The 60,948-nt window shown below is 41.6% G+C and overlaps 1 protein-coding gene and 1 pseudogene across 1 annotated transcript; both read right to left on the reverse strand.

Moving 5' to 3' along the window:
- LOC132402995 (extracellular calcium-sensing receptor-like) overlaps window positions 1-1,866 on the reverse strand; it is a 26,098-nt pseudogene extending 24,232 nt beyond the window's left edge.
- Window positions 1,867-29,178: 27,312 nt separating this feature from the next.
- LOC132403000 (extracellular calcium-sensing receptor-like) lies at window positions 29,179-59,319 on the reverse strand. The gene is made up of 6 exons (XM_059986203.1): window positions 59,153-59,319; window positions 47,851-48,142; window positions 45,740-46,573; window positions 40,693-40,920; window positions 30,170-30,293; window positions 29,179-30,086 (listed from the first exon to the last, which is right to left on the reverse strand). Exons 1-6 carry the CDS (start codon window positions 59,317-59,319, stop codon window positions 29,179-29,181), a joined length of 2,553 nt encoding a protein of 850 aa, XP_059842186.1.
- Window positions 59,320-60,948: the final 1,629 nt, after the last annotated feature.

Below are 60,948 nucleotides of genomic sequence, written 5' to 3' on the forward strand. Positions count from 1 at the left end.
TTCTCAATTTTTTGCCAGCGCTATTTTTTGATGGACGTTGGCGAGCTCTGACTTAATATCATGTAGCTGCTGTTTTATATCTTTCTGAAACTCCCTTATCTCTTTCAAAATTTCGATCATATTTGCCGCTTCGCCTGAACGAGGCCCAGCGTCAGCCTCACTAGCACGCAGTCGGGTAGGAGAGCCGCTCGCTGCACTCCTCTCGGCCTCAGTCTCCACAGTGTCGCTTTTTTATTTTCATTCTTTTTCCCTATTATTGCCCCTTTTATCAGTTCAAATACTTTCGAAAAATACTATATTTGATGGGTTAACGGGGCTTAATACGCATTTTTCCGGTGGAGCTACTCACTTAAGCTGCCATTCTCGACGATGACGTCACCGGAATCCCCACCTCAGACCTTTCCTGAGACTCAACACAAGTTTTAGTACCCTGTGAATCCACAGGTACTTCAACAAACTGAGCACAGGCAATCGGGACATCTGCCTCTTCTAGGCTTTGAATACCAGTCCCAGTTTCAAATTTAAAGTTCCCCTGATCCTAACAGCTGCTCCCATCCGGAGTAATCACAACCTTGTCGGTTAAAACAACCTCGGCTGCTAACCCAGCAGACTCCCTCAAGGTACCGGCATCGTTTTCATCTCGGAATGCCCTTCCATTACGCACTTAAATTCCACATTTGCAAACAGCTCTTTCAAGCTATATAAAACATTAGTGTCAACACTGGACCTTCCAGCTGCCACATCTGTTTCTCATCTTTGCTCTGTTCCTAGACAAATTCTTTCCTTGACAAAGATAAATCTACCTCGTCAACCTCGGTCTTTCTATCGCTTAAATCCTGTTGGTACAGGGATGGTAATAAAGGGCTCGGATATATCACCGTTTGTCTCGGCAGCCTTTTTCGCCATGATTCTGCTTACTGCGCAGGCGGGGTTAACTTCAGAATCTATGAGCGGGTCCTCAGCCCTTACAGGTTACTCGTGAGCTGAACCCACATTCTCCCATTCCCCCCCAGCCAGGACATTCCCGAGAAAGACATCTACATCGGGTATTGGGAGTGCAGACCACACCCCTATCATGACTTCTCCGGATAATAAGTCAAATATCAAAAATATTTCATGCAACGATACGGCCTCGGTCCCTTTTCCAATCCCTTCTATCACATTCACGTTACCGTTCTCTGTCTCAACACTAAATTCCAACACCTTGCTTAGGATTAAGGACTGAAAAGCCCCAGTGTCTCTCCAGATTCTCATTAGAACTGGGGTTGACCCCTCTTTCACTGATACCAACCCTGGCGAAATAAACCTCTCGAGTCCTTCCTGAACTCGGCTTGACACCTCCTCCCTTAGAGGCATTTCAGCCGGCTTAATACAGGCAGTCGGGGCTGGCGCCTTTCCCTTTCCATCATTTCTTTTAGGAGCAAAAGACTTAGATGACTTGTGACCAGCTTTCCTACAATTATAATACGTAAAACTGGGGAACGTCCCTCCAGACTGCTTCTCATCCTCCTTCCACTTTCCGCTAGTCCCCGGCTTACTCTCTGACTTAGCCTGTGGGATCACTCTAACATCCCTACTAACCTTCTGGTGGCTCTTAATTGGAGAAAACTTTACCTTGTGGGTTAAGGCATACTCGTCTACTAACTTGGCAGTCACGGATAGAGTTTCTACCACTTTCTCGTCCAGGTATGTCCTTATACCCTCAGGGACGTCAGTTTTTAATTGCTCAATCAGCATCAACTGTTTTAGTTTGTCAAGATTCTCACTGGACCCTTTCGAGGCGCACCAACGTTCACAGTGCATTTGCATGTCACTGGTAAACTCCAAAAACGTGCGTTCCCACGGCTTCCTGAAATGCTGGAACATTGGCCGTTATGTCTCCGGAACCAACTCGCAAATCCTCAGTATAGCCCCTTTTACTTCATCATAATTCTTTGCCTCATCCGAAGACAACGCCGAATAGGCTTGTTGGGCCTTCTCCTTAAGAGCTCTCTGGAACAAAACAGCCCACTTCTCCTTCGGCCAGTTCTGATTCACAGCGCCTTTCTCAAAATGCAGAAAATACCTATCGACATCCATTTCCTCAAATGGGGGTACCAACTTATTCTCCTGACTCAACCTGAACCTACTGACGGTGTCTATCATGTGCCTCGCTGCCTGCAATGCTGTTATCCTATCCAGCTCAAGCTGCCACTCGTTTTCCCTTTCTTACCGCTATCTTTCCTTTTCCTCTTTCTCTCTCTGCCTCTGCCTTTCAGCCTCTTCTCTTTGATTCTCTGCCTCCAGCTTGCTCATTAGGAACTCATCGTCCCTTCTCTTTTCCTCTGCCTCTATTCTTAATTACCCCATCCGAAACTGGGCCTCAAACTAGCTAGGTTTACTTTCAGGAAACATCTCCAACTCCTCTACCTGAAACAACTCCTTGGATACATATTACTCAGCTATGGCTCTCTGCATTTCCGACCTCCTCGTTGTCTGCTTCACCTTCGAGAATTTCAACCTTTTCGCAATGCTCAGCAGCTACAACTTCCAGGCATCCTCTAATGCCTCCGAAATTGGCTCCGCCAAAAATGTATCAATGTCCATTTCTGCTTTTTTTCCACACAACCAAATCAATTAAGGGAATTCACCTCAATCAATTCAACAGCACCCCAATTTGCCGTTCAAAATTCCGGACAAAGCCCGCAATTATCACGTACCCCATGAACGGGTTACCAAACCAGCAAAAATGGAATACACGTTGGAGTCTGGTATTACTGTAACTAATAGTGTTTGTTAGTAAACTAAGTAATGCAATACTATAAAATGCAAATATATGAAACAGGTTAACCATATAACCATATAAAAATTACAGCACAGAAACAGGCCATCTCGGCCCTTATAGTCCGTGCAGAACGCTTACTCACATAGCCCCACTGACCCGCACTCAGCTCATAACCCTCCATTCCTTTCGTGTCCATATACCAATCCAATTTTAGTTTAAATGACAATACCGAGCCTGCCTCTACTGGAAGCTCGTTCCACATAGCTACCACTCTCTGAGTAAAGAAATTCCCCCTCGTGTTACTGTTAAATTTTTGCCCCCTAACTCTCAACTCCTGTCCTCTTGCTTTAATCTCCCCTACTCTCAATGGAAACAGCCTATCCACGTCATCTCTATCTATCCCACTCATGATTTTAAATACCTCTATCAAGACCCCTCTCAACCCAGTACACTCCAAAGAATAAAGACCTTACGTGTTCAAACTTACCCTGTAACTGAGGTGCTGAAACCCAGGTAACATTCTAGTAAATCTTTTCTGTACTCTCTCTATTTTGTTGACATCTTTCCTATAATTCGGTGACCAGAACTGTATTTAATACTCCGAATTCGGCCTTAACAATGCCTTGTACAATTTGAATATTACATCCCAACTCCTACACACAATGCTCTGATATATAAAGGCCAACACACCAAAAGCTTTCTTCAACACCCTATACACATGAGATTCCATCTTCAGGGAACTATGCACCATTATCTCTACATCACTCTGTTCTATTGCATTCTTTAATGCCCAACCATTTACCATGTATGTCCTATTTGGAATATTCTTCCCAAAATGTAGCACCTCAGACCTCAGCATTAAACTCCATCTGCCATCATTCAACCCACTCTTCTAACTGGCCTAAATCTCACTGCAAGCTTGGAAAACGTACTTCATTATCCACAACGCCACCTATCTTAGTATCATCTGCATAGTTACTAATCCAATTTACCACCCCATCATCCAAATCAGTAAAGTATAAGACAAACAACAGTGGATCCAGTACAAATCCCCGAGGCACACCACTAGTTATTGGCCTCTAGCCTGAAAAACATTTATCCAGCACTACTCTCTGTCATCTCCCATCCAGCCATGTTAAATCCATTTACCTACCTCAATATTAATTACCGAACGATTGATCATTCCTAACTAACCTTCCGTGCAGAACCTTGTCACTTACTGGAGTCCATTTGGACAACATCCACAGCTTTACCCTTGCCAACTTTCCACGTAACCTCTTAAAAAATATCAATAAGATTTGTCAAACGCACAGATACATTTTGACTGTTCCTAATCAGTCCCAGTCTATCTAGTTAATTAAGTATACCATCTCTAAGAATACTTTCCATTAATTTACCCACCACTGACGTCAAACTGTCAAGCCTATAACTGTTAGGTTTACTCTTAGAACCGTGTTTCAACAATGGAACCACATGTGCAATACGCCAATCCTCCGGCACCATCTCGATTTCTAATTACATTTGAAATATTTCTGTCAGAGCCGCTGCTGTTTCTACACTAACCTGCCTCAAAGTCCTAGAGAATATCCAGTCAGGACATGGAGATTTGTACACTTTTATATTCCTTAAAAGCTCCAGAACTTCCTCTTCTTTAATCACCATATTTTCTATAACTTCCCTATTTGTTTTCCTTATCTTACACAATTCAATATCCCTCTCCTTAGTAAATACCGAAGAAAAGAAATTGTTCAAAATCTCCCCCATCTCTTTCCAGTCCACACATAGCTGTCCACTCTGATTCTCTAAGGGACGAATTTTATCCCTCACTATCTTTTTGCTAATAATATAACTGGAGAACCCCTTCGGATTTATTTTCTTGCCAAAGCAACACTTCTTTTAGCTTATCTAATTTATTTCTTAAGATTCTTCTTACATTCTTAGCAATGGTTATCAATGATATATATAGAAGTGTGGAAATAGAAATCAACACCAAGCTCTTTCAAAGTCTAAGGGTAAATGAATAGTCTTACGATGGTGCAGAGTTCAGTTAAGTTTAGTTCAGATCGAGGTGGTTGCTATTGTACCATTGGAGAGAGAGAGAAAGAGTTGCCGTCGAACCTTCGGTTATCTTCCTGTCCTGTTATGGTCACCGACTGTGACGCAGTACGACCCTTCTTCAGTGGTAGGTTTGTCACCTAGGCAAGGGTGCACACAGAAACAAGACCCCAGCGGTCGCACCTTCACACACTGTGAGCCTCTGATCGATTCCCCCCGAATCGATCTTCCAGACCACCACATTCACGTGGGTGAACAACTCTCTTTCCGTGTCCCGTGGTATGTCTTCGCAGACCTACTTTTTATCATTACCTGCTGGACACCGGCCATCCATCAGGCCGTCCTTCAAGTCGGCCCCGCTTCGCTGTCTCTGCAAGAATTTACACAAGCAGTCAAAGAAAGTGTCCTTGAAGCAAAGGTGAACAATCAGCTAAAGCCATAATATTAAATCATGTCTCTCTCTCTCTCTCTCTCTCTCTCTCTCTCTCTCTCTCTCTCTCTCTCTCTCTCTCTCTCTCTCTCTCTCTCTCTCTCTCTCTCTCTCTCTCTCTCTCTCTCATCTGCAGCAGGATGCCCCCCTTCTTCTCTCCCCCTCCCATGATCAGCATAGTTCACAGGGGGGTCAACTCTGGACCCCATCCGGGACTGGTTTACTCACCAGAGGAGGGTCATGAACACCTGATGTATGGTCCGAGAACTTTCTCAGGATTGGACATAAAAGGCACAATATTTTATCTGGTTACAAAGTCGTAGGGCAGCAGCATTTCGAGATCTAATGGTCCTTCTCGACCCGAATTACTCACTGTTTATTCTCCTCCGTAGATGATATGTCTGTTGTTGAGTTCCTCCAGTATTTCGTGTGTATTGTTCAATATTTTTAGCATCCACAGATTCTCTTGTGTTTTTGTGACGAGGGCAGAATGTACTCAGGTGTTATGATGTTCTGTGGTCGCCCTGTAGTTGTCCGTTTATGGACAAATAAGGACTGGAAACTTCCAGAGAGATATTATATTCCGGTAACGCTGAATACAAATCTTACGAACACAAATTATAGCACTTTACACTATTGGTGCGTAAACACACAATGCATCTTAACAGAAATGCAATAAATTCAACAGATGCTGCCAATCCAGAGAAATATGCACAGAATTCTGGATGAATTTCCTAGGCCATCCAGTAATTTTAAAAAAATCCGACTTTTCGGCCAAATAAATTTCATCAACACTCGTCATAACATAAGTGTACTTGGAATCTATCAGTAAAATTCGTGCGTATTTCCGAACGGTGATTGAATACTTAGGTAAACTAACCTCTTCGGCCTAGGCGATGTCTTTATCCCTATATTCTCAGGACAGCCATGTGCAAATCGAAGCTTCTAAATGTTGTATGCCCCACTCCAACCCCAAACAGCGCATTCCAGTCATAAACCATTCTCTCAATAAATAATTTATCCGCACATCTAATTTGAACCTACTCCCCTCACGTACCTTAAATGTTGCTTTGTACTAAGCATTTAATAATTATTTGATTAGGTGCCCCATACAAGGATTACTGAGAAAGTAAGGAGGGATGGGATCCAAGGGGACATTGCTTTGTAGATCTAGAACAGGCAGCCACAGAAGGCAAAGCTTTGTTGTAGATGGGTCATATGCTGCACGGTGGTCGGTGACCAGTGGTGTGCCTGAGGGATCTGTTCTAGTATACTTAATCTCTGTGATTTTTATGAATAACCAGCATGAGACGTGCAGGGATGGGTTAGTAAATTTGCAGATGACACAAAGATTGGCGTTGTCGTAGATAGTGTGGAGGGCTGTCAGAGATTACAAAGGAACATTGATAGGATGCAAAATTGGTCTGAGAGTGGCAGATGGAGTTCAACCCGCATAACGGTGAGCTGGTTCATGTCGGTAGGACAAATATGATGGCAGAACATAATATTAATGTTAAGACTCTTGGCAGTGTGGAGGATCAGAAGGATCTTTGGGTTCGAGGACGCCCAAAGCAGCTGCGCAGGATGACTGTGGTTAAGAAGGCATACTTTACTTTGTACTTCATCTATAGTGAAATCCAGAGCCGAGTGGTAATTTTGCAGGTATATAGAACAATATTCACACCCCACTTGAGTACAGTGCTCAGTTCTAGTCGCCTCACTACAGGAAGGATGTGGAAATGATAGAAAGGGTCCAGAAGAGATTTACGAGGATGTTGTCTGGATTGCGGAGCACTACTTATAAAACAGGTTGAGTGAACTCGGCCTTTTCTCTTTCGAGCGACGGAAGATGAGAGAAGACCTGATAAAGATGTATAAAGTGATGAGAAGCATTGATCGTGTGGATTGTCAGAGGCTTTTTTCCCAGGGCTGAAATGGTTTTCACAAGAAGACACAGGTTTAAGGAGCTGGGAGGCAGATATATATATATATATATGAATATATATACACATAACGGATAGTTTGGTAAGTGCGTGGAATGGGCTGCCAGCAACGGTGCTGGTGTTCGATACGATAGGATATTTTTAGCGATTTTTGGATGTGGTACATGGAGCTCAGAAAAATAGAGGACCATGGGTAAGTCTAGCAATTTCTAAGGTAGGAACATGCTTGGCGCAGCTTTGTGGGTCGAAGGATCTGCATCGTGCTGTAGATTTTCTATGTCTGTATGTTTCAATTTCTATCCTTGAAACATAATATGCTCTGTCAGGTAGTCAATTCAACAGGGAGTTGAAACATCAATGCTAACTCAATTGAGATTCTGTCACAGTCTAACAATTCCGCTTTTACACTCAACTCATAAAATTATCTTCTCTGATAGACTCATGGTTGGGTACAGCAACTGCTCTAACTTGTTAGGTATAGCAACTGACTGCAAAAAAAAAACAAAAACAAAAAAAAAAACAGCCTGTTCATCCCATCACAACACCACTCAACCTGTTTTATAAGTAGTGCTCCGCAATCCAGACAACATCCTCGTAAATCTCTTCTGGACCCTTTCTATCATTTCCACATCCTTCCTGTAGTGAGGCGACTAGAACTGAGCACTGTACTCAAGTGGGGTGTGAATAGTGTTCTATATACCTGCAAAATTACCACTCGGCTCTGAATTTCACTATTGATGAAGTACAAAGTAAAGTATGCCTTCTTAACCACAGTCATCCTGCGCAGCTGCTTTGGGCGTCCTCGAACCCAAAGATCCTTCTGATCCTCCACACTGCCAAGAGTCTTAACATTAATATTATGTTCTGCCATCATATTTGTCCTACCGACATGAACCAGCTCACCCTTATGCGGGTTGAACTTTCATTCTAAATCCAACATTGTTTCTGTTAGGTTACCAAATTCAACCATTCTGGAAAATATTGATGAAAAATTAGCACATTTACAGTTAGAGCAGAGACAACAGATGAAGGAGTTGATTTTTAAATATAGGGAGTTGTTTCCAGATGTTCCGAGAAGGACTTCTATAGCTTCACATGATGTAGATGTTGGGGATGCCAAACCTATTAAACAACATCCATATAGGATGAACATGGAAAAATGTGAACTTGCTGAGAAAGAAATTGAATATATGTTAGAGAATAATAGCATTAGACATTCTAACTCGAATTGGAGTTCGCCATGTGTTATGGTGCCAAAGCCAGATGGTAGTATTAGGTTTTGTACGGATTATAGGAAGGTGAATGCTGTAACGAAAACAGATGCATATCCAATTCCTAGAGTAGATGATTGTGTAGATAAAGTTGGAAAGGCAAAGTTCCTTACAAAGATTGATTTATTGAAAGGGTATTGGTGTGTTCCATTAACGGACAGAGGAAGAGAGATTTCTGCATTTGTAACTCCATCTGGGTTATATGAGTATAATGTTCTTCCATTTGGGATGAAGAATGCCCCAGGTACTTTCCAGAGGATGATTAACTTTGTGATTCAGGGATTGAAAGATACTGATGCTTATATTGATGATTTAGTGACAGGAAATGATACTTGGGAAGCACACATTATTGCGATGGAGAAATTGTTTGAAAGGCTTTCAAAAGCTAACTTAACTATTAATTTAGCTAAGAGTGAATCTGAACATGCCACTGTGACTTACCTTGGTTATGTTGTGGGTCAAGGTAAGGTAGCTCCTGTTCAGGCAAAAGTTCAGGCAATTTTAGAGATTCCCACTCCAACGGGGAAACACAACAGAAGGTTGATGAACGTATAGAACCTACTACTCCCGTCATTGGTACAGTTCCCGCTCTTCCGTAAAGGAGAAACCAGAAGGAAGGAGCAAGCCCACTTTTGTTTTTTGTAGCTACCTACTTGCTCCCCGTTCCCCAATCACCCAGAATCCTTTTCACTTGCTTTCACTTATCACCTGTCAGCTTGTGCTCCTTCCCATCCCCCAAATTCCTATTCTTCTTTCTTTTACCTTCGCTACGAGATATTGGAGGGACTTAATGGGTCGGGTTGGATGTGGATTCATTAAAATGTTTCGAATAAAAACGTTGACTCTTTATTCTCTTCCACATATCCTGAATCACCCGCCAGATTCTTCTGGCGGTTTGTATATTTTTTAGTTTAAAAAAAAAAACGTCCATATTCTATCGTCTGCTGTCATTTACTTTCCCAATGATTATATATCTTTAAGAATATTCAAGATTTTTAATGAAATATCCAGGAGTACAATGTTTTGCATTTCAGTGCAAAAAAAAAAAAAAAAACTGGTTCTGAAACGACATCGTAAACTCCATGCATAACGCACGGCACTGAACTCGGCTTTTGACTACTTGCAGATTTCCGAATCCGGCGCAGCGTACCTAGATTGCCACGATGCCCAGCGAAGGTGGAACGCAAACTAAAAATATACATACTTTTCCAGGATCATTGAGAAGGTGAAATGTAACAGGATTGCTATTACACTAACACCAGATTTTTAGCGATTTTTTTCCTTTTGTTAATGGCAGAGAGGAAACCAAAGTGATGAATAACAAACAGCTATGTTTTTGAAGCCGCATGAGACATATTGCGAACGTTAATTCAACAACTTCAACTGCATACTCTGTTAAAATTGCTACCACAACATACTAAAACAGCAGCACTAAACTATGATAAAAATAAGCAAAATTCCACATGACTATTAGCTCTCCAATAAGAACAATGTCTATGGGTCAAAAGGTTTAAGGATTGCAACTTTAGAAGCGGTAAACCCACGTTTTACACACAGCAGTTTTCGGGGAAGTGTTAAATGAATGGATGTCATGAATTAGATCCAAATGCAAGGTGAATATTCCGCCGAGGATGATATCGCCATCCTTGGACAAATCGGCATATTAAGTTCTGTTTGAAGTTTACAGAGGATTCCATGTATTTCTGGTGTTGCGGCGAACAACAACAAGGACACAAAAGGATACATTGATCCGATGCAGGGACCTGTTATGAAAAAGTGAAAGAAGGTGTATTTATATTGTCCGATTGAGGATCCGAAGATGTCCCAAAGGAGACTACAGTTACTACAAATTTGGCAATGTATGAACTCTCCGATGATGACACGCTACACGAGGGGCTCATATACTAATATTGGTACATCTGTGTATCAGCTGGGGAATTTCACTGAGAATGAGTTTTAAATCTAATAATAGTAAGAATATTTTTTCTCCCATCAGGGATCAAAGACTTCCTAGTACTATAAGGGTTTCGACATTTTGTGTTTTATACTGCTAATAATTGACACCTGATATGTAATTCCGCCGCTAATCACCTGGTCCCATCAGAGGTAACTAAAATATTTTCTAAATTAAATACTAACGTTAGAGAGCATTTATACTTACTTATTACATCATCGGAGAGACTGACGTTCAACTTAAAATTTGTCTCTGCTTTTCAACGGAAACAGAATCTCTGCAGCAACTAATCCAGATAACAGCATCCACAAACTCTTACATTACCAACGGAATCCAGGTAACAGGAAGACATGAAAACGCAACATGACCAGTCGTTTTGCGGAACTAGAGCGTGAATTTGATACGGAACACGACTATTGCTCTGGAGGTAGAAAAATCTCGTCCAGTACCACCCTCAACAGAGGTGCTTCGGAGGGTTCTTCGGCCAGTACTCTATTTGTAGAGACGTGGAACACTACAGAGCGTAAACATACATTTCGTCCCATCCAGTCCAGGCAATCTATTAATCTGCCTAATCCCAACTACCTGCATTTAGACTAGAGTCATCCAGACACGTCCCAAATGTGCACCTAGAGCTATGGAGTCTTAGAGCAACATAGCACAGAAATAAGTCCCTCAACCATCAGTACCACCGCTAAAAATATATTCTGCCTACTGCTATCGTTCTTATTCAATTTCAGCATAATTTCACATCTCCTGCACTTAATACATTGATTTATGAATATCAACATGCAAGAAACGTTTTTTCTTAAGAGTCTGTCAACTTTTTACGCCACTTTCAATGGATCACGGATATGATTCCTAAGATCCCTCTGTTCTACCGCACTTCTCATTGCTCAATCACTGATCTTGTAAGTACTACCATGATTAGACCTCCCAAAGTGCAGCACCTCAGACTTCACGACTTTAACTGGCATCCGCTATTTTCGGTCTAACTTAAAGCTGCTACAGGACCTCTGCAAGCTTTGTTAGTGTTCATCGCTGTTCAGTACACCCACAAGCCGTGTCATCCGCCGAACTGCTAATCCAGTTTACTACACTGTCATCCAAATCGATGATATAGATGACACATAAAAATAAATCCAACACCAGTCCCTGCGGCACAGAACTAGTCAGAATTCACCAGTCATCGAGACAATGATCTACTACAGCACTTCGTCTTCTCCCACGAAGTCAATGACTAATCGAATTTGCTAACTCATCTTGAAATCCACAGAACTAATCCTTCTTCAACAAACTTCCGTGCGGTACCTTATCAACGGCTTACTGTACATCATCCACTGTCCTACCCTGAAAACATTTCCTGGTAAAGTCCACCAAAATCTCTGTACGTTGGGTTAACCACCACTTACCACGCATAGACCCAAATTGAATATCCGTAATCAGTCCATGTCCATCTAAATAGTTATGTATCCGGTCCCAATAATGCATTAGAATAACTTCCTTGCAGCTGATTTCAGGCTCACTAGACTATATTTTTCTGCCCTATTTGTAGAACTTTTCTTCATAAACGAAGCAGTATTATTTATCTTCTGATGTTCTCGTATCTCATAGACATCTAATGATGTTTTATGTGTTTCTGCGGGGGCCCCTGCAATTTATCTATTAGCCTCCCATGGAGTCCAGTGTGACACAGTGCCACCCACTGGGGATTATTCAGCCCCAGTTTTCCTAAAGACAGGCAAGACCTCTTCTCCTGTAATCTCAGTATGATCAATGTACTGGCAGCTGTTCTGCCTAACTTCTATGACTCTGTGTCCGCCTGCAAGAATTCCATTACAGACACGTCCCAACTACATCAGGTTCACACACATATACCCATTCTCATCTTCCAGAAGATAATTTGTCAACCCTATTCTATCTTTTCTTTTCGAAATGCGTAAGAGGCGTTAAGAGTCTTCACTTGACGGCTTGATTAAAACCTTGCTTCATTTTGACTATGCTCTTACATTCCTTAACTGCTATATTTCACGTCTGATAATACTCCTCAAGTGTATTATTTGTTCCCATGTGCTTATATCTACTATGCACTTCCATTTGTTTCTTAACCAGGGTCACAAAATGTCTCGCATACAAAGTATACATAAACTTGATTAAGAGCACGTAACTGTACACATTTGACAAGTTATATTCCACCCATCCATTTTACAGTTTGGGAGTCCCAACAAATATGTTAAAAGTTAGAATCAACTAATATCTTAAAATTTCTTATCACAATCTCTGAATATATATCTCCAACAGATTTCAGAATAGTATATAATGTAATCCGATTAATTTCTTCATCAATTTCTTATTCTTTAATTGCAAAAAAATAGCCTGTATATGAGCATTCTACGTAATCCGGTCTGAGCACATCTGTGTCATTTTCCAGGAATGGTAATTTCAACCCTTGACTTTTCATCGGTCCAGCTCTATACTCCCAAAAAACAAAAAAACAACGGAATCATAGAATATTAATCTGCTAGACCTGTTCCTCCTGTCAACATTCTCACTAATAGCTATATTGACACAATTCACCTTGATAATGCGTACTCTCATCGAATTTGCAATACCTGCAGTACACATGCATTGAAATGCACACAAATCAGAACAGTAGTTCCACTATGTTCACCTACTTGGTTCATGACTTTGCCTGTTGGCTTAAAAAAATCTCTCCCCATAACTATATCTGATCTAGCGCTCTGGCTCCTTTCTCCCTGTAACCCGTCTGCATGCAAAAACAAAAACAAAAATCCTCAAGGATATTACTCCGCCTCCAGTTGAAATAAACACCGTCCTCTCTCTACAGCTTCCACATTCTCTAGAAGAAAGCCCAAAAATCAAAAAGTTTGAAGCTCTCCATCCTACACCAGCTCCTAAGCCACGCGTTAACCACTGTGATAGCCCTACTTCCGGCCTCATTGAAACAGGTCACGGGAAGCATTCATGTCAGCAGAAGCCCGAATGTCCCGTCCTTAAATTTAGCATCTAGTTACCTGAATTCAGTTTGCACGATTTCATCACCTGTTCTACCCACATCTTCCATACCGACGTGGAACCCACCCTCTGGCTGTTCACCCTCTCATGTAAAAAGTGAATACCCATGGGCATAGCAAATGGAAAGAAACATGCCATCTCATTCTCTTCCGCAGAATCTCGGTGCCAGAGAACTGACTGCTAAGGCGTTCCTCTGCAAAATCATCCCACCTCCCTTACTTTCCAAAGCTCTGTCCCGTTGATAATGGGAACGACTTCACTCTACTGGCGGCCCTCCCCTCTCTCCCTTCCTAATGATCATGTAGTTAACTGTTTCCTGCACAATGGATATAGCCACCTCCCTCCCTGTACTGTCGATGCACCAGTCAACCTCACGAATAATCCGGAGTTTATCCATTTCCAGCTGCAAGTCCTTGACACGTTCATGAAAGAGCTGATAACTTACAGCTGCAATAGTTAGGGACACTGGAAATCTTCCTGACTACGTCAGGGCCAGAGAGGAGAGTTCCACTATTCTGTCCGACTTAGCACTGTTCGAAACGGTGAAGAATTAAGAAGGAAAAGTAAAGTGAAAATTATCTACCCACTCCCTCCGCCTTTCCTCGAGAGAGCCTCTGAGCTAAACCCTGAAATCCCTGCCTCATTCACGCAATGTCCGCTGTAATAATGGTCACTCTGCTTAAACGATTTACTTTTATACAATATTGACTATTTTATAAAAATTTTGTAATTTCGCACAGTGCATAGTTTCCTTGGGTGATTAGATGAGTGGAGAGGCTCCAATGCCCCGCTTAATACTTTTGAACTCCCTCCTGGTTAGCAAACCATCATCTGCTAGGGAACTGTGGCACACAGAATGTCTGCTCTCCTCTCGGCATTCGCACGAGTCTGACGGATTTCTCTGCTTTAACAACAGTTGCAAGTTTCAGATGGCACATTCTTACTGGGCTCTGTCACAAATAAGGAAGAGTCGTTGGACAGAACAGGGGAACACCAGCGAAGGAACAGCCAAATTGTGCGGGTTTCTGAAACACACAGTCTGGTGTTTATGTTCAGAAAAACAGTGTTGACTGTCAAAACTGTTTTGCTAGCACATCCCAAAGACAGGGGAACAGACACGAGATTTTCTGGGCACGAGAGAGACACCAAAGTGGAAAGTTAAGTTCCTTGTGCCAGGTCCCGGGATGTCGCGGATCGTGTCCTTATCATTCTTTAGGGCAAATGTTAGCAGACAGATGTTTTGATACATATTTGCATCAATGACATAGGTAGACAATGTGATGAGATTCTGAAGAGATATTTTAGGAAGCTTGGATTATAGCAAAGAAACAGGAGCTCAAAGGACTTGTTCTCCTGACCCGCTGTGTCAGCTGTCAGTAAGGGTAAGAAAAAGGATGCATTGGTAGGTGAATGTGTGGCCACGAAATTGGTGCAGCATAAAGCTGTTTAGGTTCATGGATTTTTGGAACCTCGTCTGGGGAATGTATGATCTGCACCATGAGAATGTGTTATACCTGAAACTGAGGAAGTAAAATATCCTTGCAGCCTGGCGAGAGTTCTTCGGAATATTTTGATGAAATCGGCAGGGTGGTGAGAACCAATGTGATAGTGCTGAAGATAAGATGTTTGGATGACTGATGGCAAAGTGTAGTGAGTGGCCGACGTCAGGACAAAATTTCAGTCAACACAATGAGCTGCAATAAGAAAAAAAGGTCAAATTTGAAGAGTTATTTATCAACGCACGCAGTATAAGGACGGGGGTCGATGAACTTGTAGCACAGTAAGATATTGGCTTGCATCATTGAATCGGCGCTGAACGGAGATATTTCCTGGGATGCTTCTTCCAAACACACACATTGTATCAAACGGGCAGGCAGGGAGGAAGAAAGCGTAGCGTTGTACTTTCGTTAAAAAAAACTGAAACCAAAATAAATAGAAGTATCCTACATAGGGGTAGAAGGTGATGATTTGTTATAGATGAAGTTAAGGGTAAATATACACAAATGGGAGTTTTATGCAGATATCCGGACAGTAGTATGGAAGTGGTCAAAAGGTTAAAACGGGAGATAGCTAATCCATACATAAAAGGCAACCTTCGCAATAGTCATGGGGATTTCCGGTAAGAAGGGAAATGAGCTTGGTGATCGATTCAAAGGAGCGTGGTGTGGGGTGGTTTCTGGAAGGTCTACACGGTAGGTTTTAAGAGCAGCTCCTGGTTGCGCCCATTGCGGATAAGCCATTCTGCAGTGGATGTTATTCAACGAAACGGAATTGATTGGAGTGCTTGGGCGCAAGTGATTATAATAACCATATAAACATATAACAATCACAGCACAGAAACAGGCCATCTCGACCCTCCTAGTCCGTGCCGAACTCTTAATCTCACCTAGTCCCACCAACCCGCACTCAGCCCCTAACCCTCCACTCCTTTCGTGTCCATATACCTATCCAATTTTACTATTTTACTCTAGTACTTCTACAGGAAGCTCATTCCACACAGTTATCACTCTCTGAGTAAAGAAATACCAGCTCGTGTTTCCCTTAAACTTCTGCCCCCAACTCTCAAATCATGACCTCTCGTTTGAATCTCCCCTACTCTCAATGGAAACAGCCTATTCACGTCAACTCTATCTATCCCTCTAAAAATTTTAAATACCTCAATCAAATCCCCCCTCAACCTTCTATGCTCCAATGAATAGAGACCTAACTTGTTCAACCTTTCTCTGTAACTTAAGTGCTGAAACCCAGGTAACATACTAGTAAATCGTCTCAGCACTCTCTCTAATTTATTGAAATCTTTCCTATAATTCGGTGACCAGAACTGTACACAATATTCCAAATTTGGCCTTACCAATTTTCACATTACATCCCAACTTCTGTACTCAATGCTCTGATTTATAAAGGCCAACGTTCCAAAAGCCTTCTTCACCACCCTATCTACATGAGACTCCACCTTCAGGGAACTATGCACTGTTATCCTAGATCTCTCTGTTCCACTGCATTCCTCAATGCCCTACCATTCACTCTGTATGTTCTATTTGGATTATTCCTGCCAAAATGTAGAACCTCACACTTCTCAGCATTAAACTCCATCTGCCAACGTTCAGCCCCTTCTTCTAACCGGCATAAATCTCCCTGCAAGCTTTGAAAACCCACCTCATTATCCACAACACCTCCTACCTTAGTATCATCGGCATACCTACTAATCCAATTTAATATGTGGGAACGCACCCTGAAATTTCAAAAGAAGGAGCTAAAGTAAGAGCTATCTGTATTACCGAAGAGTTAAGGAAGTTAAAGTGGACATGACAGAGCAGTTGGCCCCAATTGTCTTTAAAAGTACAAAATGGTTGAAATTTCGGAAGCAATTCGGAAGGGAGAGGCCGTTTACATCCCAGAGAGGAAAAATTATTCTGAAGACAAGATGACCCAGCGATGGTTAAAAAACAAGTCAAAGCCAAGATCAATGCTAAAGATTAGGCATATAATAGAGAAAATATGGTGGGAACTTGGGGGTATAGAAAATTGTTAAATACATAGATATAGCAACTAAAAAGCTATGCCGAAAATAGATATATAATTCGAAAATAAGATTACTTATAATATTCAAGTGGATACCGACATTTTCGTCAAATATATGAAGTAAAAAAGAATGGCGAGTATGGATATTGGACACTTAGCACATTATGCTAGTCAGGTAGTAAAGGGGAGGGGCCGAGGACACATTAAATTAATAAGTACTTTGCGTCAGATTTCTCTGTGGGAGACAGAAGCATTATAATGGAATTTTCAGGTCTCTGTGGCACTGAAGTGTGTGAAATTTGTGGTGCTAGATAGAACGCTCTGAAGAAATTGAAATGCATGAAGGAAATTAAGTTACTTGGACTAAATTGTGGATACGGCAAGATTCTGAAAGAGATGTATGTGTAGATTGTGATGATTATGAATATTGTATCGATTATGTAAGATTTAGTAAATTCTCGAATGGTTCTGGAAGTCTGCAAAGTCGTAAATGGCAGTCCATTCATCCAAACAGATGACGAAGAAAAGAAATGAAACATTACGCAAGATTATCTGACCTCAATGGTTGAGAAGTTTATGAATCGACTGATAAGTATGTGTTTCCGGTGCGTAGATGCAGATGGCGAAGTAGGCCACAGTCTGCAAGATTTCCTCAACTGAAATTATTGACTAACAGATTTAGTAGAATATGCAAAAATCTGGGTAGACATCGAGAATCAGTTGATTTTAGATTTAGGAAGGAAGTTGATAAGCAATACCTTAAAGTTAGTAATGTCGGCATTACTGCCATTGCCACGCAACAATGAGTGTAAGAATAACTTGTCAGTTAAATGTGTAGCTGAGTAATTTCTGTATAATTAGTATCTCCTCTGGGGCATGTGTGACCTATACACAAGTGACGGGCTGCACTTTAATCCGAGAGGGACCTATCTTGTTAAGGGTAAGTGCACTAGGGCTGTTGTGAGTGGTTAACGTACTGCGGCAGTAGGACGGGAAGCTGTATAATAGAGCTAAAGTTGGATCTGGATCTGGATTACAAATAGATGGTGTGTGTAATATGGATGCAATGAAGGAGAAGCCAATGATCGTCTACAAAAGCAGAGGAGCAAACTGTTAAATTGTACACAAACAAAGCAAGCAAAAGAGAGATTAATGCAACTGATAGGGCCGTATTTAGATGCTCTCAACATATGTAACAAGGTCGACGAAAGCGTGGCGCAAAGGCATTGGTTGATATGATGGCTTAGGCATCACGGAATCGTGCCTCGAAGAAGGTTATATCTGGGAGTTTCACATCAAAGCAAATACATTCAGTGTATCTAAAGGGATGGCAGGAAGGTATGAACGGTTGTGCCGCTTTGTTGGTAAGAGATAGAATTACATATTTAGAAAGAGGTGAAATCAGGACAGAAAAAGTTGAATTTTTGTGGATAGGTAAAGAGCATGCAAGGACAAAAAAAAAACACTATTGGTATCATATGTAGGCTTCAAATAGTAGTTAAGTGTCGAAACTTACAAAAATATGTGTGTGTGTGTGTGTGTGTGTGTGTGTGTGTGTGTGTGTGTGTGTGTGTGTGTGTGTGTGTGTGTGTGTGTGTGTCTGTGTGTGTCTATGTGTGCGTGAGCGTGTGTGAACACAAGAATTGCTCCATACGATTTTAGCTTCGAGTGCAAAATCCTTAAATCCCCCATTTCTCTCACCCTCGGAGGGCTTTCTGCTCCTTTTTCCAACATAAGATATAGGATTTTTTAGTATCAACAAGGGTAACTTAGACGAGCATAGAATACAATGTTATGTATCCGGTGATGTTTTTGCAAACGCTTTACAAAATAAGCAGAAATATATACATTAAATGCAGACACAAACAATATCTACACATTACTGTATCCCAAGTTAGACAGAAGGTTCCCGTGTACGGCGAAAAAAATACACGATAAAACCAATAAAAACGCAACAGCTCAGTTTAGGACCAATCATGAAAATTGGGGATGACGTTGAAGTGTGTAAACTCCGGGCAACGGACGTAGAATGATATGGCAACGTTTGTGTTTGTGTGACTCTGCGTTGTAATGAGTGCGTTTGCTGAATGTTCTCCGTCTTCCCTTTCAACATTGAATAGGATTGAATGAAACCTGCAAAACCCGTCCTTACACTATACCCACTCTTTACACATTCTTCTGATTTCCACTGAATGCAGACCCACAGCTATCAAACGTACTTCTTATGATAAGCTCTTCAATCCGAGACGCATTTGCGTGAAGCATCGTTTAACCCTCTCCAAAGACTGGATATCCTTTCTTAGATAATGAGCAGAGGCTGGTCGCAATACTCCAAGTGAAGCATATTACTGCCTTACAAAGCCGGAACATTGCATTCTTGCTTTTAATTTCTAGTCACGTCGAAATGTATTCTAATATTGCACTTGACTTCTTCACCATCGAATTAATCATAGGGAATCGTACACAAGTACCCATTTGCACCTTAGACTTTTGAAAATTCTGTCCAATTACAAATACACTCCGTTTTCATTTATTCCAGCAAAGTGCATGGCCATACATTTGCTCACACTGTATTCCATCTGCCACTTCTTTCCCCGTTTTTCCAAACTATCTAAGTACTCTCTGTACTTCCTCAAAACTTTCTGTATTTCCCCCGTCTTCGTACCGGCCACAAGTACGGCCACGAAGCTATCGGTTCTATCAGCCGTTAGAACATGAAACGGAAACGTAGCCGTCCCAGCAGGTAACCAAATAACCTCAGGCAGGGACACAGTAAATGCTGACTTATTTCTCATTCCTTGCTGCCTACCAAACAGTTACTGCTTTATAAAAACTAGCTTGATTGTCTGTTTGTTGTTTTTTTTTATCCAGTATCATCATGAGAACATGGGCAATTAACTTCTCAAACAAGCTGCATATGCAGCAAGTTTTTTTTAAAAAAATCTAATTATACGACATTATTCGATTTAACTTTTTCTATAATGCCTCTTGATTCTTTAACAAATTTCCATAGATCTGTAGGCAAATATATTCAACTAAGAAAACCTTTCCGGCTAGACCCTGTGTATGTATGTGCATTCAGGTGACCTGAAACAGCATCCCTAACAATCCACTCCAACATGTTCACAACCACCAAGTTAAGACTATCTGGCCTATAATTTATTGTTTCCTGCCTCTCTCACTTCTTGAGACGATAAGTAAGCTTAGCAATATTCAGTCCTGAGTAACCATGCGAGAATATGTTCCGTCCTGAACAATCATTACGAGAGCCTCAACAATTTCTTCAGCCACCTTTGTCAGAAGCACTGAATTGTAGATCATCTGGTCCGGACGACTTCATACCTTAGATTATCCCAAGAAACTTCTCCTTCGTAAAGACAACTTCATTCACTTCTGCCGGGCACATTTGCATGCTGCTAGTGTCAATACAGTCAAGACTGATTCAAAATAACATTCGGTTGTCTCGCTGCTTATTTCCCCCGATTGCTATGTAAGAAAAAAAACTTGGACAGGTGTATGGATGAGAGGGGTTTGGAGGGATTATGGCCCAGGGGCAGATTAGTGGGACTAGGCAGAAAATGGTTCGGCTCAGCCGGAAAAGTGCCAAATGGCCTGTTTCTGTGCTATAATGTTCTATGTTTCTATCATCATTCCAGTGGTGCGATAACTACGCCTAATATGCTTTATATGTGAAGAAACTGGTGGTCTTTAATATTATTTTCTAACTTAACTTCATATTCTAGAGTTATCTTCTTGATGACTGTTCAGTTGTATTCCGTTTTTTATGCTTAAAACATCTCCAGTTTCACGCTAAGTTTTGCACGATTATATCTCTTCCCTTTGGATTTCATTTTGGCATTGACTTCTTTTGTCAGCCACGTTGGTTGCATCATCCTGCTATTACCATATTTCTACTTTGTGATGTATCTTCCATATGTCTTCCGAGTTGCTCTGCCGTTATCGCTGCAAGTGGCAATTCCAACCTATTTTGACTAGCTGGACTCTCATGCATCTGTAATTCCATTTTCTCCAGGGTAATACCAACTGATGCAATTACACTTCTATGTGCATGTACTAAAAAAACTTTGACGATATAATTTTTGAATATATTAGAGTGCCTGACTGTTCCACTGTTTGCGATCGATCTGTCACTATTTCAAGTATAAATGTTCTCTCTAATCACATTGAGGTTTGTGTCTAATTTAAAAGTGACCAAGTTTAATTAAATTCCCATGGCATAGTTGTTTTTTCTTCAAAAACACTGATTTACCTGAAGTGTCATTTATTAAAAAAAACTGAAAAAACTTTAAAGAAAAGAGGAGTAAAAATCTTTACGTTACGTCTCCAAATAAGCGTGCGATGAGCATCATAGTAATTTATAATAACGTACATATAATAGAACAGTCAGGGTAACAGATAGATACACTCAACTCACCATTAATTAATCAGTCTGATAGCCTTGTGTAAGAACCCGTCCCGGAGCCAATTGGTCCTGGCTTTTATGTTACGGTACCGTTTCCCGGATAGTAGCAGCTGTAATAGATTGTAGGTTGGGACACTCGGGTCACGAGTGATCTTTCGGATACTCACACCTGTCTTTACAGATGCCCTGAGACTTAGGAAGTTCCGAGCTACAGATGGGCTGGACTGTCCAAACCACTTTCCGCAGAATCCTGCGATAAAGGGAGGTACAGTTTCCAAACCATTATCTAATACAGCCAACACACACAAAATGTTGTTGGAACGCAGCAGAGCAGGCAACCTCTATAGGAAGAAGCACTGTCGACGTTTCGGGCCGAGACCCTTCGTCCGGACTAACTGAAAGAAAAGACAGTAAGGGATTTGAAACGAATGGGGGAGGGGTAAGTCCCAAATGATAGGAGAAGTCAAGAGGGGGTTGGGTGAAGCTAAGAGCTGGAGAGCTGATATGCAAAAGGGATACAAAGCTGGAAAAGGGGAAAGGTCATAGGATGCCTAGGGAGAAAGGGAAAGGGGAACACCAGAGGGGGATGGAGAACACGCAAAGAGTGATGGGCAGAGAGAGAAAATAAAGGAGGGGGGAATAAAAATATCAGGGATGGGGTACGAAAGGGAAGAAGGGCATTAACGAAATGTATAAAAATCAATGTTCATGCAATAAGGTTAGAGGCTACCGAATATACGGTGTTGTACCTCCAGCCTGAGCGTGGCTTCATCTTGGCAGTAGAGGAGGCAATGAATAGATATATCAGAATGGGAAAGTGACTTGGATTTAAAACGTGTGGTCACTGGGAGAACATGCGTTCTCTGGCTGACAATGCGCTGCTGTTCAGCGAAACTGTCTCCCAGTCTGCTTCGGATCTCAGCAGTATAGAAAAGGCCGCATCGGGAGCACCGGGAGGAGTATAGCAAACCAGCCGACTCACAGGTGAAGTGTCGCCTCACCTGGAAGTACTGTCTGGGGACCTGAATGGTGGTGAGGGAGGAATTGTAAGGGCAGGTGTAGCACTTATTCCGCTTAGAAGGAAAAGTGCCACGAGGGAGATCGTTAGGAAGGAATGGGGGGCAGAGTGACGAATTGACAAGGGAGTCTAGTAGGGAGTGATCCCGACGGAAAACAGAAAGAGGGGAAAGAGGGGAAGATGTGCTTGGTAGTGGATCCCTTTGGATGTAGCTGAATTTACGAAGAATTATACGTTGGACCCGGAGGCTGGTGGGGTGGTAGGTGAGGACAATGGGAAAACTATCCCGAGTAGGGTCGTGAGCGGATGGGGTAAAAGCAGATGTGCGTGAAATGGGAGAGATGCGTTTGAGAGCGGTGTTGATAGTGGAGGAACGGAAGCCCCTTTGTTTAAAAAAGGAAAATATCTCCTTTGTCCTGGAATGAAAAGCCTCATCGTGAGAGGAGATGTGGCAGAAACGGAGGAATTACCAGAAGGAGATGGCACACTTGACTGGTTTCGTTCTCCCATGTCTCATCATCTTGCTGGTCACGTATCTGTGGAATGAATTGGGGCTTTACTTAGCCCTAACCACCACGGCCTTCTCATGGTTCTTTCTGGCTCTCCTAATTTCATTCTTCAGCTCCTTCCGACTAGCATTATAATGATTGTTATCCAGTTTCCTTATTTTTCCTTATATTTTTATTTTCCTTATTTTTATACTTTCCTTATTTTTACTTTTCTTCTTAACTAGATTTACAACACCCTTTGTACACCAAGGGTCCTGTACCCTATAATAATTTCCCTGTCTCATTCGAGTGTACCAATGCCAAACCCCACGCAAATATTACCTGAGCATTTGCCAGACTTCTTTCATACGTAACATGAAAACATCTGTTTCCAATTTCCAAGTTCCTGTCTGGTAGCCTCATATTTAAAATTACTCCAATTCAACATTTCCCGAATTTTTCTGTTCCTATCCCTCTTCAAAGCTATGCTAAAGCAGATAAAGTTCTGATAAATATCTCCAAAATGCTCACTCACTGAGAGACCAGAAACCTGACCAGGATCATTTCCTAATGCCAGCTCAAGGACAACTTTCCTCTTGTAGGTTTATCTACATATTGTGACAAGTAACCTTCCTGAACACACCTAAAAAACTCCACTCCATCCAAACCCCTCACTCCAGGGAGATGCCAAAAGAAACATATTGGGGAAATTTAAATCTCCCTCCAATAACAATGCTGTTTTTATTATAACTCTACAGAATCTGTCTCTATAACTGCTGCTCGATATCCCTGTTAAACAATACCCCGTGGAGTTATTGACCCCTTCCTTCCTGACTTCTACCCACAGAGACACGGCAGACAAACTTTCCGTAAGCTCCTCCTTTTCTGCAGCCGTGACTCTATCCCTGATCAACAGTCTTACACCCCCTCCTCGTTTGCCTCCCTCTCTGTCCTTTCTGAAGCACCTAAAGCCTGGCGTTTGAAGTAGTCATTTCTGCCGCAACTCATAGCTCCAAGTGCTGATCCTCCCTCTAACCGTATCCGCTTTGTTCATAATACTCCTTGAATTAAAATAGACATATATTAAACCATTGGTCTGAAAACGCACCTTCTCTATCACCCGCCTGTCCTCCCTTTCGCATTGTCTCCAAACTTACTCTATTTTTGCCAAACTCCCTTTCTTCGATCACATCAGTTCCCAGCCCCCAATAATTCTTGTTTAAACTCTCCCCAATGGCCTTAGCAAATCTCCCTGCCAGGATATCGGTACTCCTGGGATTCAAATCCAGCCCATGCTCTATAATTCGCATCTGCCCTAAAAGAGGTCCCAATGATTACAGAAATCTGAATCCATACCCTCTGCTCCACTCCCTCAGCCAGGCATTTATTCTCCACCGCACGTCTGATCCTATATCTCATGGTTTTATGTTCTCATGGAAATTAAAGCCTGTCCTCTCAGCTCCAGATCGATTGTTGTCGATAGTTATCCTCAAATTTCTGATATCTCTACTGTTGTTCAGTATGAATTAAAATATCAGTGCTAGGATGTGGAAATCATATTTGTAAATATTTAGTATATAATTGATGTTGGGAATGGAACGGCTGGTGAACCACGACAGATGTGTGCGACTGGAGGCAAAGATGGATCAACCCAAGCGAAAGCTAGAGCGGGTACAGACACACCAAAAGCGAGACAGCCGGCAAGGTCATACAATCGAATAATGCATATCAGCCACCTTATAAATCCATATTGTTTATAGTTATATTTGTGTCCTTTATCTTGTATTCGTGAGCTCCACTTTAGCCAGACTAACGATTATTTCTTTCTGTAGTGCACTTGTTTATTGCAAATGACATTAATGACATTAGTGGTGCTGTGAGGATTACATTCCTGGACTTCTCTAGTGCTTTTAACACCATCCAGCCCAGGATCTTAAGGCACAAACTAACGGAGATGGGAGTAGACACTTGGATAACTTGGTGGCTTGGATAACGGACTACTTGACAGACAGACCTCAGTATGTGCGGTTGGGAGACTGTAGGTCTGACACGGTGGTCAGCAGCACAGGAGCGCCGCAGTGGACCGTGCTCTCTCCGGTCCTGTTCACCCTGCACACATCAAACTTCCAATATAACTCGGACTCCTGCCATGTGCAGAAGTTCGCTGATGACACGGCCATAGTGGGGTATGTCAGGAATTGTTAGGAGGAAGAGTATAGGAAACTGATACAGGACTTTGTGATATGGTGCAACTCAAACTACATGCGTCTCAATATCACCAAGACCAAGGAGATGGTGGTGGACTTTAGGAGACCTAGGCCTCATATGGAGCCAGTGATCATTAATGGAGAATGTGTGGAGCAGGTTAAGATCTACAAGTATCTGGGAGTGCAGTTAGACGAGAAGCTAGACTGGACTGCCAAGACAGATGCCCTGTGCAGGAAAGCACAGAGTCGACTGTACTTCCTCAGAAGGCTGGCGTCATTCAATGTTTGTAGTGAGATGCTGAAGATGTTCTATCGGTCAGTTGTGGAGAGTGCCCTCTTCTTTGTGGTGGCGTGCTGGGGAGGCAGCATTAAGAAGAGGGACGCCTCACGTCTTAATAAGCTGGTAAGGAAGGCGGGCTCTGTCGTGGGCACAGAACTGAAGAGTATGACATCGGTGGCAGAGCGGAGGGCGCTGAGTAGGCTACGGTCAATCATGGAAAACCCTGAACATCCTCTGCACAGCACCATCCAGAGACGGAGAAGCAGCTTCAGGGGCAGGTTGCTGTCAATGCAATGCTCCTCAGACAGGATGAAGAAATCATTACTCCCCAACGCCATTCGGCTCTACAATTCAACCACCAGGGGCAAGACATATTAAAGTGCCGGAGTTAGGACTGAGCTTAAGTTACCACTCAATGCACTTTAGTAAATTATTTAAGAACTTTTAAAAAGCTATTTATTAATGCTTTTTTGGAGGGTGATTTTAGATGCATATCATATTTATACTGAGTTAAATACTGTATGTAATTAGTTTTGCTACAATGTGTATGGGGCACTGGAAAAAATGTTGCATTTCCCCTTGGGGATGAATAAAGTATCTATCTATCTATCTATCTATCTATCTATCTATCTATCTATCTATCTATCTATCTATCTTTCTATCTATCTATCTATCTATCTATCTATCTATCTATCTATCTATCTATCTATCTATCTATCTATCTATCTATCTATCTATCTATCTTTCTATCTATCTATCTATCTATCTATCTATCTATCTATCTATCTATCTATCTATCTATCTATCTATCTATCTATCTATCTATCTATCTATCTATCTATCTATCTAAATAATCTTGAATCTCTGGTATGCTGACTCTCATTAAATTCCATGCCGTATGATTTGTTTCGACTTTACACTTTCCATCTTACCGTTCCATCTCAATACAAATGATTCATATTTGCTTTTGTTCTTCTTCTCATTTACATGCTGATAGAAGATGTTTCTGTATGTTTTGATTATTAGTTTGCACACCAGTATTTTGTAGCAGTACTTCCTTGCATCATTCTTCATTCCTTCCGTCTGGTTATAACAATAATCTTATTGAAAGTCATTGAATATTTCAGGACGCGTTATTAAAAAACAATTTATTTATTTACTGATTTATTTAGCGATGCAGTTTTGGGCTTGTATTCACTGAACTTTACACGGCAACACGAGTATCTCATTTAACCATACCGAATGTTGTAAGGACATGGTAAGATCATCGTGCGAAGGAAGTTTCCAAAGATTCGGGTATCAAAAACTAGAGGGCACAGCTTCGGGACTGTGGGAGATCCTTTTGAAGATAGAAAAGGAGGATTTTTTTTCTGACAGACTGCAGAAGAGGCCAAATCCGTGGGTATAATTAAGGCGAGAGTGGACCCCTTCCTTTCCGAAATTTCCGTGCGTGAACCTCCTCTGGTTTCTCTCTAACACCAGCATATCCTTTTGGAGATATAGGGCCCAGTGCTGTAGACTACACTCCAGGCGGGGCATGACTAGGGTCTGATGAAACCTCAACGAAATGCTTTTAATTTTATATTCCATCCCCTTTGAAATAACTGCTAACATTACATTTGCCTTCCTCAGCACAGATTCAAGTTGTAAATTAACCTTCTGGGAGCCTTGCAGGAGTACTTCCAAGTCTCTCAGCTCCTCTGATACTTGACCCTTCCCCCACTTAGATAATAGTCAGCACTATTGCTCCTTGACCAAAATGTATGATCATATTTTTTTGCTAACGCTGTACTCCATCTGCCAATTTTTGCCTATTCTTCAAATTTTCTAAGTCCTGGTGCAATCGTATTGCTTCCAGAACATGGCCCACCCCTTCGTCTATCTTATTATCATTATATACAAGGTAAAATTAGTACTTATATCCTTGTATATCAGGCGCCCATCAATAATAGAAACTATTTTAAATCCATCATTTTGGATAATAACATCCAATATATAATGACTGCTATGGGATCGGACCATGAGTTTGTGGGGCTATCAGTTTTGAAAAATCGTTTCTTCCTAAATTCAGCTGGGTTCTGATTTACTAGAATATCTGGCATTATCACAGAATACATTCTAACAATCAGAAAATGTCAACAACGCATTTATTTTCTGATGTCGCTCATGAGAGCTATCCTATCATCAAAACTCACATTATTCTACAAAGGAGAAGTAGAGAGCACCCTAACAAGCTTAGTCACTGCATAATATTGACCCTGTCCAGGTACATTGATAACACAAAAGTGAAAACTGTGATTAATACGCATTAAAGACATCTGTCGAAAGGAAGAAATTGTTTTTGAAGTCCATTCGTTGCATCATGACTGGTCAAATCTACGAGAGACAAGCATGTAAAGAGTTCCTTTTTTTCTCTCTCCATCCATTGAAAGGAAAGATTTCGTAGCATATGGACAAAACACCGGTAAATTCGATTAGTTTAGATACGAATCTCAGCTGGCTCAGTGAAGTTAAGCCAGATTGCCCATTTCAATGCTGGATGACCCCAACATAATTTGGAAGTGTTACAGTTCCTTAACTAAATCTTTGATACAGATTCATCCTGAAATATTTGTAATCACTGATTCCTGTGTTTCTCATTAGGCACAGGATAAAAACATACGTAGAACCGAATAAATGCAAATATTAATCCAAGCTTATTACATGAAAAATCACTGTCGTTAACAGTTTTAAACGTGATGCTTAATACAGTAAATATTACCACACCCGTTAATATCAACAATATTATTGAGTCATTACACACTGGATCGATTAATAAGTACAGTATATAATTTCACTATTCCAAAACACATGTAATCTTTTCGCCATTTTATTCGCCAGACAAAAAGCATATACGTATAGCAAAACATTTTCACTTTTCATAAACCCATATAGACTACTCTCAGCCATATTAATATTTATTCATATTTCGAAATGACAGACTGTAGGATACATACCAGTATTTTGCAACCTCTTCGCATCAAACCTGTACACTGGCAGTTCCCTGCCTTTCCTTTACCTGGAAATATTTGCGTTACATTTACGATCTGCAGAAGTCTTTATGAATCTACAACATTTTGGAAAATGTTAACTGATGTACCCACTGAATCCAAAACCATCAGTTTCAAAACTATTTTCTTTAGACCACTAGGGCTTTGGAAACTCTCAGCTATCTGACTAATGTCACCATTACAGCACAGGAAGTATTGTACGTGGATCTTATTACAGTTGTATAAAATGCACTCCTTCAAGATGAACTGTCCATTATATCTTAACTCTAAAGCTTTCAGAGACATATTCGATAAGTATTTATTAATCTTCTACTCTTAACCTTCTACGACAGAAGACGTGTGGGAAAAACACCTAGTGGATAAGATATTAATGGACTTCAATAACAAAGCAGAATAAAGGCACTGCAATTTTAAACTTCCCAAAGATTGAAATACACTGAATGAAAGAATATGGTTATTTGATATTTTTGCTGACAGTGAATTTTCAACAGTACAGTTCAATCATGAAGTAACCACAAACAGAACTGAAACATTACATTAGCTCTTGGCCATGCTCTCACATAGAAGTTCGCACAACTGAATATAATAAATTCACAGCGGAGTTTAAATAAATTTAAAACAAATGAATCCATATATCACAAAATTAGACTGTCGACATATCAGAAATAAATTCAAAATTAACTCCAACGGATGAGGGGTACAAGCACTGATGAAATATTGAAAAGGGGCTGTCGTAGTTACAAGGAATCCCCATTAGCCATCACGAGTTTCTTTGTATTACGCTCCGGTTTCAATACGATTATGTAGCATTTCGGTAGAAAAATGCAGAAAAGCAGACCGAAGCTCGATGCCCAAATAGCAAACACTTCTACAGCCACGGTGTACTTTCCTGGAGAGCTCACGTAAGCTGGAATAAAAGTTAACCAAACAGCGCAAAAGATCAACATGCTAAACGTGATGTACTTGGCATCGTTGAAGCTATCCGGGAGTTTACGAGCAAGGAATGCAAGCAATAAACACACAATCGATAACAGAGCAATGTAGGCCGACATTAGGTAAAAGGCAGTCAACGAGCCCACATCACATTCCAGAATAATTATATCTCTGTAATGTCTCATGTTTTTAACGGGGTATGGAGGTGACACACTGATCCAGACAACGCAAACAACACCTTGTATAGATGTAAGGCCAAAGATGCCCAGGCGCTGATGCGCTGCTCTGAACCAGTTCATCACTTTGCTGTTCGGAGAAGTTGCTTTAAAGGCAACCACGACAAGAATGGTTTTGGCCAAAATGCAGGAAATGCAGATGACGAACAGAACTCCGAAAGCCGTGCGGCGCAACATGCAAGACCAGCTGGATGGCTCTCCAATGAAAGCGAAGGAGCAAAAGAAGCAAAGCAAGAGTGCGAAGAGCAGCAGGAAACTGAGCTCGGAGTTGTTTGCTTTAACCATGGGAGTTTCCCGGTACCGGTAGAAAATCGCAGCGATGATCAACGTAAAGCTTATTCCTGCTAGTGTAAGCGTCACCAATACAAACCCCAAAACTTCTCCAAACGAAAGAAATTCAACCTTCTTGAGAACGCAAACTGTTTTTGCATGATTGGACCAGTATTCCGAAGGACACTTGAAGCACTCTGTAGAATCTGGAATGATCATTTCATAAGAAATGTATGTGAACGCAGACCTGCGTACATGGGAGACATTACTGTATAATCTCAGCACTTACCAGTGACGTTACTGATCTCACCATCGGCGCACTCTGCACAATCAAAACAACACATCGGCTGCCCTTGTCGGCTGACTTTCCTTGATCCAGGAAGACAGGGTTCTGAGCAAACTGCTCGTGGGATCTGAGACAACCGAAAACATTCTAACAGTATCAATTGGATATGGAAATATACCCATTGAACTTGCGGAACAGCTGACAGACTATCATAAAATTATGCTTGAGAAGGAAAAGTAAACTAAATGTATAGGGAACAATGGAGTAAAATAATTACATTTTTTTACCTTATCTGTTTCCTCAATATGTCGTATAAATGTCTCAGAAGTACACAGTTTTATACCACAAGACCATAAGACATAGAATCATAATAAGGCAATTCTTCCTCGAGTCTGCTCCGGTCTTTCATCATACTTGATCCAGGATCCCATTCAATCCCATTAACTAGCCTTCTCGCCATATCTTTTATACCCTGACCAATCAGGAAACGATCAGCTTCCGCCAAAATATACACATTGACTTGGCATTCATCGCAGGGTATGGCTGAGCATTCCGCAGAATCTCTAGTCACTGGCTTAGAAAAATTCACCTTACACCTTTTCTAAAGTTTTCAACCTCAATTTTGATTATGTGCCCTCTAGTTCTGGATACTCACAACACAGGAAGCTTCATCTGCATATCAACACTTTACAATCCTTTCAAAATCCGTTAGGTTTCAATGAGTTGTCCGGGAATCCTTTTAAATTCTGGTGAGTACTGGCCAAAAGCTGTTTAACGCTCGGGTTCATTCCGGGAATTACCCAGTTCCGGTGAAGAAAATCCTAACCCTTGGTCTAACCAAGCAGAGTTCACAGAAAAGAAGGTCCACCAGTGTCTTTACTTCCTGAGAAAGCTGATGAAATTTGGCCTGCCCCCTGAAACCCTCACTATTTTTTAATAGATGCACCGTAGAAAGCATTCTTCTAGTCTGCAGCACAATCTGGTATGGAAGTTGTCCTTTTCACGACCGGAAGAAGCTGCAGAAGATCGTGAACGTAGCCCAGCACATCACACAAACCAATCGTCTAGCCTTTCAGTCACTTCAAACCGCACGCTGTGGGAGCAGTGCTGCCAGGTTAATGAAGGACACGACCCACACGGCCAACACAGTTTCGGTCCCTCTTCCCTACGGGAAGACGGTTCATGTTCTTGAAGATTCGTAAGGGCAGATTTGGGAGCAGCTTCTTTCCAACTGTGATAAGATTGCTGAAGGGATCCTGACCCGGATTTGGGCTGTACCTTCCAAATATCCGGACCTGACTTACACTACCTTACTTTCTCTTTTCTATTTTCTAATATTGATTTATAATTTAAAATTTTTATCATGTTTACTGCGATTTCTACTTCAGGGAGCGCAAAGCGCAGAAGCAAAATATCGTTATGCTGATTGTACGCTCTAATATCAATTGTTTGGCGACAATAACGTAAAGTAACCCATTCAATATTTCCGTACACCCTTGGTCCTCAAGTCCTCGCAACATTCTTGTAAATTCTCTCTGTACTCAGTCCATCTTATTTAAATCTTAACTGCATGTACGGTATCCATAGAGCACGAAATAGTGCAAATCAGAGCATGTCAACGTCTTATACAATTTCTATTTTACATTCCAACTCGTGGACTCAAAAGCTGGTTTATGAAGGTCAATATGCCAATCATTTCTTTCAGAAACTTGACTCCCTTCGACTCTCTTTCAATGAATCATGGTTCTGTGTTCCCAGATACCTTTGCTGTACCGCACACCTCAGAGCGCAGCAGCTCACTCAATAATTCCTACCCTAGTTGGTCTTCCAACAATGGAACACCTCATAGTTGTTTGAATTAAATTTAATCTGCCAGTGTTCACCGTTTTTTACGGCTATTCCATATCCCACTGCACTATTTGACAGTCTTCTTCGCAATCCTCTACAGCCCCAATCCTAACGTCATCCATAGTTTGCTGATCCACTTTCCCACATTATCGGTTGATACAGACGACAGACAACAACTGGCCCAACGCCGACCACTACGGCACACGTATATATATACAGTAAGAGGAGCAATCACTTAATACAACTCCATGGATTCTTCGTGAATGAAATTTATTATCTCATTTTGAATGCCACCCTACTAAGTCTTCTTGACGAACATCGGTCTCATGCGGGACGTTGTCAAAACCCTTGCTAAAGTACGAGTTGGCATCTTCCACTGTCTTGACTTCAATGGCTTTTCTGGTACCATTATCGAACAACGCTATAATATCTAACGCACAAAGCCATGAAGGCTACCCCTAATTATTCCATGCGTAACTATATACTTAATTATCCGTGAATTAGAATATCTTCCAACCTCTTACTTGCTGCTGAAATCTGCAGTACATCATTTTTATTGGCATTAGAACTTGATCTCGTGTCTGATCATCCACAGTCTTTTATATATGTTTCGAATTTGTGTCGTACTTCTCATGCTCTACATTTCAACTATTTATGTATTTGGCAAATTTGAACTTATGGTTTTATGTGTATCTTTTCGATATCCGGTTAAAGACTCGCACGACAGGAACTGCTGTATACCCTTCTTCTACTTTGGCGAAATATAAAAATATGTTACATGCTGGGATATGGGGACATGACTAGAAAGTTGCTGCTATTACTAGAAGAATACTTCTTGTCGGCACCATTGCGCGCCATACTTCCAGAGGAGATATAAATTGCGGATTGGGCACTTAGCAAGATCCAAGAGGAAAAAAAAAATTAGGAAATATTAAAAAGCGCGGGCAGCGTGCGAGGCGGTCACTGTTAGAGTAGTTAGTTTTAGATTTTGAGAAGGAAAAGAGGAAGTCTTTGTTCGTCTTGCTCTTTGGATCAGAAGACTTGATCTTTGTGCTGATTCGAGGTTTCGACCTGGAGAGGCGTTAGCCATAGCTAGATATTTTCTATTTTATTTATTATTTCTTTCAAATTACGCAACTGTAGCAGTGGGATTGCCAAACAGGGTAGAGGAATGCCTCTATTACTGAACCAGGGAAGGCATGGAGACCTATAATCTCCCTCGGAGCTACAAATGCAATGATTTGATCCAGCCACAGCTTCCAGCAGGCCACTTTAACGAGTTGGAGCTGGAAATGGATAAACAACTTGTCATTCGGTAGGTCTAGGGATTGGTACGCAAGACAGAGATTAAGCTACACTCAAACTGCAGGAAACAGGTAACTGAGTGACCGACAGGAGGCAGAAAGGAGATAGGCGGGCAGTGTAGGGCTGCATGTGGTCGTGCCCTGCAATAACACGTATACCGCTTTGCTAACGTTCGGGGAAGGACCTAACAGCGAAAAAAACAGAACTGCAGCGGAGCCTAAATATATTGGGACGATGATAAAACGATTGGCGAACGAAACCAAGACTGTCTATAATATGACTCTGCCGGTACTGGGATGAGAAGCCCGAATAGAATTCATTAACCAAATGTAGGGGAGAAATTATTAAATTCCGAGAGCTGGGAAGCATCCTTTGGAAAGTAAAAAAAAAGAAAAAAAAAACAGCAGCAGAAGACCCTCTACCTTACCCTTGAGACTTAGAGCGTGTACAGGGAACGTATGGGCCCAACAAAAAATACATATTGGAAAGGCCCAAACAGCTCCGGAGCATAAAATTAAGTGGAAAAAAAAGAATGTCCCACAGTTCTGTATTAAACAGAACTGTACTGTGTGGCTACGGAAGCTGAAGGTAACACTCCCGTAATTAACTCATAGCAGCATGGAGTGCTGGTGAAGACACAAAGCCTGTGTAACACCCCTATATTACCTATCCCAAAAACGGGCCAGAGAAATGAGTGGCATTTTGTGTAGGACCTACGAGCCATTAAGTCAGTCGTCCCTATTATTTCGTTGGTGCCGGAGACCAACATTTGCTAACTTCTATACCGGCAGGAGCTTGTACCTTTACTGTAGTCAATCGCTGCTCAGCATTCTTCTCTGTACTTCTTCACGAGGATAGCCAGTATTTATTTGACTTAATTATAAGAATTAGCAATATATGTGGACACATCTGCTCAGGACTATACCGAAAGACCCGCAGTTTATGCTGCAACAGTTAAAAATGATTTGGCCGAACGCCAGCAGTCTGAATATCCCACGCTGATTCAGTATGCAGAGAGCATCCTGATAGCTTCATATACAGGGTCACAACGTCTGCCAGATTATTTAAAACTCGAACTTTTGGCGAGAAGAGGGCACAGGATGCCTGGGGAGAAAATGCGTTTTTTTCCAAAACACTGTCCAGCACTTTGAATTCTAGCTCAGTGAAGATTCTCGAAGTTTGGGAAGGGGTTGCATAAAATCAATAAAGAAGGTCCCAGTCCACAAAACAAAAGAATGGCATTCTTTCTTTCCTGGGCATGGTATGGCACTGTCGAGAGTGGATTTCCGGATGCCGTGCGAGGGATGCGGCAATGAGTACTACTACATTGAAAACGGATCCCCTTTCGGGAATAGACATCCGAAAGTGAAAAACCTTCTATGACCTAAATGTAATGGCAGAACAATCTATCCCTTTTGCATTGGATCACCCTTGTACTGTGATAGTACCTCATGCCGTAATGCTGCTGTTCAATTCAGCTGCTACTCAGCATTTTGCCACAGCTAGAAGGAGAGGGCATGAGGCGATTGTTATCTTTCGATCCAACTGCACGTACAAAAGATCTCCAGCTATTAATCCAGCTATTTTTGCTCCATTGCCATCTACACAGCAGGATGAGGATGACCATGACTCTCTGCTCGTAGAGGAAGCCAGTACTGCTCCCTGAAAAGATCGGAGAAGCGAACCTGTTGATAAACCTGATTTAATTATTTTCACAGATGGCTCTTTGCACCACCCAAGTGATAATTTGTTGCTGCCAGAGTATGCTATAGTAACTCCCTAAGACGTAGTAGAAGCTTATGCCTTGACAATTGGAACATCAACGCAGGCGGCAAAACTCTATGCCGTTACCCAAACTTACTTGCATTTTGATATAAGAAAAAGATGCCAATGTTTATTCCGACTCACCTTATGCGTTTGGTATGGCACGTGACTTTGGGCAATTGTGGAAAAATGGAGTATTTATCACTTCCTCGCGGAAAGTGATTAAACACGACTGCATCTTACTGCACCTTTTAGAAGCTATACGGTTGCCACAGACTTTAATAATAATTAAGAGCGAGGTACGCATCTCAGCCGAGAACGAGGTCTCCAAGGGGAATCGGTTTGCAGGCATGGTAGCAAAATAGGTGATCCTTCATTGGCAACCCGTGCCACAGACTCCTCCGGTTGAAGCGGCAGGGATTGTGCCTCCTGTGTGTATTGACAAACAGCAGTTGCAGGAAGCCCAAAATCTTGCCTCACAGCAAGAGAAATGTGGCTGTAGCAAATCTGCATGTTACGAGACTACCGAGCTATGGCATCACCCAGATGGCCGAATATGTGCCTGCATAGTCTATTTTCGCTCGACTGGAACATGGCCAGGATCATATGGGAAAAGGATGGAAGCAGCATGCCAACACTCAACCACAGTAGGCATCTGAAAATTGACTTTGTACATATGCCTGCTGAAAGGAGGTTTAAGTATATATTGCCAGTAGTAAAGGTTTTCCAAATGTGCCAAGCCCTGTCCAACTAGGAGGAAGGATGCAGATACTGTGGGAAACATATTGATGAAAGAAATTATATCTAGGTTTCGAATTCACTCTAGGGATAAATAGCGAAAGGGAAACCCATGTTACAAATAAAGTAGTGATGGGACTGAAGGAAGCCTTGGGGTTCCAGTAGAAATTGCATATACACTACCAGCCTCAGTCCTCAAGTATGGTGGAAGGAGCAAACGGGGAAATAAAAGCGACTTTGACAAATGTTTGGCAGCAAACCGGTCTCGGATGGCCAGAGGCACTGTCTTTAGTACTGTACACTCTAGGAAATCAGGAGAATAATAATATGGGACTTACCCCTCATGAAATGGTGACGGGGCGGTCTATGGCAACAGAAACTAAGCCTCCCATGACCAGAGAAAAGTTAGCGCTAATCTGATGTGATGGGAAAACATTGAAATACGCACAAGCGTATTTGTATGAGAGGGTCCGCCAAGCCCCGTCACAGTTAACTGAAAATAGCATGCATCTGTTTAAGCCGGGAGATAGTATATATGTGTGATAATTGAATAAAGATTCCTTCTCTCCCAGCAAGAAACAAAACCTACCTAGTGCTGCTGACGGCCCGTTCAACCGTTAAGGAGAGGGAGAAAACTAACTGGATCTACGCCACCAGGTGCATGTTGCACCGCGACAAGGATGAAAGAAACTGAACAAGTGACATCTTCCCTGAGAGAGAGGAACGGCGTTGAGAGCCAAGATCCAAGTGTTATTGAGGAATAATATGAAGGACGTACTGGTGATATTCATGTTGGGGGTGAGATTGAAGGGATATTTTCCTGGCTACCGCCCCGCTTTTACGGCCTCATTGCCCCGGTCTGTTAGCAAAAGTAGATCATTGCGTCGTACAAAGTTAAAGTCATGAGACACGGTAGCATTACCTAATGCACAATCACACATCACGGGAGAAGGGAAAGAAAGAGGATAGTTTCGATAAAGAGGAATTTTGTACATATATTCCAAATGCCACTGAAGACATAACTGACCTTAGTCAACAGAGAAGTGGAAAGATTGAGGAAATTAGGAAGATAGCGGAACAGTTTAAGAATTTTGCTTCAGGAACGACATGATGGGAATCAAGAGACGGGTGTTCTTTTTCTGCTGGGGAAGCTAGATCTCCCATGGAATAATAATGTGGTAATGATATGTCTTTCAGAGTGTTGCGCATGTGAAGCATTGATGTTATGCTGTGGTCCGTTATTGAAGAAAGTTTTGTCTGGCTCTGAAGTCCCTATGTGACCCCAAATGGTAAGAGAGAAATTTAGCAAAGAACACTGGTGGAGTGAAGAGGTGTACCCCGAGAATGAAAGACATTCCCCGATGCAAATGACGCCCCCTTACACTTACGAGGAAGATGAGGAAATACCATATGAGGAGTGTTGATTTAAAAATCAACAAGGAAGGAATTGTGCAAGAAATTGTAAAACATTATTCCACGATGGCAGTACTGTCTGTCCTTAGTAAATTGTCAACTAACTAACCATGCCTAGCTATAAGTAACTGACTCCCATCATTCTTTCTTGTACTTTAAGAAGAATGTTGCAACTTGTTTTCCTATGAACTCATTTTTCCGTAATCTGCTTTAACACGGCAGACAGACTAACTTTTAAGCTGATTGTTGCTTCGGGTTATCTCCTAGAACATGTTGTGAAACGTATCTGTTCTATTTGTGTGCGAACCTGTTCGTGGCACGGATAATTTGACTATAAATATGCATGTAATTTTTTGTTGAGCAGAGTTGCGGAGCTCCGTTTTAGGAGAGTGGGCTCTGCAATATATCATGGCATTAAACCTGAAACAATTCTCTGAGTTAGTCTTATCTATTCATCTAATCTGCCTGCTGCTCCGGAGATTTGCTCCGGAGACATTGATCGTGTGGATAATGAGGTTTTTTTTTCAGGAGTGAAATGGTTGACACAGGAAGACACAGCTTTAAGGTACTGGGGAATAGGTACAGAGGAGATGTCAGGGTTAAGTTTTTTTACTCCGACAGTGGTGAGTGCGTGTAATGGGCTGCGGGCAACGGTGGGGGTGGCGGATCCGGTAGGGTCTTTCAAAAGACATTTTGGATAGGTACATGAAGCTTAGAAAAATATAGGGCTACAGGTAAGCCTTGTAATTTCTAAGGTAGGGACACGTTCAGCAAGACTTTGTGGGTCGAGGGGCCTGTATTATGCTGTTAGTTTCTATATGTTTTCATTTTTTTTTCTATATTTCTATTGGCTTCGCGAGAAATGCCCGAGGATGCTAATAGATGGTTGCCTCTCCGAATGGATTTCTGTAACTTACGATGTGCAACGTTATATCAACGTTCTGGAAAATTATGTGGTAAACTTGATCAGTAAATATACGAAAGGTATCACGGTTGACTGTGTACTGGAGAAGCGTTGCAAACTGTAAAATCTTCCAAGTATCTGAACCATATGTAAAAATGGCCGGAAAATGGCCGACGGAATTTAATGCAGGCTACTGTAATGTGTATTTTGGGGCAACCGCTTACAGCATGATTGGTGCGGAACTGAAGAGTGTGGTATAACAGAGGACACAGGGAATGCAGATCCGCAACTTCTTGAACGCTGCTTAAATATGGTCGCAAATAAAGCTTTTAGTACGTTGGTCTTCATAAATAAACGTATATATTGAAGGATCAGGGATGTGCGTTAAAATTGCTTTCCCGGTTAGTGAAGCATCTGTCGGAGTATTCTTTACAGATTTAAACACCTGTTTACAGTAAAGATGTAAGTAAGTTTCAGTGCACAGGATACTTACAAGGACCTTAATGGGAATTCAGGATCTGAGTTGCAGGGAACTTTACAATACGTCAGGACTTTACTCATTGAAAATAGAGGTTTGAGGGGGTATTTGATGGATGCATGCAAGATGAGAAGCGGCATAGATAGGGTAAATGCAAACAAGCATATTCCACTGAGTTTGACTGAGACTAAAACGAGAGATCATGCTTTAACGCAAGGGAGGGAATGTTTAAGGAGAACATGAGGGGATATTTTTCACTGAGTGGGTGGTCAGTGATGCAAGTGCTGGATGGGTGATGGATATCGGTATTTAAGAGTCATTTCGTTAGACGCACGGATGGATTAGTTTTTGGTTTCTGAGGGCTGTGGTCTAAATGAAGATTAATTACTGTTTCGACGCGGGCCAGGTGGCTGGAAGTGAGTGTTTCTGTGCTGCAATGTCCTTTGCTTTAATCCTATGCAGATATAAGCGATTATTGTCGAGAATGTTCTCGATTAATGCAATGTAAAATGCATCATTGAAAGTATGGGTCAGTTCTTATATGACTTAGAAGAACAGTGTATGTTACTATTATTAAAAAAATACGAGGTCAAAGGGAAGATATTGAGATCGTTTGTGCAGTTTGAATGTATTGCACGAAAAGAAACAGTAACGAAGTATGACGTTGATAATTTCAAAAGTTTTTTTTTTCTTGTTTCACATGTTGTTAAATCTCTGGATTCGGTGCTCCCGAATTTAGTAGAAGCCAGATCATGAAACGTATTTAGGATAGAATGAGTTAGATGTTAGATGGGAATTGAGGGTGAACGGGAATTGGCAGAGAATAAGTTGTCGCCAGATATATATATTCATGATGAGACTGAATATTTGGACATGCCCGAAATGCCATGTGGCCTATGCTCATATGATTATTAACTTGTGTGATTGTATCTTCTATTTTTCTTCGGTAAACAACATTTAATAATCTTACAAATAGTGTTGTTTAAACCAAACCTGTTTTTTTTAGTTCGGATATGAGAAATGGTATAGAATTATAGAATAGTTTACACTCTTAATTTGGAGATGTATTGAACTGAGATAAGATACTGCTCCTGATTCACTTATTTGAGACGAGCCATTCGTGATTTAGAAATCAGGAGTTCATCGTTTGTGTGTAGCAGTTTCCACTGTTTATGTTTGTACGTGCCTCACATATAGTATTGAAACTAGAACGGAAAGTCATGGGTTGATGATGAAAGGTGAAATGTTTAACGGCAGCATGACCTGGAAGTTCTTCACTAATAAATTGGCGAAGAGTGGAACAAGTTGTCTGTGGAAATATTGGATGGAAGTTTTTACTTCAACATTTAATAGAAATTTTGTATAAGTAATGCCTGGTAGGAGTTTCGAGGACTATGTCTCGGGTTCAGCTCCATGGAAGTAGAGAAAAGTATCGTACAGACTAGTTGAGCCGATATCTTGTTTGTCTATGGTCCTGGAAAGCCTAATTGGCGTTAGGAAACATTATTTTACGATTAGTAGATGTTGCTGTAGGAAGTGAATTTGGATGCAAATACACGCAAGGACATGCTGATATAAGGCTATGCTGTTCGGTGCCATGAGCCTTTCCCAATATTCCGTCTGAACGTGACTGTTCTACGCTCTTCTCAGCTCCTATTTTGTGACAGTTCCGATTCACTCTCAATTTCTTTCGATACCTAATTAAATGTAACTCAACATGTGGCCCTCACTGTTTACGGAGGCTGGGAATCCCAGAGACTCACGAATATCTGAAAACAGAAATATCCATGCACCTCGTTTGAATTGACAAACGACTTGCCTCATGGACTGTTTCACCTAGTTCGGTACTATCTAACTGGCCAACCGATCTGAACATGTACTCTCGGACACGGATCTTGAAATAAGATTTTCACTTGTTCGTCTAAGCGCGTAAGAAAGCAAACTAAGCTGCCCGCTCTGCAGTTCACGTTGGAGTTAGCCAGAACATGGTAAGTTACATTTTTTCTATAAAACCACCCATATCCCAGGTATCTTCCATTTCGCTTGCTTTAAATGCATGGTTAAAAAATGTCATACCGTATTTCCGGTAGTGCTCCACTTGATATCTCCGATATTCAGCGTTAGTTCATTCCCTACCGGAGCCGAGCCGTCATAATATCCGACGCTTACAATGTCAACGCTGCCTTTCAAATTCGTTTGTATGTTCACAAATTCATATCTTGGCACTGGGTCACCATTTTCATCAAAATTTATGGCTTCTCCACTCTTCGCTGTAAAATTCACGGTTCGGAGGTAGTTCACCATCTAGAGGGTAAGGAACCAGTAGAGGCTTATCACTCTGCCGTGCATTGGGTTGTGAAGGAATCTTAAGTTTTGTTCATTATGGACTGTGCATTTAAGAATCATGCGTCACAGAGAGAGAGACGTACAGCGCAAGCAGCTTGCTGCAGAGAGAGAGAGAGAGAGAGCGAGAGAGAGAGAGGTGGTCAGGAGCTATATGATGGACAGCTGGTGTTTAGCACACCGGCATTTAAACAAGCTTAACTGTCTCTTTTGTTGGTCACGCAAATGCACGAAGGCTGGTGGCGGAATTGCCAGTGAACTTTTAAGTGCTCACAAGGATGGGGCTGAGGATCGATAAAAAGGAATCGGTCCGTGACCATCAGTGCGTGTAAGGGCGAAGCTATGCAGTTTAAAGATTCGTCTAACCCTTGCCTGGGTTGGCAGGTTATCACTTGAAGACTGCACTCTTACGTTGGTCAATTAGAAGGTTTATAGGATATCGAGAAGGATCGACGACACCTGTTTACTCGGATTACAAATCTCTCTCTCTCTCTCTCACTTCCATCGCGTGGACTGACCTGAATTTCCTTACCACACCATCCGAAGACGTTATTGCTTACCACCGAAGCTTGAAGCAGTTTGGGGATCTATATATTTACACCTATATATGCCTGACACTGTTAGCTCTTGATTTACTGGGTGCAAGTTACTATATGACCTTGCTATCACCATTTAAAATAGTGTTTTTTTTAACAGCAAAACCAGACTGCAGGTGTGTTCTATTGCTGCTGATACTTTCGCAGGGTTGCGTGTAGGTGACATAAATTGGTTTGCTCTTCCGGGATATGAACAAATTGTTTGGAGCCATTATAAAATTGTTCGGGGCTTAACTGATTGATTAATGGTCGATACGATTGCGAAAAATGCCTTTTGATTTGCTTGAGTCGGAAATCAGCATCAATGGATGTTCAGGTTGGTAGGTTTCTGGGAGAGCCAACCCCTGAAGAATTGGATGACCCTATGAGGGCAGTGCTGTTGGGAGTCGCTCAAATGTTAAAACTTAAGGTGAACACTAAAACGAGGAAGGCCCAGATGCAGACGTCAATAACACAGTATTGTATAGCCAAGACAATGTTTAATGAGGATGTGTTGGAAATTATCACAGAAGGTAAACCTACTGAGGCTGAGCTTTAGCTTTAGGTAGAGAAACATGAAGAGGCGGGCTGAGGATGGGTGAAGAGAACATGAGTTAGAACTAAATGTAGCATGAGGTTGACGAATCCGACAGGCAGAGGCAACATGATGCTAGAGTGGCATGAAAACAGAGATTAGTATCAGAGAGACAGAGAGAGTTCGAGAATGAGAAATTGCAACAAAGAGATCAAATACCAGACCTTTGTGATAGGTTTAGAGAAAGTAAGTTGGCACCTCCATTTGATGAAGTGAGAGTTGATAAGTACTTTCTGCATTTTGAAAAAGTGCCCCAGTATCAGAAGTGGCCGGGAGATAGTGAGCTGCTTTATTACAAAATGTAATTACAGGGAAGCCCAGCAGCGTATTCTACCCTGGCAGTTGAAGAGGCAACTGATTATAAAATACTGAAAGACGCTGTGCTTAAGCTTTGCATGTTGGTTCCGGAGGCGTACCGACATTTTTTTTTAGATTTGAGGAAGTCTGGGAGCCAAACGTATGTGGAGTTTGCCTATGAGAAACTTGTGTACTTCAATCGTTGTTGTACCTAAAAAGGAGCGAATGAGGAAATTAACAACTTGAGATAATTGATTTTGATGGAAGAATATGAAAGTTGCGTCCCTGGTGTAATAAGGACTTATTTAGATTGGAAAAGAGGCTGCGACCCTTTCAGCATCTGCTAAGTTAGCAGACGAGTTTGTTTCAACCATAAGTTTAAGTTTTTCCCCGAATGAGTACTTCCAAGGGAGTAGCTGAGATAATCAGGGTGAATTGGAATCTCAAACTCTGACTAGCAGTGAAAGCCAGTTAGAGGAGGCAGTCCTAATTGCCTGTGTTCAGGTTGTTGAAGCATTTGTTAATCTGTAGGATCCGGAATGTTTTATTTAAACTCCGTTAAAGCCCGAGATGTCTGATTTGGTTGGAATGCCATTTAGTCCTATTGAGCAAGATGGATTGGTGTCAGTGAATGAAGTGTTAACCCCGGTGCCAGTGGAAATTGATGGTTCTCAGTCATTTATATTGGGCAGTATGCTGAAATCTGGTGATGAGACAAAAACTGGTGGGGAAAAATTACTGAAGGTACTGGGAAATATGTTGTTACTGAACCTTTGAATAAGGTGATATTGAAGTCTGGATTGGATTCAAGACCTTTGACCTTGCTGAAAGAACATTTGTCTTCTGAGACAGTGCACGATGATTTGTGTAACTATATTTTGAATTTAAAGATAAACAACCTCAAGGTTGTGTGTTGGAGAGAAAGGGCTTGAAGTAACGTTTTGACCTGAGAGGCCATCTGTAGGGGTTACTATGAAAACCTGCGGAACCAAAGGTTCTGGAGTTGGGCCAAATCACTTATTTGGAACTTTTTACAAGGAAACTTCGTTCAGAAGTTAGCACCTATTGAGGGTAAAGTTTAAACTGTCCTTGAAGATCCTATGCGAACTGGTAAGCAAGCTGATCACGTGATGGCTGTGTTCTGTTTTGAAGCGGAAAAGAGAAAATGTTTAATCAAACGCCATTTTGAAAACAACAGGATCTGGTTGTTTAGGAATTTGACTCTTTTTATAACAAAACATGTGAAAGATAAAGACAATATTATGTCTGGATGAACGTTTAAGAAAGAAATATAAACTAGCCTTTATATACGCTTCTGAAATGTGCTACATATTAATCACCTATGTTAATCATACTCTGTGGATAAAAACAATTTTGCTTCTTGATCAAAAATTTTCCCGAAAGGAGGGTGATGTGCTGGATTCTTAAGTTTTATTATTGTGACAGTGCCGTGAAGAATCATGTCTGTAAGAGACAGAGAGACGACCCAAGCAACTTATTGGAGAGAGGAGAGAGAGAGAGAGAGAGAGAGAGAGAGAGAGAGAGAGAGAGAGAGAGAGAGAGAGAGAGAGGAGAGAGAGAGAGAGAGAGAGAAGAGAGAGAGAGAGAGAGAGAGAGAGAGAGAGAGAGTAGAGAGAGAGAGAGAGATACGAGAGAGAGAGAGAGAGAGAGAGAGAGAGAGAGAGATGACGGGCAGCTGGTGCACAGCACCATACCGGTATTTAAAGGAGCGTAACTGTCTGTTTCACAGGACACGCAGACGCACGAAGGCTGGTCGCGGAATTTCCACTGAACTTTTAAGTGCTCACAGGTGTAGGGTTGAGCATCGATTACGAGGAATCGATCCGTGACGACCAGTGCGTGCAAGGGCGAGCGTGTGGAGTCTACCGCTATGTCTAACCCTTGGTTGGATTGGTACCTTATTCCTTGAGATAGCGCTCTTATGTTGGTCACGTTTGGCTAACTTAGAAGATTTGTGGTTCATCGAGGAGGATCGACCACATCTGTTTACTGAGATTACAAATTTCTCTCTCTCTTACTTCAGCCCGTGAACTGACCTGAATTTCCTTACTACACCATCGTAAGACTGTATCACTTACCACCTAAGCATAAAGAAATTTGGGAATCTATCTGATTAGACCTATATATGCCCAACACCGTTAACTCTTGATTTACCTGGTGTACGTTACTATATGACGTAGTTACGAAATACTGTTTTGTTAACAGCAAAACCGGATTCCAAGTATGTTCTGTTGCTGCTTCTTATTTTACGAAGTTCCGTGTTGTGACACGGATCATGACATTCAAACCAGTAACTGAATCAAAGGTGCGGCAGTGTAAGTACCACAAAAGAAGAGACGAATATTAGAGAACGCCGACAATCGAACCTGCAGTAAAAATTCTGATGTGAAAAAAAGTTAAAAAAGTACTTGAGGAACTCATCAGGCACGGTTGAATTGGATTGATTATCCATATACCTTCACAGATAGTGCCTGAGCCCGGTGAGTTCTTCTAGTAATCTAGTCTTCGGCATTGATAATAGATACGGGTCAGTAGTATAACGTACGAGTGTGTACCGAGGGCGACGGGTGTTTATGAAATAATGTGATTGCCGTGCATCTCCAGATATAACCACTCAATAAAAAGCTATAGACTGTAGATCGAAGGAAGAGGAATAACCGACGCCTAGGTCTCCACGCCACTGTAAAACCGAAGGAATGCAGCTTTTTTAGTGTATATTGTGTTAGAATGTACCTCCCCATCACCAATGTCGAGAAATAAATTCCAGATGGATCTACTTACGGAAAGAAGGAAAATATCAGAGATAGAAGCAGAATTAGGCTTTATGTCCCATCGGCTAATACGGCATTTCTCTTTTGCTAATCCTCTCAGCATTACTTTCCAGCGTTCTCCCTTTCATCTAACATGTCCAAAACAATCAAGAATATAAAACTACCAGCTAATACACTGGAGTAAGTTCAACAGGATATACTTTACGGAAAGCGGGAAATATGCACCAGTACACTGACCTTATTACATCCCTCAGCTAATAACTTTGGCAAATAATCGAAGCGTGAGTCACATTGTTCTTGTTGAAGTTTACTTTTAATATTGCTAAGTTGGTCTATTGAATATTTTTAACAGATTGGCATGCGATATACCTGAGCCATCTACTGAGGATAATGGTTTATGACTTCGTTGCTAATTGTTTTCAGTGTCTGATTACCCGCACATGAAAATCGAAAGATATTAATTGCACACTATTGCTGTTGTCAGTTAGATGTTCACGATGGCAAATTAAGTACAGACCTACCTGCCAAGGCTCGAAATTTGCAATTTGCGCGCATGTGTTGTTGATAAACGGTCCTTCCCCTTCAACACAGGTTAACATGTCGTGGAGTGCGTGAGCAATGGAGTAGACCGCTGTATACACGTGGTATGAACTCCCGTCCATGTTCGCCGGTAGATAGCTATTTGCCATCCTTTTCATCTGTTCCTTCCCTGTGCATTGCCGATATTGCGCTGAAGAATTCTCCGAGCTCGACCCGTTGTATGTGCTAAAAGAACAGGTGAATATATTTTCCCAAAACTCTATCACCAAAGCATTGCCTGGAAAGTTTGAAGGATGGATGTTTTGCAGATAATCTCTGAGGTCAACTATCTCAGTCCTTCGAGTGGCCGGACCAATTGTCCCGGAGAGATAAATTGCACTTTCTTCAGGCGGAAGAAAGTTTCTTGTCACCCACGCCTCACTTCCAACCCATTGTATACCGGTTACATTTTGACGCCAAATCTCTTTCAATAAAATTCGCATATCACCACTGTCAACAAAGGCCACTACGACTTTAGTAGTTGCCTGTTTAATCATCTGTACAACGTTGGTGATTTTCTCTGCCGGGTCTGTCCTGTAAAATGACTCAGAGTAGGCAATGCAAACCCCTAACTTTTTCACATGTTCCACAAATCCCTGCATTCCAAAGTTACCATAATCGCTATTACTTCTAATGGTTCCTATCCATGTCCAACCAAAAGTAATCACTAGCTCAGCGAGAAGTTTGGACTGGTACTGATCGCCTGGGATAGTTCTGAAAAAAGTGGGGTATTCTCTCTTATCACTGAGGCAGGAGCAGGTGGAGTAATAACTAACCTACAAAGAAGAAAGTAGACAGATGAATAACCAGATCAGATGTCAAACTGTAAGTGACTAATATACCGTTCGCGTTCCGTTGTGAATCATTTTGTTTTTACATAACTCTAATACTGAATATAAAACACGAATATACAAAAGATGTAACAGTAATTGCAGCTATAAGTTACAACGTGCCAAAAATACTTACTTATTGCATCGGTAAGAAACATACTACAAGTTTAAAACTTCTAATACCAGATGGTATACATTTAAGCTCTGAAGGGCTATGTTGAAAATAGATTTGCGTAGCATTTTTTTTAATGCAGAACACGGGAGTGCCTACAATCGTTGACAAGGGATGGTGTTGTAGGCAATTCGGATAATGCATTTTTTAGAGTCTTGGGCGCTCAGAAGTGCACAAAATAGAGTAATGTGGACAAAGCACATATGCAAATAGTGGTAGTCTATTTAGTCACCGAACTAATAGTTAAATTAGATCAGCGAAACAACATTCTGCTCGGTCGTCAATATTCTATTACAGCGAAATCGAACAAAACGTGTCAAAGGTTTGTGTTTTTTTTTACACGATTTATTACTGTGAATGGCAAATAACGCGCTGATAGATATATGAGGCTCTCGTCGGGGTCGAGTATTGATATTCCGTCACAACTCTTTATATGATACACAAGACTGTACACAAGACATAAGAATATAGAAAATCAGTGTTTGCTCATACAGCAGGCTTCCATTTCCACGAATCTGATGAATCCAAAAGAACGACAGAGGTCGATACAGTTTGGCATCAACGACATCGAGGGAGGTGCCATTCAGTGTTGAACGCCACATAGGACGTCTTAAGGACTCGAGTTCATGATATGTCCTTCCTATGAGAGGGTCTATTCACGAGGCAGCAGCGGTTTCAGATCGCAGTTTGCTATCTCTTAGCTCAGCTTCCAACCACGGCTAACGAGCCCCATATGCTCGAAGCCACTGGTATTATGGTGCCAATAACCCTCATGCTATTGGGTGTATTTAAGAGATAATGTGAGCTTATCCTCACAACCTCTATGGGCTATTACAACCTTTACGTATCAATGCTATAAAATATCACATCTACTATTAAAATTATATTTAAACTTAATACATGAAATAACTTTAATTTATGTGAGCATCTAAAATTAAAGCTCATCCCTATTTCAAAGCAGTTCTCACATGGCAAGTGTATGCGTTGTGATGCTCTTAATAAGGAAATGTACTGCCATACTAAAAATACAATCATATATTTCACATATTACCTGCGGAATCCCGAAGGGACCCAATGTCCTTGCTGTTACGATCGAGTTTGTCGACATATCGCATCCAACAATAGCAGCGACGTTGGATGAACCTCTACATTTAAGGGATTCTACTGAGTCCTCTTCTCTGGTGATCAGAGCCAGCGCTGCTTTCGAGGCCTTCGCAGTGGAAGAGCAGTCGTCGTGGATTGAATATCCGAGTGTGATTTCCGGGAGGAGATTCTCATTCCGGTTTATTTCTTCAATGGCAAAAATCATTGTTTGTGCCAGTCGGAAGCTCTCAAAATCAAAACTGTTGGATAAACGTATGATAAGGTGATAAGAATTATTTATATTCCAAACCTAATCATAAATCATGGCAAAATTTAAATGCCAATGTTTTCTTGTTGTTAAAAATAGTATTCTCAGCCCTGAGCTCGGCTCGGGACGCACACTGTGTATCGACCAGCTCAAGCTAACAAACACATCTTATCTCAAAGTAAACAGGAGGGATAGCATCTCACAGTTCAGCTCAGAATTAAGCAGACAACCGGAACAATATAGCACGAAAACAATTTTGGAATAACTAACAGGTTGGGATATATCTAGAGTTGGAAGTCAACAGCCCGTTTTGAGTGAGATATTTTAACAAGTCTGGTAAGGACGCGTGCGGAACCGCAGTTTCTAAGAGCAGGAGCCTAGCAGCCTCAGTAGTTCTCATGAAGGGGATCTTTATTCGCGATAACGGTTCGAGGCGACGTAAGTTACTTGCGAAGAATAGGAATAAAAAGTATGTCTGTGAGGCCGGTGTTCTATGCTAAGTGTTCGACGTGGGATCTCAAGGAGTCTCCCAGCCTCCTTGAAGATGGTCACATCTTCACCAGCTACGCCGAGCTGCAGCTCCTTTGCGATCGAGTTAGAAAAATGGAAAGGAATTTCCATGACCTTCACCTGGTCAGATGAAGTGAGGAAGTAATAGAGAGGTGCTAGAGGCAGTTAATGACACTGGAGTCTTGGGAGACAGATAGGTGGGTAACAGTCAGGAGAGGGAAGGGCAAGAGTCAGATATTGGAATGCACCACTCTGGCTGTCCCCTTAACAATTAATACTCATGTTTGAATGCTGCTGTTGGGGGGGGGGGGCTTATCTACCTTTGGGAAGCAACAGTGGCCGCACCTTTGGAACAATATCTAGCCCTGCAGCCCAAAATGCAAGGGAAAGGAAGATGATGCAGCAATAATAGGAAACTCTATAGTTAGGCAGACAGTCAGGCGATTCTGTGGACGCAGGAAAAATAAAAACCGATAAGAGTTTTCCTCCCAGCTGCGAGGGTCCAGGATGTCCCTGATCGCGTCCACGACATCCTGGAGTGTGGAGGTGAACAGAGTGAAGTCGTGGTAAATATTCGTAACAACAACGTGCGTAGGAAAAGGGAGGAGTCCTGAAAACAGATGACAGGGAGTTAGGAAGGAAGTTGAGAAGCAGACTCTCCAAGGTGGTACTCTCGGGATTATTTCCTGTGCCACGCGACAGTGAGTTAGGGAATAGAATGAGGTCAAGAAGAAATGCGTCGCTGAAGGATCGGAGCATGAGGCAGGGATTCAGATTTCTGGTTCACTGGGACCTTTTTTGGGGCAGGAGTGACCTATACAACAAGGACGGGTTGCACTTGAACCCGAAGTTGACGAATATCCTTGCGGGGAGTTTTGAGGATTTTAAAGAAGAATCGCTGAGGTGTGAGAAACGACCTAGAGATACCGAGGAAGAGAAAGGTTATAGAGAGTGTGAGAAGAAGGGAAAGCAGCTCATAGAGAAGAGATATGCTCAGGCTGATCAGTACTTGAGGGTATGATGTTGTGGCCATTATAGCAACTTGGATGTCTCTGGGACTGGAATGTTGCTTAGAGTGTCAAGGTTTAGATGGTTCAGAAAGGACAGGGTGGGAGGCAAAACAAGTGGGAGCGTGGCACTACTGATCAGTGGTAGCGTCACGTCTGCAGGAAAGGAGAAATTAATGGAGGGATTGTCTAATGAGTCTCTGTGAGCGGAATAAAAGGAAAGGACGGGGTCAATAACTCTATTTGTATTTTTTATAGACCACCCAATAGGAACGGGGCCATCAAGCAATAATGGAACAATAATAACCGGCTTGTTGTGGTGGGAGATTTCAATTTCCTTAATATTGATTTTCATCACCCTAGGGCGGGGGTCGGCAACCTGCGGCTCCCGAGCCATTTGTGGCTCTTTCACCTCTGTGCTGCGGCTCCCTGTGGCTTTGGGAAATAATTGGTCAGTATTTAATTAAAATGTATTTTATGTTAGTTTGTTAGCTTTTGAAATGTAATTCTAAATTTGAAGATTATGGTGATCTTGTACAATCTAAGTGTGGCGACACATTTCCTCACAATTAGCCAGCATTCCGGCTAAGGGAGATAGCCTACGGGGGTTTGTGAGTACGCGTCTTTTGCAGCATCTGCGTCCATGGGGGCTGGGTTGAGGGAGGCTTAAAAGCAAGGCTGTTTAGTTCGAATAAAGTTATTCGACTGCAGTTTACTGACTGCGTGAGCACACCGCTACAACGTGTTTTTATCGCTATTAATATACGTCACCACTGCCAATACCTGACACCCGCCAGTGCGCGATTTCTTTAATTTTTCGATCCAAGGTAAGCCAACTATGGAGAATTCTAAAAAAAGAAAAGTGACTGAAGAAAACAGAATGTTTAATGATACGTGGACAGATTCATTTGCTTTCACTGTTGACGAGACTGGTTTACCGGTATGCTTAATATGCAATGAGAAACTAGCAAACAACAAAAAGTCAAATGTCGCAAGGCATTTCCAGAATAAACACGCAGCCTTTGCTCAAAAATATCCGGATGGAGATGAGAGAAAAAAAGCCGTTTCGGAACTGATGCGGAAGGTTGATCTGAGCAAAAATCATTTCCAGAAATGGATGAAGTCTGGAAAATCAACGACATACGCCAGTTATATTGCCGCTCAGGAAATAGTCAGGCACGGGAAGCAGTTTACAGATGGAGAATATATAAAAGAATCTTTCATTAAGATTTCAGAACATCTATTCACGGACTTTAAAAACAAGAGTGAAATTGTGCAGAAAATCAGGGATATGCCCCTCTCTGCAAAGACTGTCAAAGACAGAACCATAAAAATGGCAGAAGACATCACAAGACAGCAAATTGAAGACATCAATTCAGCTGTGGCCTACTCGATTGCCTGTGACGAGTCTAAAGACAAAGGTGATATTGAACAAATAGCGTTGTTCTGCCGGTATGTAAACTCTGCCGGGCCACAGGAAGAACTGATTGAGTTGATACCTCTAAAAGACCAAACACAGGGGGAGGACATCTGTGAGGCTGTCTTGAATTGTTTAAGAGCCAAAGGAATAAAGACCACCCATCTGGTGTCAGTAGCTACTGATGGGGGCACCGAATATGACGGGAACGCACAAGGGAATTGTGGCTTTACTGCAGAAGTCGCTGGACAGAAAGCTGCTGACTTTTCACTGCATCTTGCACCAAGAGGCACCGTGCGCTCAAACATTTCCTCCGGAATGCACAGAAGTAATGGATGTTGTCATTCAGATTGTCAATAAAATATTGGCAAAAAGTTTAAATCACCGTCAATTCCGTTTGTTACTGGACGAGCTGGAAATTGCATATTCTGATCTCCTGCTGCACAACAAAGTCTGATGGTTGTCCAGCGGGGAGGTGCTGAAACGCTTTGTCGCGTGTCTGGAAGAAGTGAAAACTTTCCTGGGCAGCAAAGGGCTCAACTTTCCTGAGCTGGAACAGCCAGAGTGGCTGGAAAAGCTACACTTCATGGTAGACATGACAGCGCACCTGAACACGCTGAACACAGCTCTTCAACGGAGTAAGGACGTACAGCCCTGCACATGTTGGAGGATGTTTTGGCATTCGAGCGCAAGTTGACGTTGCTTGCCAGAGATTTACAGAAAGGCACATTGTCTCACTTCCCCAATTTGAGAGAGTTCAAACAAGGTCACGACATGATAAATTCGGAGTATTTACATTCTGCAATCATCGCAATGCAAACATCGTTTGGGAAACGCTTCTGTGAGTTCAGAGAGGAAAAAAACACATTATCCTTCCCGGTCACTCCCCTAAGCATCGATCCATCCCTACTAAATACGACTGCATTGTCAGGTGTGAGTCAACCTGAACAAGTATGATAAATATTTTAATTGCCTATTATTTTACGTATATTCATATGTTTTCATTGTTCAGTGAAATAGTCCTTTTATTTTTCAGGTTGACAGCTGGCTGACGTTATTTTTGGTTTGCTGCTGGCGGAAAATTTAAGTTTGGCGTTTTTCATAAATACAAGAAGGTCTCAAATAGACGTTGAGTATTTTACTTAAAAGTAACCTTCAACCCAACGTCTTTTTTTCGGAGTTCAAAATGTTTTTGTTGCATGCAGAAATGTAATTTCATTTTCTCTGCAGGAGTTCATCAATTTCATAAATGCAACACATTATAGTTTGTTTATACATAGCATAAAGGCAAAACAAAACGTTGTATGCAGTGTTATTTCATTTTAAATGTCAAGCGGGTTTTGCGGCTCCCAGTGTTTTCTTTTCTGTGGGAAACGGGTCCAAGTGGCTCTTTCAGTGGTAAAGGTTGCCCTAGGGCAAGGTCCTGAGACGGGTTAGAACAATTTAGATGAGTTTTGCACAGTTTTCTGACACAATATGTAGATAAGCCTACAAGAGGAGAGACTGAACTTGAGAAAGAAGATAGGAGCGAATAGGAGCAATCAAATATGGCCGTACAAAATTGTGTCCGGAACCTGGGAAGATAGTGGAGGTTCATAATGAATTCTTGGCTTAAGTATTCACTACGAAAAGGAACTTAATGTTTTTCGGCATGACTTAAAGGGGACTGAAATGCTTGAAAATATAGGTATTTAAAAAGAAGATATGCTAGAATTTCTGGAAAGCATCAAGATGGTTAAATCATCAGGACCGGACGAAATATATCCCAGACTGCTGTGGGAGGCGGGCGTGGATATTGCTGAACCTCTGGCAATGATCTATGCAGCATCAATGCCCACAGGAAAAGTTTCCGGAGGATTGGAGAGGTGCAGATGTCGTTGCCTTATTCAAAAAAGGAAGGAGAAATAGTCCCGGAAATAATAGACAAGTGAGTCTTACTTCAGTGTTTGGTCAGTTGATGGAGAGGATCCTGAAAGGCAGGGTTTACAGACGCATAATATGATGAGGAATAGGCAGGTCAAAGGTCCTGCCTTACGAGCATGATTGACTTTTTTATTTATGTGACTAAACATATTGAGCAACTTATATAGAATAAATGAATTTCAGTAAGGCATCTGAGAAGGTACCTCATGCAAGACTTATTGAGAAATCGAGGAAGCATGAGGTAAAAGAGTAACTTGCTTGGTGGATCCAGAATTGTCTTGCTCACAGAAGGCAAATAATGGTTGTAGACGGGTCATACTCTGAATGGAGGTCGGTGAGCTGTGCTGTGTCTCAGGGATCTGTTCCGAGACCTCCATCTCTTTGTGATTTTATAGCTGACCGTAAAGCGTAGTAAATTTGGTGATGACATAAAGTTTGGGGGTGTTGTGGATAGTGTGGATGGCTGACAGATGTTACAGTGGCACATCGATAGGGTGCAGAACTGGGCTGAGAAGTGGAAGATGGAGTTTAACCGAATTAAGTCTGATGTGGTTCATTTTTGTAGATTAAATTTAATGGTAAGATTCTTGGCAGTGTGGAGAATGAGGAATCTTGGGGTCCATGTCTGTAGGACACTAAAAGCTGCTGTGCAGGTTGAGTATGTACTTAAGAAGGCATAATATGAATTGGCCTTCATCATCCACGAAACGAGAGGTAACGAGGTAATGTTACAACTGTAAAGAACCCTCATCAGACCATGCTTGAAAAACTGTTCCTAGTTCCGGTTCCTCACTACAAAAAGAATGTGGAACATATAGAAACAGGTGTGCAGGATGTAGACAAGGACGTTCCCTGAATTGGAGATCACGCTTTACCAGAATAGATTGAGTTCACTTAGCCTTTTCTCCTTGGATAACAGAGGATGAGAGGTGACCTGATATTGTTGTATAAGCTAACGAGGGGCATTGATTGTGTGGATAGTCAGAGTCATTTTCCCAGGCCAGAAATGACTAACACGAGAGGGCACAGTTTTAAGGTGCTTGAAAACAGGTACAGAGGGAAGGTCAGGAGTAAGTGTTTTACTCAGAGAATAGTCAGTGTGTGGAATGGGCTGCCAGCGACTGCAGAGGAGTTAGATACAATCGCGCTTTTAAGTGGCTCTTGGATGCGTACATGGAGCTATGGTTAACCCGATGTAATTTCTAGAGTAAATACATGTTCAGCACAAAATTGTCAACAGAAGGGCTTGTATTGCGGTGTAGGATTTCATACTTTCTATGTTTTTTCTACTGCCAAATTGTTGCCTTAGTCCCTGAAACTTCCAGAACTTTGTGTCCTCCTCAAGATTTCTAGCTTCGACACTGTCCCCAGTATGCATAACGAGGACGGATTGTGCTCAGGCAATACGACGTTCTGTGGTCGCTCTGTCGGTTTATTGATGGAGAGTAGTCGGAAGCTTCCTTCAGAGAATTTATTTTTCGGTGGCGTCGAATGCAATGCATATGGAACAAACATTTTAACTGCGTATGGAAACACACATAATAAATCATCATATAAATTTACTTTGCCATGTGATTTTTTTGAAATGTTAATATGCGAAGACAGTTGAACAATTTAGTTCAGGATGAAGATCAACAACTATTGATGATGTGCCGAACTAATTATAACAGTAGTTATATGCGAATTGTAGGAATCATATATGCTTAAGGAATGTCCCTATCCATACCACCCGCATTGTGTACCTTTGAAATCGTACGTATCGTTATTTATTTGCTTCCACCACTCCTGGTAGCGTATTCCAGGGACCGGCAATAATAATGCCCTTTAATGCAGGCATTATCTTGGAAAACATTTTTTGCATCATTTCCAAATCCTGTGTATCCATCATCGGAAAACCCGAGATGAATGAAATACTACAAATATTATCAAACTGGAGTTTTAGTCACAACATAAGGAATCGGATACGCGTAATAACTCGTCTTTAAATAGTAAAACCCCCTTAGAGTAGCTCACTATTCACTTGAAAAACAATGTCGAATATTAAAATCCAGGAACAGGTAAACACAAATTTCAATGAATATCAATGTTCATTATAGATAAACCGTCCTTTCAACTGTAATTGTGCATTTGCATTGCACGCATGCAATTACTATGCTTGAAAAACAATTTGGCAAGTAATAGATCAATACATTCCGACTATCAACAGGCCTGCTGTCGGCATTGACCAGTTGGCTGGTAGGACCAGTTGCCAGCCTCTGTGATTTATAATGCTGTGGCTTGGAACATTATATAGGTTTTTTGCCAGTCAAGGTGGAAGGTAGAACAACATTATAACAATACTGAGAAAGTGACATAATTATGCATGTTCCCTCTGACAAGGGCCCTTTTTTAACGATGCAACATAGAAACCATCCTAATCCGATGAAGCACATAGAAAATAATTGAGGAATTCTGCAGGCCCTGGAACATCTATCAAAAAAGTACAGTCGACGTTCTGGGCTGAGGCCCTTCAACAGGACAACTGCTTCTCTGTTACTCAGATGCGCCACAGATTTGAATAACAAATGCTCTGTTAGGCAACACAAGACATTGCAGAAAATTGCGGATAGTGCTCAGCTCATCATGGAAACCAGACTGCCCTACATTTCAGCCCTTCTTTCTGCCTCATTAAGGCAGAAAACATCAGCTTAACAACGCACACGGATACTTTCTTGCTTCATTTCCATCCTATTGCACCGGAAATAATAAGAATGAGAACACAGTAAGACCATAAGACTCTATGATATGGGAGCAGATCTAGGCCGCTTGGTCTATCGAGTCTCCTTTGCCATTTCATCATGGCTGATCCATTTTTCTCTCAAACCCAATCTCCTGCCTTTGCTGTTTTCCACTCCCTCGAATCCGTATCCACTCAAGCACTGACAAATCAAAATTCATTGAACCTCTCCCTTAAGTATACACAGATATTTGGCCCCACAGATTCACCACTCTCATAAACTAATACTACTATTCCTCCTCAACTCCATTTTACAGGATGTCCCTTTATTTTAAAGCTGTGTCGTCTGGTCGTAGATACTTCCACCATAGGAACCATCCTATCCGCAACAACACGTACAATTTAGCACGTTTTTATTATTATTAAAATAATATATGTTCCTTTATTACAAGAAGATGGAGACCTAACCTCATAATCTACCCTGTTATGGGCTTGCACTTCATTGGCTTGCCTATGTGCCCAGTATTTTCTCGATAACTGTAACACAACATGATGCAATTTGTTCTCGTTTTCCCTGGTACTAAGCCAATGCAAATTTTAATGAAATAATGTTCACTGAATTTAGCATGATGACAGAAATTTCAATCTAATAAGAAGAGAACTTTGACAACCCCAAGTGTGGATAAATTATTTCAGAATTATACACAATTGAGTAGGTGCAACAAAAGAAGATCAGATAATCTTTCATGATAAGCTGTTTTTGTCTCGGAAGATGGGCACAGAACATTTGTCTTTGCTACACTTTACAATTACGCATCCCTGAATAAAATCGTTGCAATTATGCTTGTACGTGAGAGTAGAAATCATGCCCTGAAACCTCTCCCTGATATCTTGATGAATGACAGTGTCATTTTAAAGAAAATAAAAATATACGAACTGCTAGTGGAACCCAGCTGGTGAGGCAGTATGTGGTCTTCGTGAGGGTGTTGATCCCAAACATTACCATCTGATTTCATTCCAGAAGATCTCACCTGACCCGCGGAGTTACTTTAACAGTGAATGTCGGACCAATTAGTGATAAAAGTAGGGAGATCTAACTGGAGGCTGTGGAATTGAGCATGATCCTCAATGAAAAATTTACTTCGGTATTCACAAATGACAGGGGACTTGATGACGGAGAGGAAAATATAAGTGAGGTTGAAGTTCCGGAGCACATTGATATTAAGAGAGAGGAGGTGTTGGAGTTTTCAAAATACATTAGGACGGATAGATCCCCGGGTCCTGACGGAATATTCCCCGGAATGCTCCAAGAGGCGAGGGACGAGATCGTTGAGCCTCTGGCTAGGATCTTTATGTCCTCTTTGTTCACGAGAATGGTACCGGAGGACTGATGGGAGGCAAATATTGTCCCCGTGTTCAGAAAATGTAGATGGGATTGTCCGGGTAATTATAGACAGAGAACCTTACGTCTGTGGTGGGAAGGCTGTTGGAAAAGATGCTTGAGATGCAATCTATGGGCATTGATCTGATCTGGGACAGTCCGCATGGCTTTGTGAAGGGTAGATCGTGTCCAGCAAGCCTGATAGACTTCTTTGAGGAGGTGTCCAAGCAAATAGATAACGGTAGTGCAGTGGATGTAATCTACATGGAATTTAGTAAGGCATTTGATAAGGTTCCAAACGATAGACTTAAACAGAAAAAACAGAAGGCATGGAGTCCAGGGAAGTTTGGCAAATATATTCAGAATTGGCTTGCCTGCAGAAAGCAGATGTTCGTGGTGGAGGGAGTACATTCGAATTGGAGGGTTGTGTCTCGAGGTGTCCTACAAGGATTGGTCTGGAATCTCTACATTTCGTGATTTTTACTAATGACCTTGATCCGCGGGTGGTAGGGTGAATTGGCAAGATTGCAGACGACAGCAGCGTTGCTGGTGTTGTGGATAGTATAGGGGATTGTCAAAGATTTAGAGAGGCATTGATAGGGTGCCGAAGTGGGTAGTGAAGTGGCGGATGGAGTTCAACCCAGAGAAGTGTGAGGTGGTACACTTTGGAAGGACAAACTCCAAGGCAGAGTACAAAGTAAATGGCAGGATACTTGCTAGTGTGGTGGAGCAGAGGGATCTAGGGGTACATGTCCACCGATCCCTGAAGATTCCGTCACAAGTAGATAGGGTAGTTAAGAAAGCTTGTGAGGTGTTAGCTTTCATAAGTCGAGGGATAGAGTTTAAGAGTCGTGAGGTAATGATGCAGCTCTATAAATCTCCAGTTAGGCCATTCTTGGAGTACTGTGTCCAATTCTGGTCGCCTCACTATTGGAATTATGTGGAATCATTCGGAAGGGTACAGAGCAGATTTACCGGGATGCTGCCTAGATTAGGGAGTATGTATTATGATCAGAGATGAAGAGATCTAGGGCTTTAATCTTTGGAGAGAAGGAGGATAAGGGCAGACCTGATAGAGGTATACAAGTTATTAAGCGGAACGGATAGAGTGGACAGCCAGCGCCTCTTCCCCAGGGCACCACTGCTCAATACAAGAGGACATTGCTTTAAATTAAGGGGTGGGAAGTTCGAGGGGGTATTAGAGGAAGGATTTTTACTCAGAGAGTGGTTGGTGCGTGCAATGTACTGCCTGAGTCAGTGATAGTGGCAGATACACTAATGAAATTTAAAAGGCTACTATACAGGTAAATGGAGGAATTTAAGTTAGGGCGGGAGTTATAGGGGAGGCAGGTTTTAAAAGCTGGCACGTCATTGTGGGCCGAAAGGCCTGTATTGGGCTTACTATTCTATGTTCTGTCCATTTGTATTAAATGCTGACTCTAGCGTTTGCCATCTCCACTGATTAAAGCTCTCTCATGAAATACTTAACATGTTTTATAGATTACCCCGGACAAGAAATGTACCATCAGAGTGGGCAACCAGTGCCGAGCAGGCCAGGACAATTATATTTTAAGAGTCACTCTGTTTTATATAACCACATAGTTCTTAAACGAGGCGTTTCCATGAAGCATCAAGCAGGTTCTTCCGAGAAGGTGCACCGCCAAACGTTTATTAATAAGATCTCTGATCTGATAGGCAGACACAATTATATTGTTCACTACAACCATATGTTGAAGAAAAGTGGCGGATATTACTCCCTTTAAAGCCGAAATCTTTGTGCCATGATCGCACAGCAGCAAGTGTTGAATAACTAATACTTATGTTTCTGACGAAGGAAGAATGCATTAACTCAATTATTTTCCGTTGATGTACCATGATAAAACTACAATTCAACTACGTTGCCGACCAGCAATAAAGGACAATGAGAACGGAACAAAAAATTCTTTGCTCATTATTACCTCTCCACTTGAAACATATAATTAATGGGTAAAAACGATTTCTTATGGACGGAATGTTGTCAAAATGCTGGTCTACAAAAGTTAACTCACCTTTTGCACCCAGTACTCTTCGGTGTTAACGTAAATGTATGGAAGTCGTGAATCGGATCCAGATGTATGGTGAATATCCCGCCAAGGATGATATCTCCTTCCTTTGCCAAATCAGGCAAACTGTTCTTTGCACGACGCCTGCATACAATCCCATGCATTTCTGGCATAGCGGTGAGTAACATGTAAAACAGAAACGTAGACATTGCTCTGTTGCAGAGATCTGACACAGTCGCAGAAAATCATGGATTTATATTGTCTCCAACAAGATCTGAAGTTTTCCCTGAGCGTTTTAAAGATTCAGCTATGCATATTAACATAAGTACATATGACACCTGGGGAATTTCAATGAAGAATAAAATTATATCTAATAGAAGACTGCAAATTGGCACTCCCAGCGGGTTGTATCCACTTTCCAATTAAATAAGAAGGAACCCCGAGAGTACGAATCTTTCAGGCTTCCAATAAATTACACCTGATAGGTAATTAATTCATTAACCACCCGCTCTCATCAGGAAAAAATAATTTTTATTGAATTTAAAATCGCAGAAAACGACAATAAGGCAAGAATGTTAAAGACAGAATGTTACAAAAACAGTATATTATGCCCATTCAAATACAGGAAGTACTTCACCACAACTGAGTACATGTACAATAGGTATTTGAAGAAGAAAACAGCTATCACCAAAGTACCCTACCATCCATAACAACTTTATTCCCGCTACTACCATCGGAGAGAGGCAATAGAAACTTTAGGTTGCATGGCACCGAGTTCAGATCCTGCAGCCATCAGGGCTGTGAAGTAGCGTGGCTAACCTGAACAGATTATACGGCTTAAAGATCAATTTGCAAGGTCTCTATGCAACTTATGTTTGTCACCAGGTTTGGACATGGCCCAGGTGAGGAGTGAGAGAAACTGAAGCGAGTCGATATTTCAGAGACTTTAATATGAACAGTGTTAGAGGGACAAGAAAACAATAAACATTAGGCCAAACAGAGCGATAAATAAGCTCTCGAATGGAAAACGAAGCCGGCAATACGGCTGAAAAGAACAACTAAAAATAAAACGAATGCAGAGTCAGTGGACTTGACAGTCCATTTTCTCAGGCAAGGATGAAAGCAAACAAGGAGCGAAGCGTTACTGTGCTGTGTCCAAGGACTTGAGAAACACGACGACGGAAGGAATGGAGTCACAGTGAAATAGTAATTAGCTGATACGTTCATATTCACGAGTGGATTTGCCACGAGTGGTTGTGACATTGTTCTCTGTTTTATTCTCATTTGAACCGTTTCCCCTTTTTTTCACTTTCAACTTAAACGTGTTTGTTCCCAAAATGCAACAGGTTTTAGTCAACAACTAATTCAGATACCATCATCTCCCGTTTGGATAGCTGGGTCCCGACATCCTGGTGAATTCACACAATGCGCCAGTCTGGAAAAAAGTAAATTATCAGACAATAATGACAAGGAAGAAATACAATAATCCTATGCTAAACACGGAAGATGCCTGAGATACAGCAACAACGCTCCCACGATTTTTCTCAACACTGGTGTCCCACAAAGGTGCACCCTTGACCTTCTACTCTACAAGGAAAATCTAATGCGTTATATCCACCTATTCTTATTTTACCTGCCTTTAGGGTTAGATCCCGAATGTTTTAAATACATTTGTTGATCTATTTCCATTTCATAAATACAACTTGAAACTGTGCAATTGTGTATACGTTGTCATAATGTTGTTTCATAAAGCGTACATTAGCTTTTCTCGCAACGAATTGTGTTAGAAAAAGTAATATCCC

Source organism: Hypanus sabinus, chromosome 2 (assembly GCF_030144855.1).
Source record: "Hypanus sabinus isolate sHypSab1 chromosome 2, sHypSab1.hap1, whole genome shotgun sequence".
In the NCBI taxonomy this organism is placed as follows: Eukaryota; Metazoa; Chordata; class Chondrichthyes; order Myliobatiformes; family Dasyatidae; genus Hypanus; species Hypanus sabinus.

Bases quoted from the DNA above. Each gene is read 5' to 3' on its own strand.
- LOC132403000 (XM_059986203.1), bottom strand. From the start codon at position 59,319: ATGCCAGAAATGCATGGGATTGTATGCAGGCGTCGTGCAAAGAACAGT. The intron at 46,574-47,850 runs GTAATATGTGAA...TCTTCTTTGTAG, and splicing joins GTCCCTTCGGGATTCCGCAG to GTTAGTTATTACTCCACCTG. The intron at 40,921-45,739 runs GTAGGTCTGTAC...CTTACCCTCTAG, and splicing joins CAAATTTCGAGCCTTGGCAG to ATGGTGAACTACCTCCGAAC.